Below are 72,089 nucleotides of genomic sequence, written 5' to 3' on the forward strand. Positions count from 1 at the left end.
GTTGAGGTGACTGTCTTCTAAAGTCATGATTTTTTAGGACAAAAGGAGATGAAAAGGAGGCACTTTTAGAGATTTAGAAGTAAAACAATAAAGAAGCAAAAAGGATAATTTGGGTCATGACAAATAAAAATGTTCTAAAATATCAGAGGACCTACAACTCCTTCTTAGTTAGATAAGATAAAGATGAAAAAAAAAAAAAGACAAGGAGAGCTCGAGCACCCTCACCACAAGGATAAATGTGGCGTTAGCAAGCTAATGCTGTTATAAGGTTCTCTTTATTTTAAGGAAGTTCTTATTCAAAACACAGACAGATCAGGGTACTCTTGACCTAGAATCTTACAAACTAATCCGAATTATGAAATAAATAGTGAGAGCAGACTGTAATCAAAGCTATTAGAAAATGAATTAGAATATGAGAAACAAAATATCCGGTAATGTCTGCCCCTTATCCTCAAAGAAAGAAAAAAAAGAGGCAACTTAATTTGTAAAACAATGCTACAAGTTGATATTAATAACCTCAAATAAGCATTTGAGAGAAATACTTAAAATCAGAAATTCAAAACTTAAAAAGAAATTGATCAAGGAATGTATCAGGAAGAAATGAAAATTGTTTGAATTCAGGAGATAATAAGTAAAAAATAAAGCCATCTTAGAAATAAAGACTAAAATAAAAGTAGCCAAGGTAAAATAGATTCCACTGAGATTTAAATAGGGCATTGAAGAAAGGGAAATGATCAACAAAATGAAAATTAGATCAAGAAAATATATCCAATGAACCACAGGCAAAGAAGAAATACTGTGTTTTTTATAAATAAAATTTGAGTCTCTAAAATGGAAATAAAACAAGAAGATAAAATTAATATTTAAAAATTAAGTCTAGAAAAACGTTTTTTGTAAATAATATACTGAAAGTGTTTACCAAGTATTGGGAAAAATAAGCTCAGTGTAATCTACTCTGACATTTACCTCAGTAAAGCTACTGTACTGGAGTGTAAAGATAAATACAAAAATCTTCAAATCTTTAAAAAAATCGTTAACATCTTATAGGAGCAAAAAATTAGTCCAACATTAGACTGTGTGAAAAAGATCAGACAGTGGAGTTGCATTTACAAAACACTCAAGAAAGAAAATGCATACCAAGAAATTTATATCTAGTCATGCTGTCCTTCAAATATCAATACTATTAAAAAATAGTTTTAAACATATAAGACCCAAAGAATGCTATACTCATAATCCCCTTTTGGAATCAATGGTAGGATAATCTTCATTCAAAAAAACAATCCTCATTCAAACAAAAGATGAATGGGGAAAGTTGGGCAAAAAGATAAGCAATGAGCATTAAAATATTTATAGATTTAAGAATAAAATATAGTGATAATTAAGATGCAGAATAATATATGAATATCATATTTTTTGAAAAAGTGAAAAATTATACAATCAGAAAAGCTAAGAAGGAACATCTGCTTTTGACAGTAAGTTAGCTGGAGCCATGCATGCAATCCCACCATGAATGATTAGAAAACCAAAGTAGTTGAGAAAAAATATTGTTTAGATATTGAACAAGCAAGGCAGGACAATGACCTCTGGAAGAAGAGACTACGGTTAAAGGCAACTAGTGATTACTTTTTAGACTCCAATCTATGGAGAAGGTAGGCTCCAAAATCACTGCAGATGGTGACTGCAGCCATGAAATTAAAAGACGCTTACTCCTTGGAAGGAAAGTTATGACCAACCTAGACAGCATATTAAAAAGCAGAGATATTACTTTGCCAACAAAGGTCCGTCTAGTCAAGGCTATGGCTTTTCCAGTGGTCATGTATGGATGTGAGAGTTGGAGTATAAAGAAAGCTGAGCACCAAAGAATTGATGCTTTTGAACTGTGATGTTGGAGAAGACTCTTGAGAGTCCCTTGGACTGCAAGGAGATCCAACCAGTCCATCCTGAAGGATATCAGTCCTGGGTGTTCATTGGAAGGACTGATGTTGAAGCTGAAACTCCAGTACTTTAGCCACCTGATGAGAAGAGCTGACTCATTGGAAAAGATTCTAATGCTAGGAGAGATTGAGGGCAGGAGGAGAAGGGGACAATAGAGTATGAGATGGTTGGATGTCATCACTGACTCAATGGACATGGGTTTGGGTGGACTCCAGGAGTTGGTGATGACAAGGAGGCCTGGTATGCTCCGGCTCATGGGGTCGCAAAGAGTCAGACATGACTGAGCGACTGAACTGAACTGAACCCCAAACAGATCACAGTAGTCTCACTAAATTGAGCAAAGTCAGAAAAGAGTGCAAGAGGCTGAAGCAGCTACTTTACAGGGCAGAGTTCTGGAGATGACTTTGTCTCTTTAGCCAAACAAGAAGTAGAACAGATGCCCCTTCTGAAGCTTTGAATCAACTGATGAGACAACTGTAGAGAAAAGATCCAAGTGCTTTCTTTTCATTTCCTGTGACTGCTTTTATTGCCCCTGGATACATCATTATCATTAAACATCAAATCATTTTAGTACCATGAAATAAAAGATCAAGAACAGAGATTACCAGTCCATAGAAAAACTAAAGGATAACTTCAAAACAATGTGTACTAATGCTATGATGTACAACAAACCAGAGACCATTTATTATAAAGCTACAAAGAAGCCGTTGCACTCAGGGATGAAAGTTCTTAGCCAGCAAAGACTTCAGAGCCTGAAGCAGGGCACAGACTTCATTTCAGACTTGCAAAAAGGTCAAAAGCAGAAAGATAGACAGAAACCTGTCAGAGTGTGGAGAACAGCAGCTGCTGGCTGAGAGAGAGGTAAGACTCTGGAGACACTGAGGCATGGGCCTCAAGAAAATTGAAAGAGACACATATACCCCAATGTTCATTGCAGCACCGTTTACAATACCTAGGACATGGAAGCAACCTAAACGTCTATCTGCAGACAAATGGATAAGGAAGTTTCGGTACATATACATAATGGAATATTACTCAGTTATAAAAAAGAATGTATTTGAGTCAGTTCTAATGAGGTGGATGAAACTGGAACCTATTATACAGAGTGAAGCAGGTCAGAAAGAGAAACACCAATACAGTATATTAACGCATATATATGGAATTTAGAAAGATGGTAATGACAACCCTATATGCAAGACAGCAAAAGAGACACAGATGTAAAGAACAGACTTTTGGACTATATGGGAGAAGGCAAGGGTGGGATGATTTGAGAGAATAGCATTGAAACATGTATATTGCCATATGTAAACAGATGACCAATGCAAGTTCAATACATGAAGCAGGGCACTCAAAGCTGGTGCCCTGGGACAACCCCGAGGGATGGATGGGAGGGAGGTGGGGGGTGTTCAAGAGGGGGACACGTATATACCTGTGGCTGATTCACGTCGATGATTGGCAAAATCCACCACAATATTTTAAAGTACTTATCCTCCAATTAAAATAAATTAATTAATTTTTTAAAAAGAGTCCCAATAAGGAAAATAAAAAGAAAAACAAAAATGTACTTGAAGATAAATTTAAAAGCAATAATATTAGAAAGACAGATTGACCACATTGTTACAGAATTTGGAGGAAAGCTGACCAGGTGGCTTGTTAATAGTCAGTGTGAATTAGAAAGGATGAAACCAGATGGAAGCAACAACATTGGGACTTCTTTATCCTGTGGATCCTGTTGTAGGAGAACCAGAATTTTCCACAGTTTATTGTGATCCACATAGTCAAAGGCTTTGGCATAGTCAGTAAAGCAGAAATAGTTATTTTTCTGGAACTCTCTTGCTTTTTTGATGATCCAGCTGATGTTGGCAATTTGATCTCTGGTTCCTCTGCCTTTTCCAAAACCAGCTTGAACATCTGGAAGTTCCCGGTTCACATATTGCTGAAGCCTGGCTTGGAGAATTTTGAGCATTACTTTACTAGCGTGTGCTGCTGCTGCTGCTGCTAAGTCACTTCAGTCGTGTCCGACTCTGTGTGACCCCATAGACGGCAGCCCACCAGGCTCCCCTGTCCCTGGGATTCTCCAGGCAAGAGTACTGGAGTGGGGTGCCATTTCCTTCTCCAATATGAAAGTGAAAAGTGAAAGTGAAGTCGCTCAGTTGTGTCCAACTCTTAGCGACCGCATGGACTGCAGCCTACCAGGCTCTTCCATCCATGGGATTTTCCAGCAAGAGTACTGGAGTGGGGTGCCATTGCCTTCTCCAAAATCAATAGTTTCTATCTGGTATATGCATTTTGTCATAACTTATTCAAGGAAAATATGCTATATATAGTCACAGAGGTAGGTCTAAATCAGGGGCTCAGTGAAGAGCCCAACAGATCAAATCTGCCCTTACCTGCCATCTATTTTTTTAAAAAAATAAAGTTATACTGATTTGTGTACTGTCTACAGCTACTTTTCACTACAACAGCAGAGCTGAATACACAACAGACACTGTAAGGTGAACAAAGACTAAAATATTTAATATCTGGTCCTTTAAAGAAAATGTTTGCCAACCTCTGGTCTAAATCAAACTGGGGGGGTCAGGTAAAGTATCCTGAAGAAGACAAGAGTTAATACTAGAATTTTTCAGAATTAGTGAGATTTATCTTAAAAAATAAAAAAGTAAAAAACACCTTCTCCCTATTACCTGTTTTTGAGGAGGCATGGGACAGGGAGCACAATCATTCCAGGTTGAGGGGAAAGGCCCATGGAAAGGTAAAGAGGCCTAAACAGCATGAAGAACTTAAATTTTATCCTAGAGACCACAGCAAACCTCAACAGAAACAAGTGGCATTAACAAAATTCTCAATCATAAAAAACACAATGCTGGTTCTTGGGCTTTCTCTTATCTCTGCCCGCTGCCCTCAAGTGAAGCAAGCTGCTCCTGACTTCAAGCTCTGAATACCCCTGAGTCTGCCTGCTAGAGGAGGACTTGGAGCAGCCAAACCTTGATTCTCTGCTTTGCTAGATAGACAGGTGGCCAGCTTAAGTGTGTTAGTTTCTCTCCAAATCCACTTTCACCCAGAAAGACCCAAAGGTGCAAATTTGGGAAAATAAAAAAAAAAGCCTGAGCCCAGCCCTCAGTGTAGTGCACTGAAAGCAAAAGCCATATTTTGGGGAGGAATAAAGTTCATTTGGTATTTTGATGATTAAAAAACAAAATCCTATACCCAGAGCACTTCAACATCCACCTAAACATAAAAGAATCTAATAGGGGTGTATCACATTTCAAGAATCAATCTCTGGATTCCAACAAAGGAAGTTATCAGAGATGATCATTCCTTCTTTAAAAGCACTGTCAGCTTCACAAAAAGATTCTCAAAAGAATACACTTTAAAATGTAATCTGAATTTCAAAATATAATTTAATAATAAATTACATGTCAAAACTTTAGGTGCATATATCTAAGGCATTAAAGTAAACAATACCTTAGTATTAAATCTAGCTCGTATGAGATGAGTGCAATTGTGTGGTACTTTAGCATTGTCTTTCTTTGAGATTGGAATGAAAACTGACCTTTTCCAGTCCTGTGGCCAGTGCTGAGTTTTCCAAATTTGCTGGCATATTTAGTGCAGCACTTTCACAGCGTCATCTTTCAGGATTTGAAATAGCTCTACTGGAATTCCATCACCTCCACTAGCTTTGTTCATAGTGATACTTTCTAAGGTCCACTTGACTTCACATTCCATTCAAACTGAAGCATAAAGAAAAAGAGACTGAAAAAAATAATGAACAGAGCGTCATTGACACATGGGAAGTTTCAAGCAGTTCAACAAACACATCTCAGTAGCTGAGAGGAGAGTAGGAGAACTCAAACAGTGCAAAGAAATAATGGCCAAAATTTTTCCATATTTGAAGAAACCCACAGATACAAGAAGCTCACCATACCACAAACAGTATAAATACCACACACACACACACATATAAACACATAACTAGCTATACCACATCACAGTTAAATTGGTGAAAATTAGCACTAAAAACAAAATCTTTAAAATAGCCAAATAAGAGAAATGTTATAACTAGAGGATAAAATAAAGATGGCATACATCACAGTAGAAGAAATGAAACCCAGAGAAATGCAGTTGTCCTTAATGTGTTGAAGGAAAACTAAATCTCTTAATCAACTTCTATGTACAGGAAAATTATTCTTTAAAAAATGAAAGTGAAATAAGGAAGTTTTTGGACAAAAGCTGAAAGGAATTACCATAAGCAAACTAAACAAAATATTTTTTCCAGTGGATAGAAAATAGCATCATGTGACTGAACAAAAGAATGAAGAGTGTTGAAAATGGTAAATATGTGGGTAAAAAAATACTTTTTTCTCACGATATTTGATTTATTTAATGTCAACTTTTTAAAGCAGAAGTGTTGAGGGTTTATCTAAGCCACACCATTGTACTGATGATTTGGGTTCCATTTCGTTTGGTCAAGTAGCCTGTAGGGACCTTAAACTGACACTAGCCCACCCTCATGCAAGTACATGCCCTAAATAACAGCACGTGGGTGTGTGCCAAGTCGCTTCAGTTGTGTCTGACTCTTTGCAAACCTATGGACCATAGCCCACCAGGCTTCTTTGTCCAAGGGATTCTTCAGCCAAGAAGACTAGAGTGGGTTGCCATGCCCTTCTCCAAGGGATCTTCCTGACCTTAGGAACTGAACCTAGAGTCAGTGATCAAGACCATCCCCAAGAAAAGAAAATGCAAAAGGCAAAATGACTGTCTGAGGAGGCCTTACAAGTAGCTGTGAAAAGAAGAGAAGTGAAAGGCAAAGGAGAAAAGCAAAGATATACCCATTTGAATGCAGAGTTCCAAAGAATAGCAAGGAGAGATAAGAAACCCTTCCTATATGACCAATGCAAAACAACAACAACAACAACAACAGAAGAAAACAATAGAATGGGAAAGACTAGAGTTCTCTTCAAGAAAATTAGAGATACCAAGGGCACATTCCATGCAAAGATGAGCTCAATAAAGGACAGAAACGGTATGGACCTAACAGAAGCAGAAGATATTAAGAAGAGGTGGCAAGAATACACAGAACTATGCAAAAAAAAAAAAAAGATCTTCATGACCCAGATAATCATGAGGTCTGATCACTCACCTAGAGCCAAACATCCTGAAATGCAAAGTCAAGTGGGCCTTAGGAAGCATCACTATGAACAAAGTTAGAGGAGGTGATACAGTTCCAGTAGAGCTATTTTAAATCCTGAAAGATGATATTGTGAAAGTGCTGCACTCAATATACCAGCAAATTTGGAAAACTCATCAGAAGCCACACTACTGGAAAAGATCAGTTTTCATTCCAATCCCAAAGAAAGGCAATGACAAAGAATGCTCAAACTACCGCACAATTGCACTCATCTCACACGCTAGTAAAGTAATGCTCAAAATTCTCCAAGCCAGGCTTCAGCAATATGTGAATCGTGAACTTCCAGATGTTCAAGCTGGTTTTAGAAAAGACAGAGGAACTAGAGATCAATTGCCAACATCCACTGAATCATGGAAAAAGCAAGAGAGTTCCAGAAAAACATCTATTTCTGTTGTATTGACTATGTGCCAAAGCCTTGACTGTGTGCATCACAACAAACTGTGGAAAATTCTGAAAGAGATGGGAATACCAGGCCACCTTATCTACATTCTGAGAAATCTGTATGCGGCTCAAGAAGCAACAGTTAGAACTGGACATGGAACAACAGACTGGTTCCAAATCGGAACAGGAGTACATCAAGGCTGTATATTCTCACCCTGCTTACTTAACTGATATGCAGAGTATATTATGAGAAATGCTGGACTAGATGAAGAATAAGCTGGAATCAAGATTGCCTGGAGAAATATCAATAACCTCAGATAAGCAGATGACACCACCCTATGGCAGAAAGTGAAGAACTAAAGAGCTTCTTGATGAAAGTGAAAGAGGAGAGTGAAAAACTTGGCTTAAATCTCAAAATTCAGAAAACTAAGATCATGGCATCTGTTTCCAACACTTCATGGCAAATAGATGGGGAAACATTGGAAACAGTGACAGATTTTATTTGGGGGGGCTCCAAAATCACTGCAGATGGTAACTTCAGCCATGAAATTAAAAGACGCTTACTCCTTGGAAGGTTAGTTATGACCAACCTAGACAGCATATTAAAAAGCAGAGACGTTACTTTGCCAATAAAGCTCCATCTAGTCAAAACTTTGGTTTTTCCAGTAGTCATGTATGGATGTGAGAGTTGGACGATAAATAAAACAGCACCAAAGAATTGATGCTTTTGAACTGCAGTGTTGGAGAGGACTCTTGAGTGTCCCTTGGACAGCAAGGAGATCCAACCAGTCCACCTTAAAGGAAATCAGTCATGAATATATTCATTGAAAGGACTGATGCTGAGGCTGAAACTCCAATACTTTGGCCACCTTATGCAAAGAACTGACTCATTTGAAAATATCCTGATTCTGGGAAAGAAACATGGTGCCCAGACTGTACCCATGACATAAGCTGCCACAATTCCAATAATTGGCCTGAAAGAAATGGAAACAAACTGATTCTGGAACTGAAGATTAACTGTACCTAAAACAATCAAGATGACATTGGTCAGACAACCAAAGACCAATTTCTATATGACTTTCATGGCTGACTGTATTGTTTCTGCATGTGCTCCCCTCCCTCTGTCTATAAAAGCTCTTGTCCACTGTTTGTAAGTGGGCTTTGGTCAGACTTTCGCCTTCCCCCAACACACCCTTGGCCCCAACCCTCCATTGCTGGCATCCAAAATAAAGCAACTTTTCCTTTCCACCAACCTGGCCTCTTTAGTGGCTTTTGAGCCTTGAGCAGCCTAATCCCATTTTTGATAACACTATTTCTTTGTCTACACTCTGTCTTGACCTCCATATGTGGCTCCTCAAGGCATGCTGGGCATGACCTCCAGGATCTGTGAGTAGAAAAATTCTATATTTCCATTTATCTTGCGGTCTTTTGTTGAATCATGGTTCATTATCTGTCACTGTGTTCCATTTAACAAGTGTTAATTTGACAAAGTCATAACAAAAAGTGATAACAAAAAATTATGGGGCAGTTTTATCCTTTTCCTCTACATTATATTTCTGTTTTCCTTTCAATCTTTAGTACATTTATTATATTTATGATAGTTCACTTAAATTCCTTGTTATTTAATTCTATTATCTACAATTTCTCAGTCTCCTTCCAGTGATTGAATTTCTCTAGGCTATATTAGTGAGTTCCTTTGTATAATGTGAATTTTTTACTGGATGCCAGATATTGTGAAATTTACCTTGTTGAGTGCTGGGTTTTGTCACAGTCTTTCAAAGAATGTGAGCATGTTTCATTTTGTTCTGGTAGGCAGTTCACTTGCTTGTAGATTACCTTCATCTTTTCTAGACTTTTAAAAACAACTATAAAGGCAAATCTAAAATAACTTTTATTATAAGGATACTTCAGCCCCACCACAGGTTATGACCCTTCTGGCACTCCGATGAATATGCAGTACTCCAAAGACATGGTCGCTCTACTTGGACTGAAAGGAAATAAAATGGTCCCCAGGCCTATGTGATCTCTAGTAATTTCTTGGCTTATATTCACTGGTGATTTTTATTTCCTCAGCATTTGCTTTTTTCCTGCAAGGATTGCAATGCTAGAGGTAGAAGGTGAAAGTGAAAGTGAAGTCGTGTCCAGCTCTTTGTGACCCCATGGACTTTAGCCTACCAGGCTCCTCTGTCCATGGGATTTTCCAGGCAATAGTACTGGAGTGGATTGCCATTTAAGGTACAGATATATTAATAAAAAAGGGGACGATAGAGTGAAACTTTTAGTGTTGAATTGAATTTGATGTATTAATATGAACTCATGATTTTATGCAGTGATAGATATTAATATTTTAGGCTTTGGAAGCCACATTATTCCCGTACAACTCCTTAACTCTGCTCCTTAACTCTGCCATTGTAAGCATTAAAGCAATCATAGACACTGTGTAAGTAAATTAGGATGCTATGTTCAATTCAAACTTTATTAATGACTATAGATACGGAAAGGAGAAAATCAGCATTTACCAGGAGACAGGGTCAAATAAAGGTGCAAATATAAAGGGGTATATATTCATCAGGGTTCTGCAGTGAAAGAGAATCAATAAAATATGGACAGATAAAGTGAGAGAGAAAGTCAGTGAAATTGAGAGAGCGCAGGTAGGGAGTGGGAGAAACAGAGTTTAAGGAATTGGCTTATGTGATTGTTGGGATGTGCAAGTCTAAAATCTGCAAGGAAGGCTAGCAGGCTGGAAATTCCAGCTAGAGTCAGTGTTGCAATCTTATATTTGAAGACAGTCTGGAGGTAGAATTCTTTCCATTTCTGAGGACCTCAGTCTTTTCTCTTAAGGCTAACTGACTGGATGAAGTCTACCCTCATTACAAAGGGTAATCTGTTCTCTGTGTGCATATGCTCAGTCACTCAGTTATGTCTAACTCTTTGTGACCCCATAGACTGCTGCCCACCAGGTTCCTCTGTTCAAGTAACTTTACAGGCAAGAATACTAGATTAAGTTGCCATTTCCTACTCTAGGGTATCTTCCAACCCAGGGATTGAAAACGCATCTAAATCTGTTTTACTCAAAGTCTACTGTTTTAACTGTCAACCACATCTAAAAACTACCTCACAGCAACATCTAAACTAACGCTTGACCAAATAAGAGCGTAGCATAACTCAAAACTGACACACAAAATTAACCATCACTGAGTAGCAACAGGAGTTTCCTGATAGTTAGAGAATAAGTATATATTTCAATTATGGTGGTGGTTACAAGAATCTACATATAAGATAAAAGTGTATAGAACTGCACACAGACACATATTAATATGTGGGAAAATGGTAAAAAAAAATATGTTTTGCAGTGTAGCTAAGAGTATTGAACTAATATCAATTTTGTGATTGTGATATTATAATACTAATACTAATACCTTATTGTAATAAGGTATCACAATTAGGGGAAGTGGAGTGAAGTATACATGATACTCTATGTACTATTTTTACAATTTTCTATGAGTCTACAATTATCACTAAATAAAAATTTGAAATTCATATAATTGTAAGGGGCCATGAAGAATTATGCAGGTCAGGAAGCAACAGCTAGAACTGGACATGGAACAACAGACTGGTTCCAAATAGGAAAAGGAGTACGTAAAGGCTGTATATTGTCACCCTGCTTATTTAACTTATATGCAGAGTACATCATGAGAAATGCTGGGCTGGAAGAAGCACAAGCTGGAATCAAGATTCCCAGGAGAAATATCAATAACCTCAGATATGCAGATGACACCACCCTATGGCAGAAAGTGAAGAGGAACTAAAAAGCCTCTTGATGAAAGTGAAGAGGAACTAAAAAGCCTCTTGATGAAAGTGAAAGAGGAGAGTGAAAAAGTTGGCTTAAAGCTCAACATTCAGAAAATGAAGATCATGGCATCTGGTCCCGTCACTTCATGGGAAACAGATGCGGAAACAGTGGAAACAGTGACAGACTTTATTTTGGGGGGCTCCAAAATCACTACAGATGGTGACTGCAGCCATGAAATTAAAAGACGCTTACTCCTTGGAAGGAAAGTTATGACCAACCTAGATAGCATATTCAAAAGCAGAGACATTACTTTGCCAGCAAAGGTCCATCTAGTCAAGGCTATAGTTTTTCCAGTGGTCATGTATAGATGTGAGAGTTGGACTGTAAAGAAAGCTGAGCGCCGAAGAATTGATGCTTTTGAACTGTGGTGTTGGAGAAGACTTTTGAGAGTCCTTGGACTGCAAGAAGATCCAACTGGTCCATTCTAAAGGAGATCAGTCCTGGATGTTCTTTGGAAGGAATGATGCTAAAGCTGAAACTCCAGTACTTTGGGCACTTCATGAGAAGTGTTGACTCATTGGAAAAGACTCTGATGCTGGGAGGGATTGGGGGCAGGAGGAGAAGGGGACGACAGGGCATGAGATGGCTGGATGGCATCACCGACTCGATGGACGTGAGTCTGAGTTTGCAACTCCGGGAGTTGTTGATGGACAGGGAGGTCTGGCATGCTGCAATTCATGGGGTCACAAAGAGTTGGACATGACTGAGCGACTGAACTGAATTGAACTGAACTGATAAAGAATTATATATATATTTTTTTTTTCGGTGAACAAAAGGGGGCACTTTATTTTCCAAAGTAGTTTTATACCTTAAGTTGTGCATAGAGGATAATGGGGGAAGGAGTAGAGTCATGCAAGGACAGCAGTCCTTGATCCTAATCGAAGCCAGGCTTTCAAACTTATCATATGCAAAAGTTTAGGTGATTTACATCATCTTCTGGCTAGGAGGCCTATTAACATTTTAAGATCCTTTCTTCAGAAAACTTATTTTTCTCTAAAGGTGAGTATTTTAAAGTCAGGCGCCACCCTCCAAAAGCATTAGATAAAGTTGCATTCCTATAGGGCAAAGGTGTGGTGGGCTATAACAAGAAAAGAATTAACTCAAGGGTCCAAGTTTACAAACATTAAGGCTACTACTTACATTTCTATACACCAATTATATCAATCAATACACTGCCAGGGAAACAGTAGGAAAGGGATATGGAAACTTAGCAGCAAACATTGGCCCAACAAGTGAAAAACCCTTCACCAATACAATTTCTAATCAATCTTTTAACTGCTCAAAGGAATCTGTATTTAGACAGTTTAGAACATCTCATGCCTCTCACAGTTGGGAGGCTCTGAACAATCACATGTATTTTTAAAAATTTTTCAACAATTTAAAAATCATTCCTAGCTCATAGACCACACAAACATAGGTGGTAAGCCAAGGCTCAGGGCCAGTGTTTAGCTGACTGCTAAATTAAAAAGTATTTTTTCTTCATGTCAACAATTATATTCTGTTTATGGTAAAAGCTGAATGAAATATTTAGGGGTTAAGAGTCATAGTATATGTACCTCACTCTCAAACAGTTCTCTATATATGTATTTATACTCTTACATATATGCTGCTGCTGCTAAGTCGCTTCAGTAGTGTCCGACTCTGTGCGACCCCATAGACGGCAACCCACCAGGTACATATACGTATATAAATATATGAAGAAATGATACGGCAAATGTGGTAAGATGTAATGTCTGTAGATTCTCAGTGAAGGCTTAAAGAAAATTCTCTCTGTGATTTTTGAAACTTTTCTATAAGTCTGAATTATTTCAAAATACAAAATTATTTACACTCACATATGTATCCAATATTTACTTAAAAACCTAGAGAAAGGAACTGAGTGGGTTTAGATATCAATGTAACAATGAACTAACAGTTCTTTAAACTGAGTGATTAGTGCATGAAGTTCCATTATATAGCTTTATTTTTATTATTTGAAGATTTTCAAAATTCAAAGTTTATAATCTATGTATACACACACATGCACACACAAGCCAGAGCTGCAAACATTTGAGGAAACATTTACAGTGACATTGATAGCAGGTAATATGATTTGGGGGGGAGGGAATATAATTTAAAAAGAGAAACTAAAAAATCATATCACCTGCTATAGTCATTTGTCTAGATTTTATTCTATGAAACCTAATGAGTTGTATACACATTAATTTTTTTTTTTCAAAATAGCAATTTCAAGTGCATATGGTGCATCAAAATAAATCAACTTTAAAACGATTAATTTTATGCCTCCACGTTAATAACACAAATAATAAAAATGTTAATGGTGGTCACCTGTAGGAGGTATCAACATTGCTAACAATATTTTCCCTATTCTCTTCCATTTTTTAAAAATTTATAAAATATCTATTATTTTATCACAAAAGGTGTACGTGTATGTTAAGTCACTTCAATCATGTCCGACTCTTTGAGACCCTGTGGACTGTAGCCTGCCAGAATCCTTGCCAGGATTCTCCAGGCAAGAATACAGGAGTGAGGTGCCATGCCTTCTTCCAGGGATATCACAAGATAATAAACATACAATCTTTCTGAGATGTCTCAATTTCTTGGGAGGGCAGATTAGTTTTAAAACTGTTAATTTTTCAGGCATTCATCAACATGAGCCGAACTTGTCAAAATTGAAGCAACATAGCACCAACTTTTGATATGGCAATGGAAAGAATAATTTTAATCAATTTTTATAAATAAAGCATTCAGTTTGATATAAAAATGCATTTGAGATGCTAGCACCCTTTGCTTTGTGGGGGAAAAAATAAGACGCTAAGGAATTGCCTGAGACAACAGAAGCAGGACCATGTACATACAGACATGTGTTAAAACCTTGGTAGCATAGGTCAAAGTTTGCAAAAAATCAAACTTGCAACAGACTGAAATAGAGGGCTCATCCCAGTGATTACACTTCACCTACAAAGCTTGCTACATACCTGTCTAAATAGAACTAAAAGCAGCACCCATTGTGATACAAGCCAGAGGAGAAGAATCCACAGTCAGAGGTTTGCTAGAGTGACAACCCTCCAACCCAGAGGGGACAGAAGACAGGCAGCAGGATTTCAGTGACCAGATCACACACATCAAAAATATGGATTTACCTAAGGACATAGATTGGCATGGAGTACAGCTCTCAGTTAGGATGTCTGGGGTCATACTTTGGGTCTGATACCAATAAGAAAGAAAACATTTAGGTAGTATCATAAGCCTGAAACCAACTGTCACAAAAGACTGATGGTGTGGATCAATGACGTGCTGTGCTCAGCTATGGCAAAGAATCTACAGAAAGTAAAAAAAAAGAAAGAACAACTAACTCAAAAGCCTGTAATAGGTTTACTGAGAAATTTCAACTCACTGGGATATAAAATGAAATGAATTTCTCTTCCCAGTCACAAATTTCAGTCTTTCACAGCTGAAGAAAAGTATTTCAGGCAAACTAAAAGGTTTCTGGTTATTTTCAGCCCTAAGATACCCATCCTACAGCCCTCTGCTAGTGTAGCTCCCCTCCTAGACTACAGCCTAGAGAGAAAAGGCTCAGCAATCCTCCCTTCATCAAGCCAGATGTCAGTTCTTCTTTGCAGGCAGCCAAAACCTCAACAGGTTTTGCAGAATCACTTACTTGGCTTGGGTAAGAACAGTCTTCCCATTCTTTCATAGGAACAGTAGTGAAACACCTCTCACCATTCACTGAGCACTTCTCATGCTATAAAAGTCTTCTTTGATTCTATCTTCTCTTTTCTTGAAGTTCGCGTTATATAATGTAGATAAGAAGAGTGGTGGTTGATACTAATAGGAAGACAAAGGGAAGATGTCTGCCTCTAACAACTGATAGCTTAAAAAAATTTTTTAAAGTGCAAGTTGGTGCCATTCATCTTAAATTTGGAGTCTCTACTTCAATTCTTAAATTCTAAGTCAACAGAAAAAGTCAAGTTCAACGTTCTCTACAAAGGAAATTACTATGAACTGACACTATGCTGGGTGCTTTGTACAACTTACTGAATCTTTATAATAAAACTGAGAGCAATGTTTAATTACTCCCTTTCATTCAAATAAGGGAGCAGCATTTTAGAAAAAAATGAATAACTTTCCCAACATTAAGTGATTTGTGATGGAGCAGAATTTATATTCCTTACTCACTATTTTCAAAGAGTGTGTGTGATATTTTCCACTATATCTCCAATACTTTGGCAAACTGATGTGAAGAGCTGACTCATTGGAAAACACCCTGGTGCTGGGAGACATTGAGGGCAGGAGAAGGGGGCAACAGAGGATGAGACGGTTGGATGGCATCACCGATTCAGTGGACGTGAGTTTGAGCAAACTCCGGGAGATAGTGAAGGACAGCAGGAAGCCTGGTGTGCTGCAGTCCATGGGGTCACAGTAAGACATGACCTAGTGACTGAACAACAACATCTACACAGTACACACACACACACACACAAAAAATTCATTTCAGATATCACCAGGGATAAGGTTCTAAAGTAATTAACTGTCTTTCTGAAATGTGGATCAGAACCTATTGAAATCTGAGTTTATAGTAGACTACTGAACCCAGGGATTTGTAGCTAAGCTGAGCTAGTGAAGACAAAGAATGAAAATCTGTGTGCATAACTTTGGTTTCCCCAAAGAAGGTCATCAATGATCGCCTACTAATACCATGTCTTGCCTTGATACACTAAAACCACATTTCACTTTGATCTTAATTGGTTAACAGATTTATGACTCAGTAAATATTTCACAGCAGCTTTTACATCCTTGTTTCTCAAGCTATAGATTATAGGATTTAGCATTGGGGTCACCACCCCATAAAACACGGAAAAAAGCCCTTCTCTAGCTTGCAAATTGTCTTGTCCAAGGAGGTCTTGAGACTTGGGTTTGGCATACATGAATAAAATGGTACCATAAAATATGATCACCACAGTCAGATGTGCTGAGCAGGTAGAAAAGGCCTTGCGTCTCCCTGTAGCTGAGTTCATTCTCAAGATGGTATAGAGGATAAGCATATAGGAGAAAAAAATGACCAGAAGGGGTAGAACCAAGAAAGCCATAATTGACACTGCTAAAGTAACAATATTGAGGGATATATCAGCACAAGCTAACTTGAGAACAGCCAGTATTTCACATAAGAAATGATTGATAATATTATTCTCACAGAAAGGCAATCGCATGGCAAGAGATGTTTGCACAATTGAGTTGATTCCACCAGACAGCCATGAAACAGAAGCCATCAGGACATACACCACCTTGCTCATGATGACAGAGTATCTCAGAGGGTTACAGATGGCCACATAGCGGTCAAAAGCCATCATGCCAAGGAGGAAACACTCTGTTGACCCCATTGCAAATCCTAAGAACATCTGCATTGCACATCCAGAGAAGGAAATGTTCCTTTTTTTTGAGATTAAGCTCACCAAAGTTGAGGGAACAGAGGAGGATGTATAGCAGATATCCAGAAAAGAGAGGTTTCTCAGAAAGAAGTACATGGGGGTGTGAAGACGGGAATCAAATATGCTTGCTATGATCAGAACACTGTTGCCAATTAGAATCACTAGATACATAACTAGAATTACAGCAAAGAAAATAATCTCAAGTTTTGGGTAACCAGAGAGTCCCAGAAGAATGAATTCATTCACAAATGTCTTATTTATTCTATCCATGTTCCAGCTTTCAGGATGTCAGAAAAGTACCAATATAAAATATTTTCACTGCCAAGTAACAAATATAACCAATTTCTTGAATAGACATTATTCTAGGGTGAAATAGTGTGTTTTCTTTAAAACTCTGTCATTCAGTTATCTTCAAGAATGTCTTTGCCAAAAACACAGTGATACTGAGAAACTGAAAATTTCAGTGCCCTGTGTCTAATGTTTGAAGTGGCTTCCTTCAGCTGGTACAGAATCCACCTGCAATGCAGGAAACACGGGTTCGATCCTTGGGTTTTGAAGATCCCCTGGAGGAAGGCATGGCAACCCACTCCAGTATCTACCTAGGATCAGAAGCAAATTCAGAAGCGACCTTCCCCACTGTTGAAGACACTGTAAATTGAGTTTTATAAAAGCCCTAGAATATTTCAGATGATAAATCTGACTTCATTAAATCAGTTTCAGTGAGAGAGTGGTGGGGAAGGCGAAAGACCACAAAGACTGGAATTTTGATCCAGTATTTAACAGAAATGTTGAAAATCTTAAAGCAAGTGTGATTTTATGCATACTTGTTTGTCTGCCTGACACCTTAGTTCTCTATTCAGTCTGCTAAATTGTGTATTTCTATAGGGCAGACATTTGATTGTAGTAAACTGAATCACATACACAGCAGTTTAACATTTGTTCAAACATCGAGTTTGTTGTTGATCTCGTAGTCTCAGTCTGCTCTTACTATTTTATTACTTCCCATTACAAGACTAGTGTGTAAACTAGTTCTGCATACCTGTGGCAGATACCTGTGGCGGATTCATTTTGATATTTGGCAAATCTAATACAGTTATGTAAAGTTTAAAAATAAAATTAAATTAAAAAAAAAAAAAGAATACAATGGAGATGTCTGAAGAAAAACAGTCTCTTCATTTGCTTCATTCCATGACATCAGAATTATTCTTGATAATTTATGTATTTAAGTGAACCTGAGAAAACAGTAATAATGCTTAAATATCTAACTGTATATATGTGTGTAGCACTTTATTAAAAAAATCAATCTTCTCATTATCTCTATTTTCTTTCAAATGTGAAAGACAGAATGTGGCCAAAGTAATCCAGCCTATAAGTAAACAGTGGAGCTTGAAGCACAGATATTTCCCCTTGAAGTCTAGAATTCTGTGGGCTACAACACCAAAAGTTATTATATCAAATTTTCCCACCAAGTACTACCCAGAATTTTGGGCCTTGGTGGATTAATGAAGAATCAATTATTTCAGTCTTTGCTAAATTCTTCATATGTATATAAACTTCCTGGATATTTTGTTAAAATGTAGATTTTCTTTTGCCAAGGCTGATGCAGGGCCTGTGACTCTGCATTTCTAATACACTCCCAAAGTGTGCCGAATAATAAATCACAGCTGTATTTGGTCCTAGTAATTAATTAGAGGCTGCACTGCCTCATGCTGTTCATATTTTAAGTCAATATTTAATGAGAATTTTAATTATGGAATGAAAGGGTATATTTTTATTTTATTCAAGACTTACCCTTACACTGATAAATTTCCACCTCCTAGAAGAACCTGTTAATTTCTTCTTAGTATTTATGTCAGCATTCTGAACTAAGGTCAAGTTCAACAAACAATGTCAGATTCCACAGATCTGAAAGACTAAATATTTCTCGTGCAATAGTTGTAATTATTCCCCATTCCCAAAGCAATTTAAAGTTGGAATGAGAGATCTGTTGAATGGAGAAACTTCTGGTGCACTAGGGACATTGTCCCACAGACACAATTAAGAACGATGTCAAGAATATAATGTGGCTGAACTAAAGCTCAAAAATGAAATAACATTCTCCGACCTGTGTAACTTTTTGAAATAGGGGCAAATGTTCAGCAAACTAACTTTATGAAATGTGAGAGCTTTTCATTTTAAAATTTATTTACAAAGCAAAGTTAATTTAAATTAAGTTCCTAATTGAAACAACCAAAATGATAGACTTGAAAATGATCTAGATATTAAGAATGAAATAAAATAGACACTTTCTTTGAATTAATTGCCACTTTTTTTTTACTTACTTTCATTTTTTTAGATAAGTTTATTGCATCCAGGATATCAATACCAACCTATTTTGAAATTAAAAGAAATAAACATAAGGAATAAAATAAAGTTATAGGATAAAAGTAATTTCATATATTCAAGGCCAGAAAGAAATTTTAAAAGTCCAGAATGGATAGTTTGGGTCATGAATTCAGACAGATAGCACATTGTTGAATTAGAGTGACTCAGAAAGTCTATTAAGCTACATTGTATAATAGATCAGAGCTTTTTCATCAGCATACACCTTATATTGCTCTCTATGATTTTATGTGTTTTTCTTTGTCCTTTTCTTTTTAAACTTTTGTCTATTTCTTTAACTATAAGTTAATCATACTCCTCTGTATTTTAATTTCTATTCCTCTGCACATTAATTTCCTCAAATCTTAAAAAGTCTCCTATCTTCTCCTATAATAATTGATTCTACTAATATTTCCTTCCCAATTCAAAACTATGTTTTTGATTTGTCCCAAAATATGCACATGCTCTTGTAAAATATGTATTTAAATTTGTATATAAACTTCATTGTGCTAGAAATCACAACACTGCTTAGTTTTTCAACAATTTCAGGGATCTATTTATATTTCTATATGGACATCTCGGAGAAGGCAATAGCACCTCACTCCAGTACTCTTGCCTGGAAAATCCCATGGACGGAGGAGCCTGGTAGGCTGCAGTCCATGGGGTCGCTAGGAGTTGGACACGACTGAGCGACTTCACTTTCACTTTTCACTTTCATGCATTGGAGAAGGAAATGGCAACCCACTCCATTGTTCTTGCATGGAGAATCCCAGGGACGGGGGAGTCTGGTGGGCTGCCGTCTCTGGGGCTGCACAGAGTCGAACACGACTGAAGCGACTTAGCAGCAGCAGCAGCAGCATGGTCGTCTAGTTTATTTGCTCCTCATTTATGTTATTAATAACTGTTCGATAATGAATACTCACATGTGATATTAACAGAACCATTCCTCTGATGATGGATGTCAAAGTTGCTGTTAAACTGCTTTTGCCACAAACAACACAAGCATGAACATCCTCACGCTTATCCCATTATAGTCCTGGTCAAGAACTTATCTGAGACATCTTCCCAGGACTGGATCATTGGGTCCTGCCCAATTTTAATATAGCCAGAGAGTTTTCCAGTATATCAATGTACCTGCACGTATGCTAAGTCGCTTCAGTCTTGTCTGACACTGTGTGACCCCATGGACTGTAGCCTGCCAGGCTCCTCTGTTCATTTTCCAGGCAAGCATATTAGAATGGCTTGACATTTCTTTCTCCAGGGGATCTTCCTGATCCAGGGATCAAACCCGGGTCTCCTGCATTGCAGGCAGATTCTTAACCATCTGAGCCACTAGGGAAGCCCATATAATGTACACTCCCATCAGGATTCTACCTCCCCACATGTTTGCCAACATTTGATATTTCCTTTCCAAAGAAAATAAATATTTTATGACTATTTTAATGATAATTTTTCTGATTTGGAGCATTAGTGAGCACTGTTCAGATTTTCTTAATGTTAGAATCTCTCAATGTCAGCCATTTAGAAAACCCTTCAGTGAGTCACTGATTTGTATCCTTTGATCAATTTTCTATTAGTTTAAGACTTTATGTTTTAAAATTTTTTCTTCTATTATAAGTTTCCAAGATTTTCTATATTGTTTCATTAAATAATATTTTTTACATGCAAATTGTTAGTATATCTGGTCTCCAATTGTATAAATGATAATCCAAGGATCAAAGTTTTTTTCATATATGAAAACATTTTCCTAACATGGCCTACTAAGCTATCCCCATTGCTTTAGGGTAACAGCTTTATGATATGCCAAATATAAACATGTGTCTATATCTGAGATCTCTTTTCTTTTCTACTGGACATTTACTAAATTTCTACTATTTTCTTTTCTACCCTGAAACATTATCAGAATATTTAAATTACTGTGGCTTTGTTGTATGCTTCAAATATGGATTTCCCATTACTTTTCTTTTATAAAACTATGTGAAAGTTGTATAAAATTATTCCATCCTATTGAATGCATTTAATTGAATGTATAGACTAATTTGGGGGAAAATGGCAGCCTTATGTTTTTATCCCATGTATCTATTAACATATTTTACTTTTTGAATTACTCATATTTTGTTATGCTGTTTATTTTAAATTTAAATGGTTTCTATAAAGGTCCTGTACATGCTTTGTTAGGATAAAACTCAGATGTTTTATAATTTGTTACTTTTATTATATTTATTTCTATTACATATGCTAATTATTTATTGCTAATGTAAAGAGAACTATTTTTCCATTTATCTTATATCCAAACTTCTTACTAATTTTTAAAATCAGGTCTTAAAATTTTTTTAATCTCTTTTTTTTTTACTTCTGTCTTTTTCTGTTCTTAAGATTTTGACCAGGACTACCAAGCTAATATCAAATATTAGCTGTGAGAGTAGGCATCCTTACATTAATACCAATCTTAATGAGAATATAGAAGCTGTATGAATTCATTATTAGTGAATAGTACTTTCCTATAGACTTTTGGAATACAGTTTCCTTTCAAGATTAGGAAATTATCTCCTCTTTGTGAACTTCAAATATTTTATATAATAATTATTATTAATGATCTTTACCAAATTTACTCCCTGCATATATTGAAATAGTTGCTTTTGATTTTCTTTACTGATATCATGATTACTGGTGACATTTACCAAATTTTTAAGGAAGGATAACACATATGTTTATGATAATAGTCCTTACTTCCTTGGATTGCTATGAATACAAGATATTACAAATGTATCTGGCATAAAGTAATCAATATATTAATTACTATTTTATAATTATTGTTATAGAATTATTTAAACTGCAGATTATTAACATTAATTGTTATTTATTGCATTGGTAGTTTTCAAACTATGCCCCTTGGAATTCTATAAAAACCAAATTGAAGGAGCAAGAGTAAATAAGATACTAAAGGGACACCGCTTCTTCCTTCCTTTCAGACCAGTGTAACTTCAACCACAGAAACTCTTTTTTGTTTGTTTTGTATGTTTTGCTTCTTATAAATTTTTTTTGTGAAAAAATGAGTTACATGTTACTCGTTTAGTTAAATGTATGGATTTTGAATAATATATTATTATACATGTATATATAATAATAAACTTACCTTTAATTTGTTCATTTATTTACTATTTGTGTCCACTAACACATAATGTTCTCTTACATAGTAAGAACTTGTTTAGTACCCTACAATATCTCAAAGACCTAGACTAGAATATGAAATGTCACAGATGCTCAAAATACTTTTATTAAATAAATGAACCACATCATATATAAACATAGAAATGCATATCTGTCAAATCTGAAGTAGCAATAGCTCTTCAAGAAGATATCTGACTCAAATAACATTTTATAAGTGAACTATATTGGCATTTTTTCATTTGAACTCCCTTCATAAATTACTCCTTTTTATTTTGATGTAATATATATCATAATTTAGAAAAGTGGTTTTATTATTAGTTACCATAACCTGTTTGGATTTTTTACGTAATGGGGTGAGTTGAAAGAGTCGCCTAGTCAGTCAGTCAGTCAGTCAGTTCAGTCGCTCAGTTGTGCCTGACTCTTTGTGACCCCATGAATCGCAGCATGCCAGACCTCCCTGTCCTTCACCATCTCACGGAGTTCACTCAAACTCACATCCATCGAGTCGGTGATGCCATCCAGCCATCTCATCCTCTGTCGTCCCCTTCCCCTCCTGCCCTCAATCTCTCCCAGCATCAGACTCTTTTCCAATGAGTCAACTCTTTGCATGAGGTGGCCAAAGTACTGGAGTTTCAGCTTTAGCATCATTCCTTCCAAAGAACACCCAGGACTGATCTCCTTTAGAATGGACTGGTTGGATCTCCTTGCAGTCCAAGGGCCTCTCAAGAGTCTTCTCCAACACCACAGTTCAAAAGCATCAATTCTTCGGTGCTCAGCCTTCTTCACAGTCCAACTCTCACATACATGCATGACCACAGGAAAAACCATAGCCTTGACTAGATGAACCTTTGTTGGCAAAGTAATGTCTCTGCTTTTGAATATGCTATCTAGGGTGGTCATAACTTTCCTTCCAAGGAGTAAGCATCTTTTAATTTCATGGCTGCAGTCACCATCTGTAGTGATTTTGGAGCCCAGAAAAATAAAGTCTGACACTGTTTCCACTGTTTCCCCATCTATTTTCCATGAAGTGATGGGACCGGATGCCATGATCTTCGTTTTCTGAATGTTGAGCTTTAAGCCAACTTTTTCACTCTCCACTTTCACTTTCATCAAGAGGCACTTTAGTTCCTCTTCACTTTCTGCCATCAGGGTGGTGTCATCTGCATATCTGAGGTTATTGATATTTCTCCTGGCAATCTTGATTCCAGCTTGTGCTTCTTCCAGCCCAGCATTTCTCATGATGTACTCTGCATATTGACAATATACAGCCTTGATGTACTGCTTTTCCTATTTGGAAGCAGTCTCTTGTTCCATGTCGAGTTCTAACTGTTGCTTCCTGACCTGCATACAGGTTTCTCAAGAGGCAGGTCAGGTGGTCTGGTATTTTCATCTCTTTCAGAATTTTCCACAGTTTCTGGGAGTTGTGACTCCCAGAAGACATAAAATCATGTAGATGGTTCATTTTCATCCTGGGAACTTAAGAATCCATATAAATAAAGTGATTTATTAAAAAAAATCATTAGATTACTTGAAAATAGAACAATCTACCTTTTGAAGTGGAGAGTTCTTTTATCTATAGTGTTCAATAAGTCCAGGACAATGATAGATTGAGTCACAATAAAGGAGAATCCTTAAACACCTACAGTAGGATTCAATAAATATTGGGATTTTTTTTCCTCACTCTGAATTTACAAAATCTACAATGATATTTTTAAAAGGCACAAGTTAAGTTCTTAGATCAGGAGCAGTAAGAGGAAAAATGGCAAATAAACAAAGAATGGTGAGTAAATAATAAAACAATAAATAACAATTTAAATAATAAAGGTGTACATACTAATCGGCATTCTCTTTCTGGGAATTCAGATAAGCAAACTACTTAGATGTGTGAGCCTCTATTACGGAAATTGGAATATGTAGATGTCCAAGGTTTCTAATAGTAGCTACAGGGTAGATAGCTTCTAACAGTAGCTAACATGAGCTGATCTGTTGAGAAAATTTCTGTATTGAAAATAACACAGATGTGAACAAGGACATTACGGTTAAACAAACCAGTATCTTTGATTGGAAATTTTTCATGGTTGTGCTAATTTGCAAGTAATTTTTTCAAATTTGAAAGTCTCAAATAAATACATCACATCATTTTATTTATTTTTGTTTTTTTGTTTGTTTTTAATTTAAATTTATTTTAATTGGAGGCTAATGACAATACTGTATTGCTTTTGCCATACATTAAACATTACCTAGAAATCATCACAACTAACAATTTATCGATACTGTCCCTTTGGTATCTGGTAGCATTCAACATATGCATCTGCAGTGAGAAGAGAACTGGGCCACGCTGACCTATTAGACATCGTGTATTCCTTCCATATCCTCCACTTTACCCACCCCGGCCCCCTACCCAAACTTCAGGAGAAGCAGAAAGTGCTATCTCAGCCCTAGTTAAAATGAAAAATCCAAATATAAGGATGGGAGTGACAGCTCTGACTGTTGAAAATACGAGCACTGCTTCTTCCAAATAGTTTTCACTTTTTTTCATAGGAACCTGTGCTGAATGTGAAAGCAGAGAACATGCAGTCAGATTGCAGCAGTGTCTTCTCTCATCTGGAGATAAATTTCACTCTCTACAACACAGTCCTCATAAACTATCAAGTAGTGGTTATTTCACAGTTTAGTTTGAATGTGAAACTGGACCCTGACAAGTGATGATATTCAAGAAAATATCTGACAAGTAAGGGGTAGATAACAATGAATCAGAATAGAAACACCGCTGGAATAACATATTATATTAGACGGTTTGCAGAGTAGTGATTTTATTTATATCACATTTTAAGAAGATCCACAGTGTCATCGTCTGCAGAATATTCTGATGGAAGGCAAGAGTGAAAGCTGAGAGACCAGTAAGGAAATTCCTGCAGAAATGCCACTTCACTCAGGAGCTCATGACTTATCAGAGCCATGTATCACCCATTTTTATTTCCCCCACAACTTATTGGCCTGGCAGTGTAACTGCTGAAGTATATTGACTTAAACACACTTATCAAGAAAAATGAGCCTCCTCTGATTTTTATGGAATTAAATGATTTGTCAAGGCTTTGTGTAATCAAATTCAGTAAGTTATACAATTTTGTCTCATACAAGGAACCTGTATTATCCACAATTCATCAAGGAATAGATTCTATTTTTGGCAGCAGTGATTCAGATACTTTTTTTTTTTTTACTGATTTTTATAGTATCTTATTGAAGCAGGATTATTATATGTCTTTTATTTACCCAAGCGAACCAAAAATGATCATTTATAGCACTAACGGTAGTTAGTGCTAACAGCACTAACTATATTCAAACTAACTGACCAGTAATCAAATATAACAACGTTAACTGTCTTTTATGGAGTGCCTATTAAATACCAAGAAACCTAAGTACTATATCATATACCAACACTACAAGGTAGATATAATACTCAATTGCAACTTAAATATCTTCTCCAAGATCACCAACCGACAAGTCAGGAAATTGGAATTCAGAGTATCCAATTCTAAAGCCATCTCTTTTTATAACTGCAAGGTAAGGTATGTATCTTAAATCATAAATGTAATTAGATTAGTAAGCACCATTATTGATAACTACTATGCATTCATAACTACATCAAATTCTTTATATGTATTGCCTCATTAATTCTCAGAACAATATTAGGTATTTTTAAGTTCCTCATTTTACAGACACAGAAACCAAGGCTTAGAGAGTTTCAGTGACCTCACTGAGGTCATAGAGGTAGTGCTCGACAAAACTGGGCTGTCTAACTTCAGAATCTGCCTCCAAAATGACAGAAAACACTTTGTTCCTGTAGAATTAGCAAAATCGATACCAGCAATATATTGCAGAGCCAAAGTCCTTTTGTATCACAGAGAATCTCATAATCCTAAAATATTCTCTTTGGCAATGTATGTTCTTAAATATTTTAACAAAACACATGGGGAATGGCTGAAGGAACAACAAAAGTGTAGCCTGGTACAAGACAGAATCAGAAACAGCAATCTGGAAGTACCTGAAAAGCTGTCATGAAAAAACAAGCATATATACTTGTTGTTACACAAGGAAAAATGAGGGTTGCATATATGTAAAGTTAAATGTAAAGAGCTTTCTAATAAGAAGAATTCTCCCAAAATAACCTGAATGGCCTCATACAGTGCTCTAACCATCAATGGGCTGGGAACAGAAGTAAAATGAACATCAAACCAACTTTAGAGAAAACAACATAGTTTTCATATGGATGAAACAAAACTAAATAAAACCATGGGTGAAATTTCATTCATATTTTTCAGGGATAAAATGAAAATCTTAATGAAAATTTAAACTGCATGTCAAAAATAAGAAGGAAAACTACAAATTGGAAACGTATTTACAGAGACAAAAGTGTTAATTAAGAGTTCATACAATTTAAGAGGAAAATTATCAAAATTCCAAGAGACAAGAATAATAAAAAGGTAAATATAAGTAATAAATAAACACAGATGTAATATTCAAATTAATGAGCAATCATAGGAATAAAAAGTCAAACAAAGCAATGGTTTATATAAATAGAAAAGAATAGATACCATTTCTGGTTCTAGAAAATATGCAAAAAATAGTCTGTGCAAATACTGCAGTAGCACAGTAAAATGTTAAGCTTTGGAAAAATAATTTTGCAAACGTATCAAGAATTCTCTCAATTGATAACTTTCCATTCTATAATCACATCACTAGAGGTTAACCTTATGTTATTTCTAGTAGGAGGAAAGCAGATGACAAAGATATCAATGATCATTATATCAAAATCTCAAAATATTAAAATAAAATTAAGATATCCAACAGTATTAAACTTAAGGCTAGATTATTCTTCAAATATTAGAGAGAAAGGTTATAAAGACTGCAAAGTCACAGAAAATTATTGATTTACAATCCCACTGCTGGGCATACACACTGAGGAAATCAGAAGGGAAAGAGACACGTGTACCCCAATGTTCATCGCAGCACTGTTTATAATAGCCAGGACATGGAAGCAACCTAGATGTCCATCAGCAGATGAATGGATAAGAAAGCTATGGTACATAGTGGATATACACAGTTGGGTATACACATTATACACAATGGAGTATTACTCAACCATTAAAAAGAATACATTTGAATCAGTTCTAATGAGGTGGATGAAACTGGAGCCTATTATACAGAGTGAAGTAAGCCAGGAAGAAAAACACCAATACTGTATACTAACACATACATATGGAATTTAGAAAGATGGTAACAATAACCCTGTATACGAGACAGCAAAAGAGACACTGATGTATACAACAGTCTTTTGGACTCTGTGGGAGAGGGAGAGGGTGAGATGATCTGGGAGAATGGCATTGAAATATGTATAATATCATATATGAAACGAGTCGCCAGTCCAGGTTCGATGCACGATACTGGATGCTTGGGGCTGGTGCACTGGGACGACCCAGAGGGATGGTATGGGGAGGGAGGAGGGAGGAGAGTTCAGGATGGGGAACACGTGTATGCCTGTGGCGGATTCATTTCGATATATGGCAGAACCAATGCAATATTGTAAAGTTTAAAAATAAAATAAAATTTAAATAAATAAATAAATAAAATGCAATATGCTAATTAAATTTTATCCATACTGGTATAAAGAAAAATTATTTCTATGTAGTTTTGAGTTAACAAGCATATGGATGATAAAAATAATTTAAAGAAGTAGAATGACTTCCTCTTACTAGGATTTTATTAGCACTGATCTAGCATTATCTGTGGAAGCCAAAGAAAAACAAATTCTTAGGGAAACTTCAAGTGTTTTGAGAACTTTGCTGAGGTCATCAAATAGATGTGTTCAAAGAAAATTCCAAGAAATACATGGCTAGGGAAGGTTTTTGTTAAGTCAGGTTAATTGGGGTTTTGGAATGAACAGAAGTGGGGACTTCTCTAGAGAATTCTAAGTTTCTGACTCACAACCTTAAGGACTAAAGAAGTTTATAAAAATGAGTGCTAAATTAGCTTCCAAAAGAAGCTGAGTCTCTTGAGTAAGTGTCAACTTTAAGACAAATCATGGGACACTAGAGTTGCATCACATCTTCTTTTTAACATGCTTCATTTCCTTCATACCTCTTAAGAATATTCATGCACAGACAGATTGCCTAATCATGGCTGCTCTTTCTCCCATTTCTTTTTAGGAAGGAGCAACTGAAGTTTAGCATCTTCTGGCCTTATTAATAAAATGCAAATGAAATTCAAAAATGAGAATTCTTTCAGTTAATAGAATGGAATGGTATGAATGACTAAAAACCAGTCAGAAGGTAAGATAAAGAGAGAAGTTTTACTTCAAGAGAAAAACATCCCATCAATAAATATACAAATATTGAGCTGAGGTGACCATTGCTCAGAGGTTTTGAAAATATGTATATGTTTATTTATGTGAAAGGAAAAAAAAATATAAAAACCCACCAGGCATCATCTCAAAGACTGGGATACAACTAAATTTTTTATCTCAAATTTTTCCATGGGAGAGACTGTGAGGAAAAGAAAGTAGTTTGCAATGCAAAAGAGCCTCATAAATAATAGACTTAGGCTTCCCTGATGGCTCAGGTGGTATAGAATCTGCCTGCAATGAAGAAGACCCAGGTTTGACCCCTAGGTTGGGAAGATCTCTTAGAGAAGGAAATGGTCCCTGCAGTATTCTTGCTTGGAGAATCCCATGGACAGAGGAGCTTGGTGGGCTACAGTTCATGGGGCTGCAAAGTCAGATAGGACTGAGCAACTAACACTTTTGCTTTCAGAGGCTATGCATTTGAGTATTGAGAAGTATTGAGTTCACTAAAATTTTAAGTAAAAAGTACCTGGAGGAAAAAAAAAAAAAGTATCTGGAGAAAGAACGCCTCACACATAAACTATGTTCAATAAGAGCTTGACGATACAGGTAATTAAAGATGTTTGTAATAAAAACAGGATTAGAAACCAAAAAAAAAAAAAAAAAAAGTAACAAAGGGAAGAAATAATCATGAGGGTTAGTCTGATCCTCAGAAGGCCAAAGCAAAACAAAAGAAAGTATTAAAAGTTTTTGAATTTTCATTTATATAATTAATCAAATTCCACTTCTGAGACCTTAATTCTCTACACCAAACCTGAGAGAAATTTTCAATATTTTTTCATATGAATTCATTATTAGAATAATGTCTTCATAAGTGGAAGATGATGAATGTCTTCAACGTTTTCAGAGGCAAATATACATTTTATGTGTGTCTTTATCATATGGGTCCTTAAAAAAACTTGAGCGTATCATTTTAAATTGTACTTTATTTAAAAATTCATACTTATGTAGCATTTTGACATAGCAATAAAAATAGGGGTTTGGGGACCATAAAGATACGGATTTAAAATTAATTAAAACTGCATTTTGATGTTGGGTTCCTGGTTCATTTTGTACGGAAAAAACTGCATGACTGGAACACTTTCTACCTTGAAAAACAGCAAAAAATAGTAGTCTGAAAAATTTTTTCATATAAAGTAAATGAAATACCTAGTTAAAAAATAAAGATAAGGGTTCAAATAATAATCTGGTATTTACCAACTATAAGACATTGAAATTGTACTTGAAATTTGAAATATCAAATTAATTTCTTCACTGTTAAAATATGGATAATAATTTTGAATTATTCTGAAAGATAAATGTTAACAATTATTGGAAGTGCCAAATACAGAATAGGACCTCACATGTTTCATTTACTCTTCTCTTTGTGAGCTAAAATAATACACCTTTCCATGTGGTATGTTAATTGAAGATCAGAGTTTATAAAACCTACAGCATAAATTTTGGTAACTCTACTTATTTTTTCACAATATCAATTGTCTTAATTGATCTATTTGAAGAACTGGAGAGGATAACAGAATTATATCCTCTAGTGAGAATTTAGAGTATAGATGGCATCTGCTTTTCAATGAAAAATCTTAGAACTTTAAATATTAGACCTTCAAGCAAGCAAGTCAATAAAAGTGAAAAAAAATTCTAGAAAGTTAGGGATCTTTCTAGAAAATTAGAGAGCTTAACTTCTGTCTTGAATAAAAAAGTCACAGACTTTTCTTTAGGTCTCTTTTTTTTTTTTTTTTTTTAATTTTATTTTATTTTTAAACTTTACATAACTGTATTAGATTTGCCAAATATCAAAATGAATCCGCCACAGGTATACATGTCTTTAGGTCTCTTACAACAGTAAAAGAGTGCCTGAATGAAACCTCACAGCATGGAACCACAGAGTGATTACTCTAAAAGACCAGGAGTTGGTTGAGAAGGATTAGAGGACAGCTAAGATTTAGGTCAGTTCAAAGCCTCAACAAATAAGAATATCATCGTCTAGTGACAATTCTATTCTAGGGACCATGGATCGGAAATCTCTTTTGAGATTATATTAATATGACTAAGAACTCAAATTCTTTATCTTCGTTCACTCCAAAAATAATTAACACTGTTAATCTACAAGATTTAGAGAGTAGGGATCATAAATGCTCTAGGCCTACCAGAAATAGTAGCTTCCTATGGATAACTAGACAAGATGCACCAGTACACCTCAGTCTTAATGTTTAGTATTTAGACACATGGGACAACCACTGTAATGTTTAAATTGTTTTAGCATATTTTACTCTGAGTTAATCTTCCTAATATAATTTGACACCTACTTCAGTGTCTTTCTCTTTTTCATTATACTTTTCCTTTGGCATATTTATTTTAGAATTTGGGTAATTCAGAAAAGTAGGAAAAAAGTATTTAAGATATCCATTAATGTTTTGATATTTCTTTTCAGTCTTTCAATTCTGTCTAGGTTATCTTGGTTTAGATTTTGATCTTTCAAATAATGTTATAATTGTTTTGTTATCACTTAGTCATTCTAAAATAATTTAAATGTAATTTTGGGATTAGTGGAAATTTATCACAAATGTCATATTAAAAGATGAATAATGACCCAAAATAAGTATACTATGATTATTTAACAATTCTCCTCGCATTAGACAAGAATGAAAAACTGTTTTAAAAGATCACTTCCAATATACAGATACCATGGAAAGTGATTGTATTATAAATTACCAAGAATCTTTTAAAATCTTCATTTCCTTGTTCCCAGATTCTATAAATTCATTTTAGAGAAGTAAAGTTAAATGAGGAAAGCATTTTAGGCACAATGCAATTCAATAGAGTATTTGTTAACTGTTTCTTAAAAGGTACTCTAGCATTGCAAGAGTAATGAAAATCGTCTCCTCTATATTATCTGTTTACGTTCCTCTCCACCTCCATTTGAAAACCTTAAAGCAGATTTGTGGTCTCTCTTTAAAAAATCTGCAAATAAGTTTTTTTTTGCAGAAATTATCAAAGGGCTGTTAGGATTCCTCATGTACACATTTATTTACTATAAGTAATTTCCAAATAGGAATCAGGTTTATAAGTAGTGCTAAAAAGAGAAGGTTTTTGACCTGATTCACATCTGTCCTCTTGAAACTGCAGTACATTCCGATCTCAGATGACTGAAGTTCTGCTATCAGAATTTTATTCTCAAAGTCATTTGGTATGTGTACCTACAGTCAATCAAGCTCCAATCTTAATACCCAGTAAAGGTATATCCTGGCTTACCCAACATTTGCTACCCTTTTTGAAATGTATGCCTACAAAGTAGGGTGCAGCCTGAATTAAATGAGTGTCTTCCTTTCTATGGACAGAGGAGCTGGCTGGGCCATAGTCCATGAGGTCACAAAAGAGTCAGATAAGACTTGGAGACTAAACAACAACAATCTCCTTTCTACAGTCAATAGATATGTGAATATTCTATTATTTTGAATGAATCGTCTCACTATTGTAAGCTAGAGTTTTCATAGAAAGCAGTATAACTCATTGGCAAATGACTATCACAGAAATAGCTAGTCCTATACTGGAAACATAACTACTTTTTGAAAACCCTAAGTAAAAACCTATCTATTCGATCAACGTTTTTTCTTTAGGAATATTTTTTAATCTAGGTAGGATATCTTGAGAATGAAGAAGTGTTTTCAAAATTATACTCAGTTTTACTTAGTTGTTATAGGGAAGAATATCATGTACTAATATCTGCTCTTTAGATTTTTTCAAATTTAAGTCATTTTCTCTACATTCTATAGCACACAACTCTGATCTTGTTCAGTTCAGTTTAGTCTCTCATGTCCGACTCTTTGGAGCACCATGGATGGTAATACGCCAGGCTTCCCTGTCCTTCACCATCTCCCAGAGCTTGCTCAAACTCATGCCTATTGAGTTCATGATGCCATCCAACAAGATTATAGAATACTATAGTGACTCTTTTTCTTTCAGTACTTTAATGTTGTGGCTTCTTCATTGTCTCAGGGTTGCAGTGAGTACTAACCTCTCTCTTATGAACATAAGGTACCTCTTTTCTGATTTTTAAGCAGTTTGTTGTTGAACCTTGGTGTGGTTTTCTTTCTGTTTCTCATTATTTTGGCTACTGAGATTCGTCTATGTATTTATTGTTTTCATCAAGTTTAGAAAGTTTCTATACATTATTTAAATATTATTTTTGTTTTGCATTTTGTATTTACTTAAAATACATTTTATTTCAAAGCATTTTGTATTTACTACTTTTTCTGTTTTGGACTCCAGTTATATGTATACCATATCACTTAAAGCTGTCTCACACAGTTAATGGTCTGTTCACTTTTTTTAATTCCTTTTCTCTTTGTTTTATTTTAAAGTGTTACTATTTCTCTGATTCCTTGTTCACTAATCTTTCCTTCTGCAGGGTCCAATTACTTTAATTCCATCCAAAGTATACTGGATAAATTCATATTAGATACACTTCAATACTAGGTCTTAGAATTTGTATTTTAAAAATATCTCTAAATATAATTTTATACTTATAAATATAAATAAATATATTTATTTATAAATATATATCTCTAAATATAATTTTATGTGTCTCAAATGACATGATTTTTTCTCAGCCTTCTTGACTATATTAAATACAGTCAGAATAACTTCTTAATGTCATGTCTAGTAATTCTATCAGTGTCCTGTTTTCTGCTTTAAAAATCTACTTTCTTTCTTTTTTGTTGTTTTATTAAAATATTATTAACAAATAAAAGGTGTGTCCATTTAATTATACAAGGTGAATTTTATAGTGTGCAATGTGTTGATTTTATTCTCAGCCTTGTGTGAGCTTGAAAATCATTCCCTCCAGTTCTCCTGGATGATCCTTTCCCAGGTCCTGCTTAATTTCTTCATACACCTTCACTGATCAGAACTCAACTGAAAGCAGAGCGGTGTCCCTTTAGAGCTCTAGCTCTTTTTTCTGTAGCTTCCTCCTTTCTGGATTTGGACTTGAAAACTAGCTGCCTTGTTCTCCCTGGCCTCTCAATTCCATCCTCAAATCCTTTCCCGATGGGTTCCCTCTCCCTATCTTATTACCTGGAAATTCATTACTCAGGGAAGGAAGTTGGGAAAATTAAAGGGTTCACTTCATTTGTTCCTCATGTCTCAGGGATCACTGTCCTATGTTGTTTGATGTTCAATATCTTAAAATTGAATTTTCACACTTATTTCTGTTTTATTTTTATTGCTTCAGATAGAAGGGCAAAACACGGTCCCTGTTTCTTCTTGGTCAGAAGCAGAAATCTAATCCTCCCCACCTGTTTTCCCCACAGAAAACAAATCTGTTCAGTTCACTCACTCAGTCATATCCGACTCTTTGCAACCCCATGGACTGCAGTACACCAGGCTTCCCTGTCCAGTACCATCTCCCAGAGCTTGCTCAAACTCACGTCCATCAAGTTGGTGATGCCGACTTAATTAATGAAATATTAAACAAATATTTCAGTATATTCTAGAATGGGTGGCAATGGAGTAAAGCTGAGAAAGAAAGGTAAATAGAGAGAGACAAAGAGGACAGAGATAGAGTGGAGAGACAGACAGCAACAAGAGGAGGAGAGATTTGGGGGTATTTTATGCTAATATTCTTAAGAGCTGCCAGAGTGAAAGGACTAGACATGAAATAAAGTAACAGATGCTGCTCAATCTAATTGAAATCACAAGTAAATTCAAACGAGCTGAATTTAGAATCTAGCCAGAATAAAGATCAAAAACTGACTATGTAGCCAAGACATGGAAGCAACCTAAGTGTTCATTGAAGGCTGAGTGGATAAAGAGGTGATATACATACAGAAAGGAATATTACTCAGCTATTGAAAAGAATGGAATAATGCCGTGTGCAGCAACATGGATGGATGTATAGATTGTCATACTGAGTAAAGTAAGTCAGACAGAGAAGGACAAATACTGTATGATATCACTTTTATACAGAATCTAGAATAATTGATGCTTTTGAACTGTGGTGTTGGAGAAGACTCTTGAGAATCCCTTGGACTGCAAGGAGATCCAACCAGTCCATTGTAAAGAGGTCAGTCCTGGGTGTTCATTGGAGGGACTGATGTTGAAACTGAAACTCCAATATTTTGGCCACCTGATGCAGAGAGCTGACTCATTTGAAAAGACCCTGATGCTGGGAAAGATTGAAGGTGGGTGGAGAAGGGGACGACAGAGGATGAGATGGTTGGATGGCATCACGGACACAATGGACGTGGGTTTGGGTGGACTCTGGGAGTTGGTGATGGACAGGGAGGCCTGGTGTGCTGCGGTTCATGGGGTTGCAAAGAGTCAGACATGACTGAGCGACTGAACTGAACTCAAAAGTAGACATGAACTTATAAAACTGAAACAGTCTTACCAGCTTAGAGAATGAACTTACTATTACCAAGGGAGAAGGAGGGAGGGGGAGGAAAGATAGGGGGTTTGTGATGGATATGTACACACTGCTGTATATGAAATGAATAACTAGCAAAGATATACTCTATAGCAAGGGAACTTTGCTCAGTATTACTAATATCATATATGGGAGAAGAATTTGAAGATTAATAGATACATAAACATATTACTGAATCACTTTGCTGTAAACTTAAAACACAACATTTTTTATCAATTACACTCTAAAATAAAATAAGTTGACTGACAAGTGGTCTTTCAGAAGTAGCAAGAAGGAATTTTATTATAAGTATAGTAAATAAGTTATCTGTATTTCCTAGAAGAGAAAATCAAACTAGCATGGTTTAAAATAACCATGCTAGTTTGATTTTCTCTTCTAGGAAATACAGATAACTTATTTAATATACCTGTGGCAGATTCATTTTGATATTTGGCAAAACTAATACAGTTATGTAAAGTTTAAAAATAAAATAAAATTAAAAAAAAAAGAAAGTAAAAAAAAAAAATAGCCTAAGTTCACTCAGCTTGTGCAGACAAAAATCAAATTGGAATTCTATACTCCAAATCACAAGTGTTCTGTTCTTTTCCTTTTACTTCAACTCTGACCAATTGTAGAAAAATGAAGCCAATCATTTTATAGTTATCTGTCCCAAACTTCTGCATAGACCATATCATCCACACCTCGGGCTCAATTGCCATCTCTGAGCAAAGGACTTTTTAATATACAGCTTGACTCCTGATTTCTCTCCTGGACTTCACTAATCTATCTTCACCTGGAAGTCTAATCATCAACACAGTCAGCCAGTCATCCAACTTACATCATTACCTTTATGAAGTCATCTTTCTTAATCTTCTCCTCTTATTCAATCAATGGCTGCATCAGAGTTCTTTACTTATACTAGTAGGATCATTGTTGATGACTATCCATACATGAAAGATCCTCAAATCCAATACTGTAACCATGAAATTCCCATATTCGTCCTATCTTTTCATCTCATTGCTTTCTAAGTCTTCACTGCCTCTATGTACACTGTCTCCATGGTCCTCTAACTCATTTGTCCCATTCTCAATTGATCCTCTATGCTGTCGAAAGACCAGTCTTTCTAAACCTAACATCTTAGCCTAATCACATCACAAGAGTATGAGAAAATATTCACTGACCTGCTATTTCTACAGAAAAAAGCCCAGTATGATAAGATTTTTGACAAACAGGCTTCATCAAACCATTTCACCTTCATCTCTTCAACGAATGCTTATAAAAGTCCTGAAAGGATCTCTCTCTTCCCTTGCCTTTGATAATAAAAATTACTAGGAATTGGTGCTGGTTTTTATTTTCTCATCTGATTGTCACAGGTTCATAATTTAGACATTGCAGTGTCCATCTTCCAAAGCACAGTGAGGTCAAGTTCTTATACGGAAGAAACCATTAGCCTTGACTTCCAATTTACTCTTTTTATTGTATTTACAAGGAAATAAATAATGGTAACACCATGCTAATATTAAATGTATTCAGTTCAGTCGCTCATCCTGTCTGACTCTTTGCGACCCCATGAATCGCAGCACACCAGGCCTCCCTGTCCATCGCCAACTCCCAAAGTTCACTCAGACTCACGTCCATCGAGTCAGTGATGCCACCCAGCCATCTCATCATCTGTCATCCCCTTCTCCTCCTGCCCCCAATCCCTCAGCAATAGACGCTTTTCCAATGAGTCAACTCTTTGCATGAGTAGGCAAAGTACTGGAGTTTCAGCTTCAGCATCATTCCTTCCAAAGGAATCCCAGGGCTGATCTCCTTCAGAATGGACTGGATGGATCTCTTTGCACTCCAAGGGACCCTCAAGAGTCTTCTCCAACACCATAGTTCAAAAGCATCAATTCTTCGGTACTCAGCCTTCTTCACAGTCCAACTCTGACATCCATACATGACCACAGGAAAAACCATAGCCTTGGCTAGATGGACCATTGTTGGCAAAGTAATGTCTCTGCTTTTCAATATGCTGTCTATGTTGGTCATAACTTTTCTTCCAAGGAGTAAGCATCTTTTAATTTCATGGCTGCAGTCACCATCTACAGTGATTTTGGAGCCCCAAAAAATAAAGTCTGACACTGCTTTCTACTGTTTCCCCATCTATTTACCATGAAGGGATGGAACCAGATGCCATGATCTATTTTTTCTGAATGTTGAGCTTTAAGCCAACTTTTTCACTCTCCACTTTCACTTTCATCAAGAGGCTTTTTAGTTCCTCTTCACTTTCTGCCATAAGGGTGGTGTCATCTGCATATCTGAGGTTATGGATATTTCTCCCGGCAGTCTTGACTCCAGCTTGTGCCTCTTCCAGCCCAATTAAATGTATTAAATATGTATTAAATGTATTAAAATAATGTATTAAATGTATTAAAATAACCAACTATGAAATACAAGTCATAGGAAAATTGGGCTTAAAACTCAATATCCAAAACCCTAAGATCATGGCATTTGGTCCCATCAATTCACAGCAAGTAGTTGGGGAAAAACTGGAAACTGACAGATATTATTTTCTTCTGCTCCAAAATCACAATGGATAGTGACTGTAGCCATGAAATTAAAAGATTCTTGCTTCTTGGAAGAAAAGTTATGACAAACTTAGACACTATATTACAAAACAAAGAAATTACTTTGCCAACAATGGTCTATATGCTCAAAGTTATGTGTTTGTTTTTTTTTTTTTCCAGTAGTCATGTACAGATGTAAGAGTTGGACCATAAAGAATGGTAAGCATCAAAAAACTGATGCTTTCAAATTTTAGTGCTAGAGAAGATTCTTGAGAGTCCATTGGACAGCAAGAAGATCAAACCAGTCAATCCTAAAGGAAATTAATACTGAATATTCATTGGAAGAACTAATGCTGAAGCTGAAGCTCTAATACTTTCACCACTTGATGTGATGAGCCAGCTCATTGGAAAAACCCTAATGCTGGGAAAGATTGAGGGCAGGAGAAGAAGGGGCCATCAGAGGATGAGATGGTTGGATGGCATCACTGACATAATGGACGAGTTTGAGCAAATTTCAGGATATAGTGAAGGACAGGGAAGCATGGTGTACTGCAGCCCATGGCATCTCAAAGAATCGGATATGACTTAGCAAACTAATGACAAGTCATAGGCAATAAAATAACGAGCAATCCACCATTATCTAGTATGTGTACTATGGAAGTTTATTAAAATCAGGCAGACCAAACCACAATATTAAAAACCTATAATGGTATCAGAAGACTTAAGAGGTCTTCACAAAGTGAAGTTATAATCATAGGCTTATAGATAGTTGGTGAAGTCAGTTTCAGAAAAGTACTTACTTGGAGATAATAAACCCAAGGCCAGATAACAGAAAATTTTAAAAGGAATGCAAACTTTACTTTAGAAAGGCTCCATATAGAAATAGAGTTTTGGGGGCTTAGTTAAGTTCTACTTCCTCATCCATAAATCAGATTCTCTCTGACCTTGTGAAGACAGTGAAAGTCTAATCTTTGAAGGAAGGCAGATGAGTGAATATGACAAGTTGGAATTAATCATTATCTTAAGCCTCAATACTGTGTTAGCTTTTATTTATATATACTTCTGATACCTCCATTCTTTCACCTTTCTATAATTGCTCCAATACTAATAAATCATTGCTTTCAAGTATTATTATCAGATACTTATTGATCACTCCATTGACTCCAATCTAACTACCTGAGGTTGTTGCTCTTTGGACAAACTAGATAAATCTTTGTTATAATTTGCTAACATGTCCTAAAATTAATCCCAGTACATCTTCTATCTCTTTCTTCTTTACCAATGGGCAGTCCTCAACTTGAGTCCAAGCCATTAAAAAAATCTACAGATATCATTAATGATTCCATGACAAAAAACAGATAAGTTTTGTACATTTAGCTATCTGGTCCAGAGAGGGATTACAAATGCTATGAAAATTTCTAAGTATACATTTTAATTCTTTGTATATTGTGGTTTATATAATAAGATATTTCACATATTTCAATATTTTACACCCATTTAATAGGCTTTCATTATTGTAACATCTATAGCACAGATTTCATGTCTTTTTATTTTCTCTAAGTGCTAATGAGTTCATTTATACCATTGGATTTATACCAGGTGTCTGGAATAACAGGATTAAACAGAACACTAATAGTTTTTGAATATTCATTGGAAGGGCTAATGCTGAAGCTGAAGCTGCAATGCTTTGGCCACCTAATGCAAAGAGTAGACTCATTAGAAAAGACCCTGATGCTGGGAAAGATTGAAGGCAGGAGGAGAAGGGAACGACAGAGGATGAGATGGTTGGATGGCATCACTGACTCGATGGACATGAGTTTGAACAAGCTCAGGAGATACTGAAGCACAGGGGAGCCTGGTGTGCAGCAGTCCATGGGGTCACAAGAGTCAGACACTACTGGGCAACTGAACAACAACAGCAACAGCTAGTAGTTTCACTGAAACACCTTTTCTCTTCTTGTGAATTTACAAAAAAAAAGATGTCAGCATCTGAAGACTAACAACATGCCACTAAACTCTCTATTTTTTTCTTGACTGGAACTCATCCACTCTACTTCTATTCAGGATATATTTCTGCAGATATTTTATATCTGTATATAGATGTTCACATTACACACACACATATATCTGCATACAGAAACATATCCACACATTTAAAACACAGCCACACATTTAGAGAATATGTAATTATTTCTATTCCATTTAGTTATGTTAAAAAAGAGTTCATACTAGTTTGCTAATGCTGCCATAACAAAACATCAGGGACTGATGGCTTAAACAACAGAAATGTATCAGGTCATAGTTTTGGAAGCTAGAAGTCCAACATTAGGATGTTAGCAGGTTTAAAGTCCTCTGAGGCCTCTGCTTGGCTTCTAGAGTGTCACCTTCTCACTATGTGCATTCACGTTTTCTTTTCTTATAATGACACAAATCAGATTGTATAAGGGCCTAAAATAACAGCCTTGTTTCAATTTAACCACCTTTTAATGGTCATATCTTCAAATATAGATGCATTCTGAGGTACTAGGTATGTGTGGGAGTAGCGGATGGGGGGCTAGGCCTTCAGCATTAGAGTTTTGAAGGGACACAATTCAGCATTACACAGAGGCTAATAATAAATTAGCTAAAAATCTAGTAAAGTAATTACATTCACCTATTGTTCTTGTTATATCAGTTGTTGTTGTTCAGTTGCTCAGTCGTGTTCAACTCTTTGCGACCCCATGGACTGCAGCACACTATTGAGTAATGCCATCCATTGAGTCAGTGTTGCCATCCAACCATCTCATCCATTGTCATCCCCTTCTCCTTCTGCCTTCAATCTTTCCCCGCATCAGGGTCTTTCCTAATGAGTTGGCTCTTTGCATTGGGTGGCCAAAGTATTGGAGCTTCAGCTTCAGCATCAGTCCTTCCAATGAATATTCAGGATTAATTTCCTTTAGGATTGATTGGTTTGATCTCCTTACAGGCCAAGGGACTCTCAAGAGTCTTCTCTAACACCACAGTTCAAAAGCATCAACTCTTCAGTGCTCAGCCTTCTTTATATCTGACTCTTCAATCCATTTGTATATTACATGTACATAATTTTGAATACTCACCAATATGTTAATTTAATGTTTAAGTTATATTTACACTGAAGTAGCACCTCACACTGATCAGAATGGCCATCATCAATAGGTCTACAAATAATAAATGCTGGAGAAGGTGTGGAGAAAAGTGAACTCTCCTAGATTGTTTGTGAAGATGCATATTGGTCTACAATGCAGATTGGAAACCAGTATGGAAGTTCTTTAAAAAACTAATAATAGAGTTGCCACAGAATACTGAAATCTCCTCCTGGGCATATATACAGAGAAAATGCTAATTCAAAAAGATACATGCAGCCCAATGTTCATAACAGCAATATTTACAATAGGCAAGACATGGAAGAAAGCTAAGTGTCCACTGACAGATGAATGAATAAAGAAGATGTGGAATACATATACAGTGTAATGTTACTCAACTATAAAAAGGACAAAACAATGTCATTTGCAGCTTATTTATTTCAGGAAATTATTGCTAGGCTGGGCCTAGAAATAATTATACTAAGTGAAGTAAATGAGAGAAAGACAAATAGATGATACCATCAATTTGTGGAGTCTACAAAAAATGATAAAAATGAATTTATTTACAAAATAGACTCACAGATACAGAAAACAAGCTTATCATTACCAAAAAAGGAAGGAGGATGATGGATAAATTGAGAAATTGAGACTAATTGATTGCTCTTGTTATTTAGTTACCAAGTTGTGTCTGACTCTTTTGCAACCCCATAGACTATATAGCCCCCCAGGCTCCTCTGTCTGTAGGATTTCCCTGGCAATAATACTGGAGTGAGTTGCCATTTCCTTTTCTAGGGGATCTTCTCAACCCAGTGATAGAACCTGTGCCTCCTGCATTGTCAGGAAAATTCTTCACCACTGAGTAATCAGAGAAGCCTGAGGTTAATAGATACCCAATTACCTAATACTACATACAAAACAGATAAATAACAAGGACTTACTATAAACATGGGGAAATATATTCAATATCTTATCATAACCTACTTTGGAAAAGAATCTGAAAAAGAATACACACACATACACATAACTGAATTATTTTGTTATAGACTTGAAACAATATTAATCAATATATTTCAATTTTTAAAAATTTTAGAAAGAAATAACCAACCAAAATAATTATATTTAACCCTATAACCCCAAATAAAAATTAGAATTTGTCATCATGAGACTATTTGTTTAAGATCAGATAAACTTATGTATGACACATTGATATTACTTAGACTTTCAGTGACTAGTCAAAGAAGAGACTTAGAAAATGGCACATCACATTTAAAAATGAGTGTCTACCCCAATTATCTCCTGATATATATAGAAAGCACTAAATATCCCTTAATATTTACAGATATTATTTGCTACTAGAGACTGAAAGAGCACAGAGAGTTGTTAACCAGCAATTTTTTCACAGCCACTTTCACTTCTCTGTTCCATAAACTATAAATGATAGGATTCAACATGGGGGTTAAGCCAGCATATACCAAGGCTATAAATTTATCTATTTCCTGTGAATCTATATTTGACGGCTTCAGGTACATGGAGAGAGCTGTCCCATAGAATAAAACCACTACACTCAGGTGGGCAGCACATGTTGGAAAAGCTTTGCTTCGACCATCCAATGAGCTGATTCTTAGGATGCTAGAGAGGATGAATGCATAAGAAATACAAATGAGGAGCACTGGCATAGGAAGAAGAAGTACACTGATCACCAGCATGATTAACTGCGCCTTGGAAGTGTCTACACAAGCCAGTTTCAGGACGGCCAGAATCTCACAAGCGAAATGATCGATGACACCACTTCCACACAGTGACGGCTGCAACAGACACAGTTCCCACCAGGGCAGTGAAGGAGCCTGTCACCCACGAGCCAGCTGCAATCCGAACACAAATCTTCTTGTTCATGATGACGGGGTATCTCAGGGGCTTGCAGATGGCTACATATCGGTCATACGCCATCACAGACAGGAGCACACACTCAGTGGAGCCCATGGCCAGAGAGAAGTACATCTGAGCAGCACACCCTGAGAATGAGACGGTGTTCTTCCCTGAAATAAAATTTGCCAGCTTTGGAGTCAGGGCAGAAGAAGTATACCAGATGTCAAGACATGACAGGTTGCTGAGGAAGAAGCACATGGGTGTGTGTAGGTGAGAATCCAGGGCACTAACCGAGATCAGAATACTATTACCCAGTAAGGTGATCAACTACATCAGCAGGCACAGCACAAATATGGTGATTTCAACGTTGGGATAGAGAGTAAATCCCAGAAAAATAAAATTAAAAATGACTGTTGCATTTGTCTTGTCCATTTTATTCTTCTTTGTTCATCTGGAATAGTGAATAAAAGTATACATGGCCTATATTTAAAATTTACACTCTTATCAACTTTTCAAGGAGTTTTTATTGGAGGAACTTTAAAGGGAGTGTTGCCTTCCAATATTACTAGCAATATTCACTCATTCATCCAACATTTACTGAATACACTCTAAGGCACTGAGAATCTAGAGTGAGGTTATACAAGTTCTTCTCTCAGGCAAATCAAAATCAAATAAAACACAAACTCTTGTAAATTAAAAGTTACAATAACATGATATACATATGCCCCAAGATACTAGGCAAACACAGAGACAAATGCTAACCTATGTCAGGGGCATTGCTTAGTGAGATATTTTGAGATTTGTTTTAATCAAAATATAAACTGGCCTTAGTGAAGTTAAAAATCAGAAGTCTCTGGGCAAAGAAACATTTTTTTTTGTGGTTGTAAAAGTTAAAACAGGAAAGGTTTTGGTTGCACTCTAAAAAGTTTCACATTATGTGGAAAAAAAAAAAAGGATGGAAATGCCACACACTAAGAAATGTAAACAGGAGATCATCTAGAGTCCACTCACTCTAACACTATGTAATATCTGTCTTCAAGAAGGCATTTGTGACTATGGAATAATCCTGAACCCATCCTTTATTACAAAGGTAAGTAATTCATAATGTAAAGCAAATTATTTACAATATATCTCACAACTGATCACGTATGGAAGTATGTTTGAAAACCACTGTCTTTCAAAATAGAGTTCAAACAAATTCAGTCACAAATTACACAAGCCTCACATTCTCATCATTGCCTAAATCTCTGATCTCATCTTCCAACTCTACTTCTACCTTCTGGTCTAAAACAACCACTCTGTGGGTCCACATTCTTAGCACGCAAATTTATTTTTTATATATTTTAATATGCAATTATCGATCTCAAGTACCTTTCCTTCCTGGCTCTAATCTTTACTTTCTTGAATATTTCAATTAGTTATCAAAACTGTATGCCATAAATCATAAGTACAGCTTCATTCTTTGTACACAGTTATGTTGTTCAAGTATATCACACTGACTATACCCAGATATGCACATCCCTATTGCCTCTGCAGTGGACGCTGAGCTTGTGAAGAGATTGTTCCTCACAATACTAGCAAAGTAATGTCATGTTTAAGATTTTTAATTACACAGGGCTGCTTTGAACATGACAAGTTTTTGATATGTGTTAAGATAAATGCATTTTCACTTTGGTTCTCTGTGTCAACATAAAAGCCTGTAGACCTCTGAACTTGTTATATACATCTGCAAATTTCTCTGATCATTTCTCTGATCTTAAAGAAACCAGTTGAATTAAGAAACACAATGATTAGCTCTTAGTTTTAAGTATTTGATATACGGTGAGATGTGAAAAAGACAATGATCACTTGTGCTCTTAGAAGAGGAAGAAATACTTTCCAAAAGGTCATCTTCTGTAAGGAATTAGAGCACTATCCTCAGAGTGTGAGATTTTAAGCTCTGAAATCAACCATGCTATTTACTGGCATGCAAAATTTAGCAAATCACTTGACCTCTTTGAAACGTGATTTTACCGGCTCTCTGGTGGCTCAGCAGTAAAGAATCTGCAAGCGATGCAAGAGACACAAGTTTGATTCATGAGAGAAGAAGAAAGCCTGGAGGAGTGTATGGCAACCCCCACCAGTATGCTTGTCAAGAAAATGCCATGGACAGAGGAGCCTCACGGGCTATGATCCATGGGGTCCCAAAGAGTTGGACACAACTGAAGGGTAATAGCTTCTATCTTGTGCAGATTTGCAAGATCTAGATTAACTTGCTTTAAATTCTCCCTCCATAACCCCAATTCCATGATCGCTTTAATGTTTCTCAGAATCACAATAGTGGTTTATGATTTCATGTTCTCCCTGCTCTCCTGAAGCATAATTGCCTCTATGCTGCTGCAGTGCTGGCCCATTGGCTCAGATTTGTAAACCATAGCACATTTTTCAAAATTTATTAACATTTCAACCTCCAATCCATGTATGAAAATGAAACACTTTACCAATTATTTCCAGAAAGGCAAAAGTTAGACACGTCTGGTCTCTAACATCCACTTTGGTCGGAATATACCTCCACTCCACTGAGGGTTTCTCCATTGGGTTTTCCCCACCCAGCACTCAGTTTTCTTTTTCTGGCTCTGGGCCCTCGTATTCCCTCTCCCTTCACCTGCTTTTCTGTCTACTTTTAGAAACAAAACAGTGAAGTCTTCACCTTTTCTCATCCAGATGGAGTCCCACTCATTCCCTCATTCTTATCTGAGATCTTTGTCAGGGTCTCACCTACTCCAAGTCACTTTATATTTTCTCTTTCTCTAAAATGATTTCTGATTACAATGCTAAGATAATTAAACTTTTTTTCAACAAATCCCTCTCTTTCTTTCTAAATGTCAGAGCCAGAATAGACTCTAAACTCCTAACCCAACCTTCTCATTTTAAAATTGACAGATAATTCTGGGAACTATAATATATGTAAATCCTATAATAAACCATAATGAAAAAGAATATGTGGATATATTTGACTGAATCACTTTGCCATACACTAGACACTGACACATATTGCAAATCAACTATACATCAATAAAAAAATTTTAAATGCAAAAAAATAGATGACATACACTTGAGGGAGTTCAATGACTTGTCTAGGCAAATGAGAAACTCTGGAACACACATAGTCAAAAGTTTTATCCCACCTTCAAAACTCATTTCTTCATCTCAATATTTTTCCTACCAACTAGTGTTTCTTTTTAAACTAAATATCTTTATTCTGGTTTCCTGGCATACCTAAGATCTATTAATAAATTTTGTAAATCTGAGATTACAGAAGGAGATGGCAAATGCCTGTTCCCATTTACCTCAGCACACAGAATGCACATCTTCACTTTTGGTTAGAGTGTGCTTCAATATTTAAAACTGATCTTCAGCAAAGTCTTTCTTGAGAGTCCAGTGTAGTGCTCAAAAGAGTAAAAGATTCTAAAACTTACAATTTTGATAGTATTCTATGAAAACTATATTAAAGTGGGTTGTGCAGAGGTATTTTTACTCAGAAGATTATACTAGAAAAGGACATGGATGTTCCTAGTTTGCAAAAAAAATCAACCCAAATCTTGCCTGACTCACTGTGTCCACATGCATAGCTCATGTTAATTGAAAACTGTTTAATAATTTCTTAAGGGAAATAATGATATGAAGATTTGTTCTGCCCAAATCACTCCCTATGATTTTCTCCAAAATTTTCCAAAGGGCAATCTCTAGAACTTCACTACTAAAGTCTTCTACTGCTTTTAGGGACCTTCCAACTCCCTTAACAATTTATCTTTGTTATTCTGAAACCTAAAGAAGTTAAGAAAGTTTCCATTTCTCCTGGGTGTAATTCTCCAAGTTCAGTTAAGAAATTCAGGGCAAAAAAAAAACAATAGTAAAATTTTTGTAATTATTTCAGGCACTTGGCTAAGTAAAAGGCCGGATTCTTGAGAAACATCTGTGCAAGCAGAACTATAGGGGACTATTTGCCTCTTCCATCCCTCTGCAGATGGCCCTTGAACTATATAGCAAAGATTCCAATTAATAGAACTGTAGAGCTGCCATCCCAAATAGCCTCTGAGCTTGTAATGTGACCCATTCATTTTCAACAATCTCTACAATTACCTCAGTTATCAGAGTAATAGAAGATAAAACATTCTTATTCCACTTTTAAATGGCCACAAGGTGAGATTTGGGCTCTAGATTGTTTTCTTGGGCTCTACTTCTTTGTGGAAAAATGTCTGTTATTTACTTTGACTGAATTTTATATTTATTTTTATTATTGGTTTTCGAAAATTTTACAAAGAGATTCTTAAATGTGGCTTTCTTTTTATTTACCCTTCTTAACTTTATAGATCTTCTTGAGTTTAAGGCTTGATGTCTTTCATAAGTTTGAGAAAATCATTCAGTATTAGCCAATTTCTTTTCTACCCCATTTCCCCTCTTTCCTCTCCCCCTGAGTATTCAGCTATACATACTAGTCTTTTCCAACATGACCCATACAAGCTCTTACAGTCCTTTCTGTATTTTCCACTCTTTTTTTCTCCATACATCAGTCTGGATATTTCTACTGAATAACCTTTCAATTTGCTAAGCCTTTCTTCAACTTTGTCTAAGTTGTGGTAAATCCATCTCTAGTTCCTCATTCTGGCTGTATTTTTCAGCTCCATAATATCTACTTGATGTTTTAATATAATATCAAATGCTCTACTGAACTCATCATCTTGTAATGTATGTAAAGGTACCTGTTAACACTGGTTATTTTCAAATAGGTCTGGTAACTTCTATATTTGGATCATCCTGAGAGACTTTCAATCATCTCTTTTCATCTTTTGATCTTATATCTTACCAGTTATCATACATAAAAACATATAATCTCTGGATGATGTTTTATTTATACAAAGAGAATTTCCTTTATCCTTTGATACAAGCCTAGATTGAGAAAGACTGCTTTAATCCAAAGAGTCACTGAGACAAGGTAGAGATGGATTTCAGGTTTTGTAGAACTTGGCCAAAAATCTGTTTCATCTCCTATTTTATATTTATCCCTCTAGGTTCCAAACTGAGAACCTGGAGTTTGTACAAGGGAGATTTCCCTTTCAAGAGTCAATGGACTTCAATTTTTATCTCATACCCACTGTGGGACTGATAAAACCTAAGCGAAAGCAAAGTTGCTCAGTCGTGTCCGACTCTGCGACCCCATGGACTGTAGCCTACCAGGCTTCTCAGTAAAACCTAACCTAACATATTTAACCTCCTTTTGCTCAATTGCCAGTACTCTCACTCTGGGCAGCCTAAAAATTAGCAAGTGCTTCAATGTGGTACATTAATTATACCTGTTGAGATCATTTAACCTCCTTAATTCAGAAACTTGGCCTCTCTTCAGTTCAGAAGAGAATGTCTTGGTAGGTTTAACTCTCTCTAGAACCTTAGCTCCTCATATCCTGACTCATTCAGAAGCAATCTAATTTGTTAAAAAATAATTATACTTATCTAGGTTTGTCATAACTTTTCTTCCAAGGAGCAAGCACCTTTTAATTTCATGGCTGCAGTCACCATCTACAATGATTTTGTAGCCCAAGAAAATAAAATCTATCACTGTTTCCACTTTTTCCCATCTATTTGCCATGAAGTGATGGGACCAGATGCCATGATCTTCATTTTTTGAATACTGAGTTTTAGCCAGCTTTTTCACTCTTGTCTTTCACCTTCATCAGGAAGCTCTTTAGTTTCTCTTTGCTTTCTGCCATTAAAGTGGTAACATCTGAATATCTCAGGTTGTTTATATTTCTACCAGCAATCTTGCTTCCAGCTTTTGATTCATCCAGCCCAGCATTTAATATGATGTACTCTGCATATAAGTTAAATAAGCAGGATGACAATATACAGTCTTGGCTATGGCAAATAGTGCCACTATGTACATTGGGGTGCACATATCTTTTTGAATTAGTGTTTTTGTGTTTTCTGAAGGTATATCCAGGAGTAGAATGCTAGGTCATATAGTAGTTCTATTTTTAGTTTTTTGAGAAATTTCCATATTGTCTCCACAGTGGCTGCACAAATTTATATTCCCTCCAACAGTGTACAAGGGTTCCCTTTTCTCTACATTCTCATCAACATTTGTTATTTATGTTCTTTTTGATGGTAGCCATTCTGACATGTGGGAGGTGATATTCATATGATTTTGATTTGAATTTCCCTGATAATTAGCTAGGTTGAGCATCTCTTCATGTACCTGTTGGCCATCTGCATTGCCTCTCTTGAAGAATATCTATTCAGGTCTTCCACTCATTTTTAAATCAGGTTGTTTTCTTTTTTGAGGTTGAGCTGTATGATTCATTTATATATATTGGATATTAATCCTTTATCAGTAACCCTTAAGTAGCTGAAGTTGACTGTTTCTATGAAAACCTACAAGACCTTTTAGAACTAACACTCCAAAATATGTCCTTTTCATTACAGGGGACTGGAATGCAAAAGTAGGAAGTCAAGAAACACCTGCAGTACCAGGCAAATTTGGCCTTGGAATACGGAATGAAGCAGGGCAAAGACTAATAGAGTTTTGCTAAGAAAATGCACTGGTCATAGCAAACACCCTCTTCCAACAACACAAGAGAAGACTCTACACATGGACATCACCAGATGGTCAACACCCAAATCAGACTGATTATGTTCTTTGCAGCCAAAGATGGAGAAGCTCTATACAGTCAACAAAAACAAGACCAGGAGCGGACCTTGGCTCAAATCATGAACTCCTTATTGCCAAATTCAGACTGAAATTGAAGAAAGGAGGGAAAACCACTAGACCATTCAGGTATGACCTAAATCAAATCCCTTATGATTATACAGTGGAAGTGAGAAGTAGATTTAAGGGACTAGATCTGATGGATAGAGTGCCTGATGAATTGTGGACTGAGGTTTGTGACATTGTACAGGAGACAGGGACCAAGACCATCCCCATGGAAAAGAAATGCAAAAAAACAAAATGGCTGTCTGGGGAGGCCTTACAAATAGCTGACAAAAGAAGAGAAGCAAAAAGCAAAGGAGAAAAGGAAAGATATAAGCATCTGAATGCAGAGTTCCAAAGAATATCAAGAAGAGATAAGAAAGCTTTCCTCAGCAATCAATGCAAAGAAATAGAGGAAAACAACAGAATGGAAAAGACTAGAGCTCTCTTCAAGAAAATTAGAGATACCAAGGGAACATTTCATGCAAAGATGGGCTTGATAAAGGACAAAAATGGTATGGACCTAACAGAAGCAGAAGATATTTGGAAGAGGTGGCAAGGATACACAGAAGAAGTGTACAAAAAAGATCTTCACAACCTAGAGAATCATGATGGTGTGATCACTCATCTAGAGCCAGACATCCTGGAATGTGAAGTCAAGTGAGTCTTAGGAAGCATCACTACGAACAAAACTAGTGGAGGTGATGGAATTCCAGTGGAGCTATTTCAAATCCTGAAAGATGATGCTGTGAAAGTGCTGCACTCAATATGCCAGCAAATTTGGAAAACTCAGCAGTGGCCACAGGACTGGAAAGGTCAGTTTTCATTCCAATCCCAAAGAAAGGCAATGCCAAAGAACGCTCAAACTACCGCACAATTGCACTCATCTCACATGCTAGTAAAGTAATGCTCAAAATTCTCCAAGCCAGGCTTCAGCAATAAATGAACTGTGAATTTCCAGTTGTTCAAGTTGGTTTTAGAAAAGGCAGAGGAACCAGAGACCAAATTGCCAACATCTTCTGGATCATGGAAAAAGCAAGAGAGTTCCAGAAAAACATCTATTTCTGCTTTATTGACTATGCCAAAGCCTTTGGCTGTGTAGATCACAATAAACTGTGGGAAATTCTGAAAGAGATGGGAATACCAGACCACCTGACCTGCCCCTTGAAAAATCTGTATGCAGGTCAGGAAGCAACAGCTAGAACTGGACATGGAACAACAGACTGGTTCCAAATAGGAAAAGGAGTTCGTCAAGGCTGTATATTGTCACCCTGCTTATTTAACTTATATGCAGAGTACATCATGAGAAACTCTGGACTGGAAGAAGCACAAACTGGAATCAAGATTGCTGGGAGAAATGTCAATAACCTCAGATATACAGATGACACCACCCTTATGGCAGAAAATGAAGAGGAGTTAAAGTGCCTCTTGATGAAGGTGAAAGAGGAGAGTGAAAAATTTGGCTTAAAGCTCAAGATTCAGAAAACGAAGATCATGGCACCTGGTCCCATCACTTCATGGGAAATAGATGGGGAAACAGTGGAAACAGTGTCAGACTTTATTTTTTGGGGGCTCCAAAATCACTGCAGGTGGTGACTGCAGCTATAAAATTAAAAGACACTTACTCCTTGGAAGGAAAGTTATGACCAACCTAGACAGCATATTCAAAAGCAGAGACATTACTTTGCCAACAAAGGTCCATCTATTCAAGGCTTATGGTTTTTCCTGTGGTCATGTATCGATGTGAGAGATGGACTGTGAAGAAAGCTGAGCGCCGAAGAATTGATGCTTTTGAACTGTAGTGTTGGAGAAGACTCTTGAGAGGCCCTTGGACTGCAAGGAGATCCAGCAAGTCCATTCTGAAGGAGATTAGCCCTGGGATTTCTTTGGAAGGAATGATGCTGAAGCTGAAACTCCAGTACTTTGGCCACCTCATGCGAAGAGTTGACTCACGGGAAAAGACTCTGATGCTGGGAGGGATTGGGGGCAGGAGGGGAAGCGGACGACAGAGGATGAGATGGCTGGATGCATCACTGACTCGATGGACGTGAGTCTGAGTGAACTCCGTGAATTGGTGATGGACAGGGATGCCCGGCGTGCTGCGATTCATGGGGTTGCAAAGAGTCGGACACAACTGAGTGACTGAAGTGAACTGAGAACATACTAATATCTGTGCTACTTTACTTGTTTTAAATCTATCCTGAACCTTTCCTAAATCATCCTGAATCTAAGGATTACCTGGAACACTTGCTAAAAATATCATTCAAATGTTCAACTTTGATCCAAACCAGAATTTCCAGAGGAGATATCTGCTGATGCTGTATGTTTTATAACATCTGGTAATTCTTATGTGAGAATTATGGGAACTCTGACTCAGAGTGCTAAATGAAAGAGACTGAATCTTATTACTTAACACCTGTAGAATAGGGGGAGGTATGTTAACTGTCAAGGAGGTGAGAAATCAGAAGTGATCAGAATCTAGGGAAATAAGTGCAGAGCTTGGTTTAAAGTGTTAGGGAAAGGGAGAATCCATTTAAAAATGTGAAAAGTTTGAGCACAAAACACTTGGGACTCTGAGCAAAGAAGAACTGGATAAATACTAAGTTTCATTCTGTCTTGTTTACTGCAGTTCCCATCTGTGTACAGAAAAAAAGTAACAGCTAAGTTCAAACTTTAATTTAAAAATTACACTCTATATGCACTAGGAGGAAGAAATATTTAAGGCCATTTAAATATGCTTAGTTTGAGTCCCTTCTCTGTTCACCTGAAACCATCACTACACTGTTTGTTAACAGGCTACACCACTGTGTGTGTGTGTGTGTGTGTGTGTGTTACTTGCTCAGTGGTGTCCGACTCTACAATCCCACGAACTGTAGCCCATCAGGCTCCTCTGTCCATGGAATTCTCCAGGCAACAATACCGGAGTAGGTAGCCACTCCCTTCTCCAGGGGATCTTCCTGACCCAGGTATTGACCTTGGGTTTCCTGCATTGCAGGTAGATTCTTTAACATCTGAGCCACCAATGCTCCCATATCACCACACAAAATAAAAAGTTTAAATAAATAAACATGCGTAGTTTATTTTTTAATAAATTACTTTAGGAAGACCTCCTTTCAGTAAAAGACAATCACAACAGAGTGATCCTAGAAGCTACAGTGAAGAGCAGAGTTTGAGACCTTAACTTGGTATCCATAGCTCTCTTCTTTAAGATGTGAATCATGTTCACTTATCAAAGTATTATTATAAATTATTAAAAAATCATCACAGGTTGTGCCCATATCATTTTGTGGGGGACAACTTTAGAGGTAGCAAGATTTAAGAAACCTACTGTAAAAAAAGATGTCATTCCAGGCCAATGTGATAACTGTGAAGATGACGAGAAATGGTAAAATTCTGGATATATTGAAAAGGTAGAGCCAAAGGATTTCCAGAAGGATTGGGTATGGGTGATAAAGGAAGAGAGGCATCAAGAATGGCTTCAGGGTTTTCAGACTGAAAAGTGGAAAGGATAGAACTGTGACTCACTGATTCAAAAAAGTCTATAATTGAAATGGATCTGTGGGAGAATATCAGGCATTCGTTTTAGACATGGTAGGTTCAAATTATCGATTAAACATGACAACTACAAGGAAGCATATACATTCACGTGTTTAGAGAAGTCTGGGCTAGAGATAGAAATTTGGGAGCCGTTAGTATATGAATGATATTTAAAATCAATAAGATCACTAAGGTAGTGAGTAGAGATAGTAAAAGAGAAGAGGTCAATCCCTAGGTCATTATGTCAGCAATATTCAATATTACAGATCTCTGTCACCATGCAGGAGTGACAGATAATAGTGTGGCCTATTCATCTTCTATGTCTGATTGTAGAAATGGGCACACTATCTTTGACCCTTTCCATGCAGTTGCTATTCTATATCTAATTACCATTATATTAGCTATGCATTTGTTCATATGGATTTGAAATATATACCCTATCATTCCGCCCTTCAAGATTGTTTCTAATGAGTGCCTTTTATCACCAATGCTTAAATAAAAACCTTTCCATGTTTGATTCTTCACTTATCTTTTATTATAAGTTAAAATCAATTCCAAGGAATATGATTACTTTATAAAAGCAATGAACAATTTTATGGCTCTTGAGAGAAAAATTTTATAGTATCTTGAGTATGGTATTACTGGGCATTTGGTTATAGTGGGGAATGAGAGAAGAGAAGAATCAGGCTGAATAATTCTTTGTTGTGGAGGTATGACCTGTACACTGTAGAAGTATATGTGTGTGTGTATATATATGTATATATATATGTATATAAAAAACTGAATCACTTTGCTGTACACCTGAAACTAACACATTATAAATCAGCTATATTTCAATAAAAATAAAATTTAAAAAAGAGGAGAAAATGGTATGAAAATATTATTAATATTTGAATACATTAGTTCATTTGAAAACCTGTTGCAATACATTTTTAATAATAAAAGACATAATTTTGAGCCAACATGTTCTCCAATTCTCCATGTTAAAACACACGAATAATTTCTAGGAATGTTAGAGCCAAGATAAAGGTAAATTTACAACCATTATTAATAAGCATTAATTATTATGAATAATGCAACTTATGCAGATGCATGTAACACAAGCTTAGGAGTATAAAGGAATAGAAGAAAAAAGAACCAGTACTTATAAACATTTTTTAAAAAGAAAATCTAAGGTAGTCAATCAGCATGCTGCAGTCCATGGGTTTGCAAAGAGTCGGAAATGACTGAGCGACTGAACTGAACTGAAGACAGTTAATCAAAATGCCTTTATAAGTAGTGCTGTGCTTAGTTGCCCGGTCATGTCCAACCCTTTGCAACCCCATGGACTAGCCCACCAGGCTCCTCTGTCCATGGGGATTTTCCAGGCACTGGAGTGGTTGCCATGCCCTCCTCCAAGAGATCTTCCCAACCTAAGGATGGAAACCAGGTCTTCCACATTGCAGGCAGATTCTTTACCATCAGAGCCACCTGGTTACACAATAATATATAAGATTAATAGCTTCTCTATTAAAAATTGCTTGGAAATTATCATGGAAATGTAATCAAATAACATAATAAACATAAAGCGTTAAAAGCAAAATAAAGATATTGAAATTAGCAAAAACTTGCAATTTGTATGACATAATGATTATAACCTAATATACAAAAAATTCTTAGGAAAATAAAAGGAAAATCCAATTCCCTTAGTTTTGCGCAATTTTTAATTGAAATCCAAGTAGTAAATAGATAATCAAAGAATAAAGAAAAATCACACACTGGGAAAAAGAATAGAAAATTTATACATAAAATATGCTTAATTTCACCTTTAGGCAATTAAACACTAACACATTCAGAAATGAAATTTTTAATCAATTAAAAATGCATGTATCAACATGAATCTGCCACGGGTGTACATGTGTTCCCCATCCTGAACCTGCCTCCCACCTCCCTCCCCATACCATCCCTCTGGGTCATCCCAGTGCACCAGCGCCAAGCATCCTGTATCATGCATCGAACCTGGACTGGTGATTCATATACAATATTGTAAAGTAATTAGCCTCCAATTAAAATAAATAAATTTATATAAAAATAAATAAATAAAATAAAATAAAAATTGTTTAAAATGCATGTATACTCATGGGTAACTGATGATAATGGGAGTTAGTTAAATCCACTCTCCCTCCCTATCCTCTAAAAACAATACAGAATAACAGATAAAACTATTCAAACACACACAACCAGAGTACAGAAAATGTTCAGACTTTAAGAAGAGATGGCAACAATACACAGATGAACTATTAAAAAAGGATCTTCATCAGCCAGTTCACCATGATACTTTGATCATTCACCCAGAGCCAGACATCCTGGCATGCAGTCAAGTGGGCCTTAGGAAACATCACTACAAACAAAGCTAGTGGAGGCGATAGAATTCCAGTTGAGCTATTTCAAATCCTAAAAGAAGATGTTGTTGAAGTGCTGCACTCAATATACCAGCAAATTTGGAAAACTCAGCAGTGGCCACAGGACTGGAAAAGGTCAGTTTTCATTCCAATCCCAAAGAAAGGCAATGCCAAAGAATGCTCAAACTACTGCACAATTGCACTCATCTCACACACTAGTAAAGTAAAATGCTCAAAATTCTCCAAGCCAGGCTTCAACAGTACGGGAACCATGAACTTCCAGATGTTCAAGGTGGATTTAGAAAAGGCAGAGGAACCAGAGATCAAATTGCCAACATCTGTTGGATCATCAAAAAAGCAAGAGAGATCCAAAAAACATCTACTTCTGTTTTATTGACTATGCCAAAGCCTTTGATTGTGTGGATCACAACAAACTGAGGAAAATTCTTCAAGAGATGGAAATACCAGACCATTTCACCTGAGTCCTGAGAAATCTGTATTCAGGTCAGGAAGCAACACTTAGAACTGGACATGGAACAACAGACTGGTTGCAGATAGGGAAAGGAGTATGTTAAGACTGTATATTGTCACCCTGCTTATCTAACTTATATGCAGATTATATCATGCGAAATGCTGGGCTGGATGATGTTCAAGCTGGAATCAAGATTGCCAGGAGAAATATCAGTAACCTCAGATATGCAGATGACATCACCCTTATGGCAGAAAGTGAAGAAGAACTGAAGAGCCTCTTGAGGAAAGTGAAAGAGAAGAATGAAAAAGTTGACTTAAAACTCAACATTCAAAAAACTAAGATCATGGCATCCAGTCCCATCACTTTAGGGCAAATAGATGGGGAAACAATGCAGACAGTGACAGACTTTATTTTGGGGGGCTCCAAAATCACTGTAGATGGTGACTGCAGCCATGATATTAAAAGACGCTTGCTCCTTGGAAGAAAAGCTATTACCAACCTAGACAGCATATTAAAAAGCAGAGACATTACTTTGCCAATAAAGCTCTGTCTAGTCAAAGCTATGGCTTTTCCAGTAGTAGAGTATCAATGTGAGAGTTAGACTATAAAGAAGGCTGATCGTCAAAGAATTGATGCTTCCAAACTGTGGTGTTGAAGCAGACTGTTGAGAGTCCCTCGGACGGCAAGGAAGTCACACCAGTCCATCCTAAAGGAAATTAGTCCTGAATATTCATTGGAAGGACTGATTCTGAATCTGAAACTCCAATACTTTGGCCACCTGAAGTGAAGAACGGACTCATTGGAAAGGACCCTGAGGTTGGGAAAGATTGTAGGCAGGAGGAGAAGGGACCACAGAGGATGAGGTGGCTGGATAGCATCACCAACTCGATGGACATGAGTTTGAGCAAGCTTTGGGAGTTGGTGATGGACAGGGAATCCTGGTGTGCTTCAGTCCACGGGGTCACAAAGAGTCAGACACTACTGAGCAACTGAACTGAACTGAAAACTAAAACAGAGCCCTGAATACAGACCAGACACAAAAGATTGTATGAGTTGAGGTGACTGTCTTCTAAAGTCATGATTTTTTAGGACAAAAGGAGATGAAAAGGAGGCACTTTTAGAGATTTAGAAGTAAAACAATAAAGAAGCAAAAAGGATAATTTGGGTCATGACAAATAAAAATGTTCTAAAATATCAGAGGACCTACAACTCCTTCTTAGTTAGACAAGATAAAGATGAAAAAAAAAAAAAAAGACAAGGAGAGCTCGAGCACCCTCACCACAAGGATAAATGTGGCTTTAGCAAGCTAATGCTGTTATAAGGTTCTCTTTATTTTAAGGAAGTTCTTATTCAAAACACAGACAGATCAGGGTACTCTTGACCTAGAATCTTACAAACTAATCCGAATTATGAAATAAATAGTGAGAGCAGACTGTAATCAAAGCTATTAGAAAATGAATTAGAATATGAGAAACAAAATATCCGGTAATGTCTGCCCCTTATCCTCAAAGAAAGAAAAAAAATAGGCAACTTAATTTGTAAAACAATGCTACAAGTTGATATTAATAACCTCAAATAAGCATTTGAGAGAAATACTTAAAATCAGAAATTCAAAACTTAAAAAGAAATTGATCAAGGAATGTATCAGGAAGAAATGAAAATTGTTTGAATTCAGGAGATAATAAGTAAAAAATAAAGCCATCTTAGAAATAAAGACTAAAATAAAAGTAGCCAAGGTAAAATAGATTCCACTGAGATTTAAATAGGGCATTGAAGAAAGGGAAATGATCAACAAAATGAAAATTAGATCAAGAAAATATATCCAATGAACCACAGGCAAAGAAGAAATACTGTGTTTTTTATAAATAAAATTTGAGTCTCTAAAATGGAAATAAAACAAGAAGATAAAATTAATATTTAAAAATTAAGTCTAGAAAAACGTTTTTTGTAAATAATATACTGAAAGTGTTTACCAAGTATTGGGAAAAATAAGCTCAGTGTAATCTACTCTGACATTTACCTCAGTAAAGCTACTGTACTGGAGTGTAAAGATAAATACAAAAATCTTCAAATCTTTAAAACAAAATCGTTAACATCTTATAGGAGCAAAAAATTAGTCCAACATTAGACTGTGTGAAAAAGATCAGACAGTGGAGTTGCATTTACAAAACACTCAAAAAAGAAAATGCATACCAAGAAATTTATATCTAGTCATGCTGTTCTTCAAATATCAATACTATTAAAAAATAGTTTTAAACATATAAGACCCAAAGAATGCTATACTCATAATCCCCTTTTGGAATCAATGGTAGGATAATCTTCATTCAAAAAAAAAAAAATCCTTATTCAAACAAAGATAAGCAATGAGCATTCAAATATTTATAGATTTAAGAATAAAATATAGTGATAATTAAGATGCAGAATAATATATGAATATCATATTTTTTGAAAAAGTGAAAAATTATACAATCAGAAAAGCTAAGAAGGAACATCTGCTTTTGACAGTAAGTTAGCTGGAGCCGTGCATGCAAATCCACCATGAACGTTTAGAAAACCAAAGTAGTTGAAAAAAAATATTGTTTAGATATTGAACAAGCAAGGCAGGACAATGATCTCTGGAAGAAGAGACTATGGTTAAAGGCAACTAGTGATTACTTTTTAGACTCCAATCTATGGAGGAGGTAGGCTCCAAAATCACTGCAGATGGTGATTGCAGCCATGAAATTAAAAGACACTTACTCCTTGGAAGGAAAGTTATGACCAACCTAGACAGCATATTAAAAAGCAGAGATATTACTTTGCCAACAAAGGTCCATCTAGTCAAGGCTATGGCTCTTCCAGTGGTCATGTATGGATGTGAGAGTTGGACTATAAAAAAGCTGAGCACCAAAGAATTGATGCTTTTGAACTGTGGTGTTGGAGAAGACTCTTGAGAGTCCCTTGGACTGCAAGGAGATCCAACCAGTCCATCCTAAAGGAGATCAGTCCTGGGTGTTCATTTGAAGGACTGATGTTGAAGCTGAAACTCCAGTACTTTAGCCACCTGATGCAAAGAGCTGAGTCATTGGAAAAGACCCTGATGCTGGGAGAGATTGAGGGCAGGAGGAGAAGGGGACAATAGAGTATGAGATGGTTGGATGTCATCACCGACTCAATGGACATGGGTTTGGGTGGACTCCAGGAGTTGGTGATAGACAAGGAGGCCTGGTGTGCTCCAGTTCATGGGGTTGCAAAGAGTCGGACATGACTGAGCGACTGAACTGAACTGAACCCCAAACAGATCACAGTAGTCTCACTAAATTGAGCAAAGTCAGAAAAGAGTGCAGGAGGCTGAAGCAGCTACTTTACAAGGCAGAGTTCTGGAGATGACTGTGTCTCTTTAGCCAAACAAGAAGTAGAACAGATGCCCTTCCTGAAGCTTGAATCAACTGATGAGACAACTGTAGAGAAAAGATCCAAGTGCTTTCTTTTCATTTCCTGTGACTGCTTTTATTGCCCCTGGGTACATCATTATCATTAAACATCAAATCATTTTAGTACCATGAAATAAAAGATCAAGAACAGAGATTACCAGTCCATAGAAAAACTAAAGGATAACTTCAAAACAATGTGTACTAATGCTATGATGTACAACAAACCAGAGACCATTTATTATAAAGCTACAAAGAAGCCGTTGCACTCAGGGATGAAAGTTCTTAGCCAGCAAAGACTTCAGAGCCTGAAGCAGGGCACAGACTTCATTTCAGACTTGCAAAAAGGTCAAAAGCAGAAAGATAGACAGAAACCTGTCAGAGTATGGAGAACAGCAGCTGCTGGCTGAGAGAGAGGTAAGACTCTGGAGACACTGAGGCATGGGCCTCAAGAAAATTGAAAGAGACACATATACCCCAATGTTCATTGCAGCACCGTTTACAATACCTAGGACATGGAAGCAACCTAAACGTCTATCTGCAGACAAATGGATAAGGAAGTTTCGGTACACATACATAATGGAATATTACTCAGTTATAAAAAAGAATGTATTTGAGTCAGTTCTAATGAGGTGGATGAAACTGGAACCTATTGTGCACAGTGAAGCAGGTCAGAAAGAGAAACACCAGTACAGTATATTAACGCATATATATGGAATTTAGAAAGATGGTAATGACAACCCTATATGCAAGACAGCAAAAGAGACACAGATGTAAAGAACAGACTTTTGGACTATATGGGAGAAGGAAAGGGTGGGATGATTTGAGAGAATATCATTGAAACATGTATATTACCATATGTAAACAGATGACCAATGCAAGTTCAATACATGTAGCAGGGCACTCAAAGCCAGTGCCCTGGGACAACCCTGAAGGATGGATGGGAGGGAGGTTGGGGACAGGGGTTCAAGACATGGGGACACATGTATTCCCATGGCTGATTCACGTCGATGATTGGCAAAATCCACCACAATATTTTAAAGTAATTATCCTCCAATTAAAATAAATTAATTAATTTTTTAAAAGAGTCCCAATAAGGAAAAGAAAAACAAAAATGTACTTGAAGATAAATTTAAAAGCAATAATATTAGAAAGACAGATTGACCACATTGTTACAGAATTTGGAGGAAAGCTGACCAGGTGGCTTGTTAATAGTCAGTGTGAATTAGAAAGGATGAAACCAGATGGAAGCAACAACATTGGGATTTCTTTATCCTGTGGATCCTGTTGTAGGAGAACCAGAATTTTCCACAGTTTAATGTGATCCACACAGTCAAAGGCTTTGGCATAGTCCATAAAGCAGAAACAGATTTTTTCTGGAACTCTCTTGCTTTTTCCATGATCCAGCAGATGTTGGCAATTTGATCTCTGGTTCCTCTGCCTTTTCTAAAACCAGCTTGAACATCTGGAAGTTCATGGTTCACGTATTGCTGAAGCCTGGCTTGGAGAATTTTGAGCATTACTTTACTAGCATATGAGATGAGTGCAATTATGTGGTAGTTTGAGCATTCTTTGGCATTGCCTTTCTTTGAGACTGGACTGAAAACTGACTTTTTCCAGTCCTGTGGCCACTGCTGAGTTTTCCAAACTGCTGGTATATTGAGTGCAGCACTTTCACAGCATCATCTTTCAGGATTTGAAATAGCTCTACTGGAATTCCATCACCTCCACTAGCTTTGTTCATAGTGATACTTTCTAAGGTCCACTTGACTTCACATTCCACTCAAACTGAAGCATAAAGAAAAAGAGACTGAAAAAATAGTGAACAGAGCTTCACTGACACATGGGAAGTTTCAAGCAGTTCAACATACATATAATTTACATCTCTGTAGCTGAGAGGAGAGTAGGAAAACTCAAACAGTGCAAAGAAATAATGGCCAAAATTTTTTCCATATTTGAAGAAACCCACAGATGCAAGAAGCTCACCATACCACAAACAGTATAAACACCACACACACACACACACACACACACACACACACACAAACACATAAATAGCTATACCTCATCACAATTAAATTGGTGAAATTAGCACTAAAAACAAAATCTTTAAAATAGCCAAATAAGAGAAATGTTATAACTAGAGGATAAAATAAAGATGGCATACATCACAGCAGAAGAAATGAAACCCAGAGAAATGCAGTTGTCCTTAATGCGTTGAAGGAAAACTAAATCTCTTAACCAACTTCTATGTACAGGAAAATTATTCTTTAAAAAATGAAAGTGAAATAAGGAAGTTTTTGGACAGAAGCTGAAAGGAATTACCATAAGCAAACTAAACAAAATATTTTTTCCAGTAGATAGAAAATAGCATCATGTGACTGAACAAAAGATTGAAGAGTGTGAAAAATGGTAAATATGTGGGTAAAAAAATTTTTTTTGCTCACAATATATGATTTATTTAATGTCAACTTTTTAAAGCAGAAGTGTTGAGGGTTTATCTAAGCCACACCATTGTACTGATGATTTGGGTTCCATTTTGTTTGGTCAAGTAGCCTGTAGGGACCTTAAACTGACACTAGCCCACCTTCATGCAAGTACATGCCCTAAATAACAGCACATGGGTGTGTGCCAAGTCGCTTCAGTTGTGTCTGACTCTTTGCAAACCTATGGACCATAGCCCACCTGGCTTCTTTGTCCAAGGGATTCTTCAGCCAAGAATACTAGAGTGGGTTGCCATGCCCTTCTCCAAGGGATTTTCCTGACCTAGGAACTGAGCCTAGAGTCAGTGATCAAGACCATCCTCAAGAAAAGAAAATGCAAAAGACAAAATGGCTGTCTGAGGAGGCCTTAGAAGTAGCTGTGAAAAGAAGAGAAGTGAAAGGCAAAGGAGAAAAGCAAAGATATAGCCATTTGAATGCAGAGATCCAAAGAATAGCAAGGAGAGATAAGAAACCCTTCCTATGTGACCAATGCAAAGAAACAGAAGAAAACAATAGAATGGGAAAGAGTAGAGATCTCTTCAAGAAAATTAGAGATACCAAGAGCACATTTCATGCAAAGATGGGCTCAATCAAGGATAGAAATGGTATGGACCTTAATAGAAGCAGAAGATATTAAGAAGAGGTGGCAAGAATACACAGAACTATGCAAAAAAAAGATCTTCATGACTCAGATAATCATGATGGTGTGATCATTCACCTAGAGCCAAACATCCTGGAATATGAAGTCAAGTGGGCCTTAGGAAGCATCACTATGAACAAAGTCAGAGGAGGTGATAGAGTTCCAGTTGAGCTATTTCAAATCCTAAAAGATGATGCTGTGAAAGTGCTGCACTCAATATGCCAGCAAATTTGGAAAACTCATCAGAAGCCACAGGACTGGAAAAGGTCAGTTTTCATTCCAATCCCAAAGAAAGGCAATGCCAAAGAATGCTCAAATATTACACAAATGCACTCATCTCACACATCATCACAGCTAGCAAAGTAATGCTTAAAATTCTCCAAGCCAGGCTTCAACAATATGTGAACCATGAAACTTCCAGATGTTCAAGCTGGATTTAGAAAAGGCAGAAGAACTAGAGATCAAATTGCCAACATCCACTGAATCATGGAAAAAGCAAGAGAGTTCCAGAAAAACAATCTATTTCTGTTGTATTGACTATGTGCCAAAACTTCGACTGTGTGGATCACAACAAACTGTGGAAAATTCTGAAAGAGATGGGAATACCAGACCCTTTACCTGCATCCTGAGAAATCTGTATGTGGCTCAAGAAGCAACAGTTAGAACTGGACATGGAACAACAGACTGGTTCCAAATAGGAAAAGGAGTACATCAAGGCTGTATATTGTCACCCTGCTTATTTAACTTCTATGCAGAGTACATCATGAGAAACGCTGGACTGGAAGAAGCACAAGCTGGAGTCAAGATTGCCGGGAGAAATATCAATAACCTCAGATAAGCAGATGACACCACACTTATGGCAGAAAGTGAAGAGGAACTCAAAAGCCTCTTGAATAAGGTGAAAGAGGAGAGTGAAAACGTTGGCTTAAAGCTCAAGATTCAGAAAACGAAGATCATGGCATCTGGTCCCATCACCTCATGGCAAATAGATGGGGAAACAGTGGAAACAGTGACAGACTTTATTTTGGGGGGCTCCAAAATCACTACAGATGGTGACTGCAGCCATGAAATTAAAAGACACTTACTCCTTGGAAGGAAAGTTATGACCAACCTAGATAGCATATTGAAAAGCAGAGACAATACTTTGCCAACAAAGGTCCATCTAGTCAAGACTATGATTTTTCCAGTGGTCATGTATGGATGTGAGAGTTGGACTGTGAAGAAAGCTGAGCGCCGAAGAATTGATGCTTTTGAATTGTGGTGTTGGAGAAGACTCTTGAGAGGCCCTTGGACTGCAAGGAGATCCAACCAGTCCATTCTGAAGGAGATCAGCCCTGGGATTTCTTTGGAAGGAATGATGCTGAAGCTGAAACTCCAGTACTTTGGCCACCTCATGCAAAGAGTTGACTCATTGGAAAAAGCTCTGATGCTGGGAGGGATTGGGGGCAGGAGGAGAAGGGGACAACAGAGGATGAGATGGCTGGATGGCATCACTGACTCGATGGATGTGAGTATGGGTGAACTCCAGGAGTTGGTGATGGACAGGGTGGCCTGGCGTGCTGCAATTCATGGGGTCACAAAGAGTTGGACATGACTGAGCGACTGAACTGAATTGAACTGAACTGATAAAGAATTATATTTTTAAAAATTATTCAACAATTTAAAAATCATTACTAGCTCATAGACCACACAAACATAGGTGGTAAGCCAAGGCTCAGGGTCAGTGTTTCAGATCAGATCAGATCAGTCACTCAGTCATGTCTGACTCTTTGCGACCCCATGAATCGCAGCACGCCAGGCCTCCCTGTCCATCACCAGCTCCCGAAGTTCACTGAGACTCACGTCCATCGAGTCAGTGATGCTGGGTCAGTGTTTAGCACTGCTAAATTAAAAAGTATTTTTTCTTCATGTCAACAATTATATTCTGTTTATGGTAAAAACTGAATGAAATATTTAGGGGTTAAGAGTCATAGTGTATGTACCTCACTCTCAAACAGTTCTCTATGTGTTTATACTCTTATATATACATATATATATATATATATATATATATATATGAAGAAATGATAAGCCAAATGTGGTAAGATGTAATGTCTGTAGATTCTCAGTGAAGGCTTAAAGAAAAATCTCTCTGTGATTTTTTAAACTTTTCTATAAGTCTGAATTATTTCAAAATACAAAATTATTTACACTCACATATGCATCCAATATTTACTTAAAGACCTAGAGAAAGGAACTGAGTGGGTTTAGATATCAATGTAACAATGAACTAACAGTTCTTTAAACTGAGTGATTAGTGCATGAAGTTCCATTATATAGCTTTATTTTTATTATTTGAAGATTTTCAAAATTCAAAGTTTATAATCTATGTATACACACACATGCACACACAAGCCAGAGCTGCAAACATTTGAGGAAACATTTACAGTGACATTGATAGCAGGTAATATGATTTGGGGGGGAGGGAATATAATTTAAAAAGAGAAACTAAAAAATCATATCACCTGCTATAGTCATTTGTCTAGAATTTATTCTATGAAACCTAATGAGTTGTATACACATTAATTTTTTTTTCAAAATAGCAATTTCAAGTGCATATGGTGCATCAAAATAAATCAACTTTAAAACGATTAATTTTATGCCTCCACGTTAATAACACAAATAATAAAAATGTTAATGGTGGTCACCTGTAGGAGGTATCAACATTGCTAACAATATTTTCCCTATTCTCTTCCATTTTTTAAAAATTTATAAAATATCTATTATCTTATCACAAAAGGTGTGCGTGTATGTTAAGTCACTTCCATCATGTCTGACTCTTTGAGACCCTGTGGACTGTAGCCTGCCAGAATCCTTGCCAGGATTCTCCAGGCAGGAATACAGGAGTGAGGTGCCATGCCTTCTTCCAGGGATATCACAAGATAATAAACATACAATCTTTCTGAGACATCTCAATTTCTTGGGAGGGCAGATTAGTTTTAAAACTGTTAATTTTTCAGGCATTCATCAACATGAGCCGAACTTGTCAAAATTGAAGCAACATAGCACCAACTTTTGATATGGCAATGGAAAGAATAATTTTAATCAATTTTTATAAATAAAGTATTCAGTTTGATATAAAAATGCATTTGAGATGCTAGCACCCTTTGCTTTGTGGGGGAAAAAATAAGACGCTAAGGAATTGCCTGAGACAACAGAAGCAGGACCATGTACATACAGACATGTGTTAAAACCTTGGTAGCATAGGTCAAAGTTTGCAAAAAATCAAACTTGCAACAGACTGAAATAGAGGGCTCATCCCAGTGATTACACTTCACCTACAAAGCTTGCTACATACCTGTCTAAATAGAACTAAAAGCAGCACCCATTGTGATACAAGCCAGAGGAGAAGAATCCACAGTTAGAGGTTTGCTAGAGTGACAACCTTCCAACCCAGAGGGGACAGAAGACAGGCAGCAGGATTTCAGTGACCAGATCACACACATCAAAAATATGGATTTACCTAAGGACATAGATTGGCATGGAGTACAGCTCTCAGTTAGGATGTCTGGGGTCATACTATGGTTCTGATACCAATAAGAAAGAAAACATTTAGGTAGTATCATAAGCCTGAAACCAACTGTCACAAAAGACTGATGGTGTGGATCAATGACGTGCTGTGCTCAGCTATGGCAAAAGAATCTACAGAAAGTAAAAAAAAAGAAAGAACAACTAACTCATGTATACCTGTGGCGGATTCATTTTGATATTTGGCAAAACTAATACAATTATGTAAAGTTTAAAAATAAAATAAAATTTAAAAAAAATGAACAACTAACTCAAAAGCCTGTAATAGGTTTATTGAGAAATTTCAACTCACTGGGATATAAAATGAAATGAATTTCTCTTCCCAGTCACAAATTTCAGTCTTTCACAGCTGAAGAAAAGTATTTCAGGCAAACTAAAAGGTTTCTGGCTATTTTCAGCCCTAAGATATCCATCCTACAGCCTTCTGCTAGTGTAGCTCCCCTCCTAGACTACAGCCTAGAGAGAAAAGGCTCAGCAATCCTCCCTTCATCAAGCCAGATGTCAGTTCTTCTTTGCAGGCAGCCAAAACCTCAACAGGTTTTGCAGAATCACCTTACTTGGCTTGGGTAAGAACAGTCTTCCCATTCTTTCATAGGAACAGTAGTGAAACACCTCTCACCATTCACTGAGCACTTCTCATGCTATAAAAGTCTTCTTTGATTCTATCTTCTCTTTTCTTGAAGTTCGCGTTATATAATGTAGATAAGAAGAGTGGTGGTTGATACTAATAGGAAGACAAAGGGAAGATGTCTGCCTCTAACAACTGATAGCTTAAAAAATTTTTTTAAAGTGCAAGTTGGTGCCATTCATCTTAAATTCGGAGTCTCTACTTCAATTCTTAAATTCTAAGTCAACAGAAAAAGTCAAGTTCAACGTCCTCTACAAAGGAAATTACTATGAACTGACACTATGCTGGGTGCTTGGTACAACTTACTGAATCTTTATAATAAAACTGAGAGCAATGTTTAATTACTCCCTTTCATTCAAATAAGGGAGCTGCATTTTAGGAAAAAATGAATAACTTTCCCAACATTAAGTGATGTGTGATGGAGCAGAATTTATATTCCTTACTCGCTATTTTCAAAGAGTGTGTGTGATATTTTCCACTGTATCTCCAATACTTTGGCAAACTGATGTGAAGAGCTGACTCATTGGAAAACACCCTGGTGCTGGGAGACATTGAGGGCAGGAGAAGGGGGCAACAGAGGATGAGACGGTTGGATGGCATCACCGATTCAGTGGACGTGAGTTTGAGCAAACTCCGGGAGATAGTGAAGGACAGCAGGAAGCCTGGTGTGCTGCAGTCCATGGGGTCACAGTAAGACATGACCTAGTGACTGAACAACAACATCTACACAGTACACACACACAAAAAAAAAATTCATTTCAGATATCACCAGGGATAAGGTTCTAAAGTAATTAACTGTCTTTCTGAAATGTGGATCAGAACCTATTGAAATCTGAGTTTATAGCAGACTACTGAACCCAGGGATTGTAGCTAAGCTGAGCTAGTGAAGACAAAGAATGAAAATCTCTGTGCATAATTTTGGTTTCCCCAAAGAAGGTCATCAATGATCACCTACTAATTCCATGTCTTGTCTTGATACACTAAAACCACATTTCACTTTGGTCTTAATTGATTAACAGATTTCTGACTCAGTAAATATTTCACAGCAGCTTTTACATCCTTGTTTCTCAAGCTATAGATTATAGGATTTAGCATTGGGATCACCACCCCATAAAACACGGAAAAAAGCCCTTCTCTAGCTTGCAAATTGTCTTGTCCAAGGAGGTCTTGAGACTTGGGTTTGGCATACATGAAGAAAATGGTACCATAAAATATGATCACCACAGTCAGATGTGCTGAGCAGGTAGAAAAGGCCTTGCGTCTCCCTGTGGCTGAGTTCATTCTCAAGATGGTATAGAGGATAAGCATATAGGAGAAAAAAATGACCAGAAGGGGTAGAACCAAGAAAGCCATATTTGACACTGCTAAAGTGACAATATTGAGGGATATATCAGCACAAGCTAACTTGAGAACAGCCAGTATTTCACATAAGAAATGATTGATAATATTATTCTCACAGAAAGGCAATTGCATGGCAAGAGATGTTTGCACAATTGAGTTGATTCCACCAGAGAGCCATGAAACAGAAGCCATCAGGACATACACCACCTTGCTCATGATGACAGGGTATCTCAGAGGGTTACAGATGGCCACATAGCGGTCAAAAGCCATCATGCCAAGGAGGAAACACTCTGTTGACCCCATTGCAAATCCTAAGAACATCTGCATTGCACATCCAGAGAAGGAAATGTTCCTTTTTTTTGAGATTAAGCTCACCAAAGTTGAGGGAACAGAGGAGGATGTATAGCAGATATCCAGAAAAGAGAGGTTTCCCAGAAAGAAGTACATGGGGGTGTGAAGACGGGAATCAAATATGCTTGCTATGATCAAAACACTGTTGCCAATTAGAATCACTAGATACATAACTAGAATTACAGCAAAGAAAATAATCTCAAGTTTTGGGTAACCAGAGAGTCCCAGTAGAATGAATTCATTCACAAATGTCTTATTTACTCTATCCATGTTCCAGCTTTCAGGATGTCAGAAAAGTACCAATATAAAATATTTTCACTGCCAAGTAACAAATATAACCAATTTCTTGAATAGACATTATTCTAGGGTGAAATAGTGTGTTTTCTTCAAAACTCTGTCATTCAGTTATCTTCAAGAATGTCTTTGCCAAAAACACAGTGATACTGAGAAACTGAAAATTTCAGTGCCCTGTGTCTAATGTTTGAAGTGGCTTCCTTCAGCTGGTAAAGAATCCACCTGCAATGCAGGAAACACGGGTTTGATCCTTGGGTTTTGAAGATCCCCTGGAGGAAGGCATGGCAACCCACTCCAGTATCTACCTAGGATCAGAAGCAAATTCAGAAACGACCTTCCCCACTGTTGAAAACACTGTAAATTGAGTTTTATAAAAGCCCTAGAATATTTCAGATGATAAATCTGACTTCATTAAATCAGTTTCAGTGAGAGTGGTGGGGAAGGCGAAAGACCACAAAGACTGGAATTTTGATCCAGTATTTAACAGAAATGTTGAAAATTTTAAAGCAAGTGTGATTTTATGCATACTTGTTTGTCGGCCTGACACCTTAGTTCTCTATTCAGTCTGCTAAATTGTGTATTTCTATAGGGCAGACATTTGATTGTAGTAAACTGAATCACATACACAGCAATTTAACATTTGTTCAAACATCAAGTTTGTTGTTGATCTCGTAGTCTCAGTCTGCTCTTACTATTTTATTACTTCCCGTTACAAGACTAGTGTGTAAACTAGTTCTGCAAGAATACAATGGAGATCTCTGAAGAAAAACAGTCTCTTCATTTGCTTCATTCCATGACATCAGAATTATTCTTGATAATTTATGTATTTAAGTGAACCTGAGAAAACAGTAATAATGCTTAAATATCTAACTGTATATATGTGTGTAGCACTTTATTAAAAAAATCAATCTTCTCATTATCTCTATTTTCTTTCAAATGTGAAAGACAGAATGTGTCCAAAGTAATCCAGCCTATAAGTAAACAGTGGAGCTTAAAGCATAGATATTTACCCATGAAGTCTAGAATTCTGTGGGCTACAACACCAAAAGTTATTATATCAAGTTTTCCCACCAAGTACTACCCAGAATTTTGGGCCTTGGTGGATTAATGAATCAATTATTTCAGTCTTTGCTTAATTCTTCATATGTATATAAACTTCCTGGATATTTTGTTAAAATGTAGATTTTCTTTTGCCAAGGCTGATGCAGGGCCTGTGACTCTACATTTCTAATACACTCCCAAAGTGTGCCGAATAATAAATCACAGCTGTATTTGGTCCTAATAATTAATTAGAGGCTGCACTGCCTCATGCTGTTCATATTTTAAGTCAATATTTAATGAGAATTTTAATTATGGAATGAAAGGGTATATTTTTATTTTATTCAAGACTTACCCTTACACTGATAAATTTCCACCTCCTAGAAGAACCTGTTAATTTCTTCTTAGTATTTATGTCAGCATTCTGAACTAAGGTCAAGTTCAACAATGTCAGATTCCACAGATCTGAAAGACTAAATATTTGTCGTGCAATAGTTGTAATTATTCCCCATTCCCAAAGCAATTTAAAGTTGGAATGAGAGATCTGTTGAATGGAGAAACTTCTGGTGCATTAGGGACATTGTCCCAGAGACGCAATTAAGAACGATGTCAAGAATATAATGTGGCTGAACTAAAGCTCAAAAATGAAATAACATTCTCCCACCTGTGTAACTTTTTGAAATAGGGGCAAATGATGTTCACCAAACTAACTTTATGAAATGTGAGAGCTTTTCAGTTTAAAATTTATTTACAAAGCAAAGTTAATTTAAATTAAGTTCCTAATTGAAACAACCAAAATGATAGACTTGAAAATGATCTAGATATTAGGAATGAAATAAAATAGACATTTTCTGTGAATTAATTGCATTGCCACTTTTTTTTTTACTTACTTTCATTTTTTTAGATAAGTTAATTGCATCCATGATATCATACCAACCTATTTTGAAATTAAAAGAAACAAACATAAGGAATAAAATAAAGTTATAGGATAAAAGTGATTTCATATATTCAAGGCCAGAAAGAAATTTTAAAAGTCCAGAATGGATAGTTTGGGTCATGAATTCAGATAGATAGCACATTGTTGAATTAGAGTGACTCAGAAAGTCTATTAAGCTACATTGTATAATAGATCAGAGCTTTTTCATCAGCATACACCTTATATTGCTCTCTATGATTTTATATGTTCTTTTCTTTGTCCATTTCTTTTTATTTTTTAATTTTTTTAAATTTTATTTTATTTTTTTAACTTTACAATATTGTATTGGTTTTGCCCTATATCGAAATGAATCCACCACAGGTATACATGTGTTCCCCATCCTGAACCCTCCTCCCTCCTCCCTCCCCATACCATCCCTCTGGGTCGTCCCAGTGCACCAGCCCCAAGCATCCTGTATCCTGCATCGAACCTGGACTGGCGACTCGTTTCATATATGATATTATACATATTTCAATGCCATTCTGCCAAATCTTCCCACCCTGTCCTTCTCCCACAGAGTCCCAAAGACTGTTGTATACATCAGTGTCTCTTTTGCTGTCTCGTATACAGGGTTATTGTTACCATCTTTCTAAATTCCATATACATGCGTTAGTATACTGTATTGGTGTTTTTCTTTCTGGCTTACTTCACTCTGTATAATAGGCTCCAGTTTCATCCACCTCATTAGAACTGCCTATTTCTTTTTAAACTTTTGTCTATTTAACTATAAGTTAATCATGCTCCTCTGTATTTTAATTTCTACTCCTTTGCACATTAATTTCCTCAATCCTTAAAAAGTCACCTATCTTCTTCTATAATAATAAATTCTATTAAAATTTCCTTCCCAACTCAAAACTATGTTTTTGATTTGTTCCAAAATATGCACATGCTCTTGTAAAATATGTATTTAAATTTGTATATAAACTTCATTGTGCTAGAAATCACAACACTGCTTAGTTTTTCAACAATTTCAGGGATCTATTTATATTTCTATATGGTATATGGATGTCTCGGAGAAAGCAATGGCACCCCACTCCAGTACTCTTGCCTGGAAAATCCCATGGACGGAGGAGCCTGGTAGGCTGCGGTCCATGGGGTCGCTAGAAGTTGGACAGGACTGAGCGACTTCACTTTCACTTTTCACTGTCATGCATTGGAGAAGGAAATGGCAACGCACTCCATTTTTCTTGCCTGGAGACTCCCAGGGACGGGGGAGCCTGGTGGGCTGCCGTGTCTGGGGTCGCAGAGTCGAACACGACTGAAGCGACTCAGCAGCAGCAGCAGCAGCAGCATGGACGTCTAGTTTATTTGCTCCTCATTTGTGTTATTAATAACTGTTCCATAATGAATACTCACATGTGATATTAACAGAACCATTCCTCTGATGATGGATGTCAAAGTTGCTGTCAAACTGCTTTTGCCACAAACAACACAAGGATGAACATCCTCACGCTTATCCCATTATAGTCCTGGTCAAGAGCTTATCTGAGACATCTTCCCAGGACTGGATCATTGGGTCCTGCCCAATTTTAATATAGTCAGAAAGTTTTCCAGTATATCAATGTACCTGCATGTATGCTAAATCCCTTCAGTCTTGTCTGACACTGGGT

The 72,089-nt window shown here is 36.6% G+C and overlaps 1 protein-coding gene and 2 pseudogenes across 1 annotated transcript; all 3 read right to left on the reverse strand.

Annotated features, from left to right (window-relative positions):
* Positions 1–16,087: 16,087 nt before the first annotated feature.
* On the reverse strand, positions 16,088–17,144 carry LOC129651020 (olfactory receptor 13C4-like; annotated as a pseudogene).
* A 24,979-nt stretch (positions 17,145–42,123) lies between these two features.
* On the reverse strand, positions 42,124–43,069 carry LOC129651713 (olfactory receptor 13F1-like; annotated as a pseudogene).
* A 24,403-nt stretch (positions 43,070–67,472) lies between these two features.
* LOC129651021 (olfactory receptor 13C4-like) lies at positions 67,473–68,529 on the reverse strand. Its single transcript, XM_055579752.1, is given in 2 exon segments — positions 67,473–68,466; positions 68,468–68,529. Coding segments are annotated over 2 exon segments (1,056 nt in total).
* Positions 68,530–72,089: the final 3,560 nt, after the last annotated feature.

This window comes from Bubalus kerabau, chromosome 4 (assembly GCF_029407905.1).
Source record: "Bubalus kerabau isolate K-KA32 ecotype Philippines breed swamp buffalo chromosome 4, PCC_UOA_SB_1v2, whole genome shotgun sequence".
Lineage (NCBI taxonomy): Eukaryota > Metazoa > Chordata > Mammalia > Artiodactyla > Bovidae > Bubalus > Bubalus kerabau.